This window comes from Capsicum annuum, chromosome 7 (assembly GCF_002878395.1).
Source record: "Capsicum annuum cultivar UCD-10X-F1 chromosome 7, UCD10Xv1.1, whole genome shotgun sequence".
Lineage (NCBI taxonomy): Eukaryota > Viridiplantae > Streptophyta > Magnoliopsida > Solanales > Solanaceae > Capsicum > Capsicum annuum.
In genome coordinates this window covers 225676497-225748585 of record NC_061117.1, presented here as the reverse complement: position 1 = coordinate 225748585, position 72089 = coordinate 225676497, and the positions used below count along the sequence as shown (strand labels likewise).

At 32.2% G+C, this 72089-nt stretch overlaps 8 protein-coding genes across 10 annotated transcripts; 2 read left to right on the top strand and 6 right to left on the bottom strand.

Moving 5' to 3' along the window:
• Positions 1 to 7550: 7550 nt before the first annotated feature.
• Positions 7551 to 10816, bottom strand: LOC107878846 (BTB/POZ domain-containing protein At1g55760). The gene is made up of 4 exons (XM_016725998.2): positions 10190 to 10816; positions 9116 to 9261; positions 8873 to 8991; positions 7551 to 8415 (listed from the first exon to the last, which is right to left on the bottom strand). Exons 1-4 carry the CDS (start codon positions 10306 to 10308, stop codon positions 7813 to 7815), a joined length of 987 nt encoding a protein of 328 aa, XP_016581484.1. The 5' UTR covers positions 10309 to 10816; the 3' UTR covers positions 7551 to 7812.
• Positions 10817 to 28802: 17986 nt separating this feature from the next.
• On the bottom strand, positions 28803 to 30518 carry LOC107877434. The gene is made up of 3 exons (XM_016724083.2): positions 30412 to 30518; positions 30238 to 30319; positions 28803 to 29485 (listed from the first exon to the last, which is right to left on the bottom strand). Exons 1-3 carry the CDS (start codon positions 30415 to 30417, stop codon positions 29235 to 29237), a joined length of 339 nt encoding a protein of 112 aa, XP_016579569.1. The 5' UTR covers positions 30418 to 30518; the 3' UTR covers positions 28803 to 29234.
• Positions 30519 to 36521: 6003 nt separating this feature from the next.
• LOC124885921 (putative F-box protein At3g25460) lies at positions 36522 to 36986 on the bottom strand. Its single transcript, XM_047394186.1, has one exon. The coding sequence runs from the start codon at positions 36984 to 36986 to the stop codon at positions 36522 to 36524; it is 465 nt and encodes a 154-aa protein (XP_047250142.1).
• A 6027-nt stretch (positions 36987 to 43013) lies between these two features.
• LOC107878845 (heavy metal-associated isoprenylated plant protein 41) lies at positions 43014 to 45863 on the bottom strand. Its single transcript, XM_016725997.2, has 3 exons — positions 45608 to 45863; positions 44886 to 45084; positions 43014 to 43863 (listed from the first exon to the last, which is right to left on the bottom strand). Exons 1-3 carry the CDS (start codon positions 45795 to 45797, stop codon positions 43149 to 43151), a joined length of 1104 nt encoding a protein of 367 aa, XP_016581483.1. The 5' UTR covers positions 45798 to 45863; the 3' UTR covers positions 43014 to 43148.
• Positions 45864 to 47406: 1543 nt separating this feature from the next.
• LOC124885496 lies at positions 47407 to 48477 on the top strand. The gene has a single exon (XM_047393392.1). It carries the CDS (start codon positions 47452 to 47454, stop codon positions 48448 to 48450), a length of 999 nt encoding a protein of 332 aa, XP_047249348.1. The 5' UTR covers positions 47407 to 47451; the 3' UTR covers positions 48451 to 48477.
• A 793-nt stretch (positions 48478 to 49270) lies between these two features.
• On the bottom strand, positions 49271 to 55359 carry LOC107878843 (fructose-bisphosphate aldolase, cytoplasmic isozyme 1). 3 transcript variants are annotated; one of them, XR_007042604.1, is made up of 6 exons: positions 55229 to 55359; positions 54095 to 54475; positions 53068 to 53369; positions 51886 to 52248; positions 51418 to 51558; positions 49271 to 49742 (listed from the first exon to the last, which is right to left on the bottom strand). XR_007042604.1 is itself a non-coding variant. In XM_016725994.2 (4 exons), the coding sequence occupies exons 1-4, from the start codon at positions 55254 to 55256 to the stop codon at positions 51886 to 51888; spliced, it is 1074 nt and encodes a 357-aa protein (XP_016581480.1). In that variant the 5' UTR covers positions 55257 to 55359; the 3' UTR covers positions 51673 to 51885. The 3 variants fall into 3 exon arrangements, 1 of the variants encoding a protein (XP_016581480.1); XR_007042605.1 differs by lacking the exon at positions 49271 to 49742 and adding an exon at positions 51125 to 51334; XM_016725994.2 differs by lacking the exons at positions 49271 to 49742; positions 51418 to 51558 and having other exon boundaries at positions 51673 to 52248.
• On the top strand, positions 49616 to 50491 carry LOC107878844 (NDR1/HIN1-like protein 6). The gene has a single exon (XM_016725995.2). It carries the CDS (start codon positions 49616 to 49618, stop codon positions 50426 to 50428), a length of 813 nt encoding a protein of 270 aa, XP_016581481.1. The 3' UTR covers positions 50429 to 50491.
• Positions 55360 to 55875: 516 nt separating the features above from the next.
• LOC107878841 (uridine kinase-like protein 3) lies at positions 55876 to 66495 on the bottom strand. Its single transcript, XM_016725992.2, has 15 exons — positions 66358 to 66495; positions 61995 to 62157; positions 61063 to 61154; positions 60718 to 60787; positions 60159 to 60277; positions 59736 to 59832; positions 59021 to 59100; positions 58387 to 58581; positions 58163 to 58246; positions 57987 to 58047; positions 57640 to 57700; positions 56774 to 56867; positions 56586 to 56658; positions 56353 to 56435; positions 55876 to 56226 (listed from the first exon to the last, which is right to left on the bottom strand). Exons 2-15 carry the CDS (start codon positions 62140 to 62142, stop codon positions 56077 to 56079), a joined length of 1407 nt encoding a protein of 468 aa, XP_016581478.2. The 5' UTR covers positions 62143 to 62157; positions 66358 to 66495; the 3' UTR covers positions 55876 to 56076.
• Positions 66496 to 72089: the final 5594 nt, after the last annotated feature.

Genomic DNA, 72089 nt, shown 5'->3' with positions numbered 1-72089 from the left:
CATGAAAATAACTTTATCAGTTACTCAACCAGCCTCAAATCATATAATTTGTTGTATGTAGCTTCATTTTACTTTTCTACGAGGTGGTATTTTCATGGCATGAACCCAATGACTTAATCATGTGGAGATAACTTTATCAGTTACTCAAACATCCTTGGATCATAGGATCTATTGTACATAGGCTCGTTTTATATTTCTGTAAGGTGGTATTTTCATGGCTTGAACTCAGTGACTTTTTAATCACGTGAAGATAACTTTATCAATTACTCAAACATCCTTGGATCATAGGATCTATTGTACGTAGGCTCCTTTTACATTTTTGAAAGGTGGTATTTTCATGGCTTAAACTTCTAACCTTTTAATCACGTATAACTTTACTGGTTGCTAAAATTTTATCAGTAATAAGGATTAGAGTATAAATTTTTTTAATAACTATTTTGGACATCCTAATATATTGATACAGTATTTAATAAGTAATTATTAAGAATTTTAGTAGAGTGTATTTTAGAAATAATTAACCTAGGGGTGATGGATCTTGTACAGTGAATTGAGAGCTAAAAATCAAAAGTCAAAAACAGATTGCTACCTATTTATGATTTTATTTTATTTTTGTACTTTTTAAGCTTAAAGTAACACTTTTATATTTATCGAACACCTTCAAAAAAAAAAATTAAAAATACTTGAAAGCTAAAAGTACTTAAAAATATGTCAATTCAAATACCTTTTAACCCCCAAGATGAGATCCACATATATTTTATTCTTCAAAAAATTTACATACGAGATAACGTATATTGTTATTTTTCAATGCTTAAGAATTTCATTTAATGCAATATTAATATTTCAACTTTGTTATGATGTTATCGTCCTTCAAATATTAATTTAGTGTTCTCTTTTGTCATCACTCAATATAATATAATACAAATAATTTTTATGCTAAATTTGACACAAAAGACAATTTTATAATTTATAATGTTTGCTCGATGATTAGATAATTATTAAAATCTGAAAAACTCTTAAGTTAATGTATTTAAGTGTGTTTAGTGATTAGTGAGTTGAAAATTGACATTCTAATTCAAATAACAGTAAAAATAAATAAAATTATTCGAATATGTTTTAATTTGAATATGACGATTTTTTTTTAATTAAAAAAAAAAACAGAAGTTAATTGTATTAATGACTTGCTCATTAGTCTTCAAACTTATCCATGTCATAAGTGGTTAAAAAGAAACTAGAGAAAAATATGCTGGTGGGGTTTTAATTAGGGATGTCAATGTCTAGTGTTTTTAGGGGTTCAAATGTCATTATCTAATTAAAATGTTGTAATGTTGCAGTAAAATTGATCATAATATTATTGAAATGGACGAAATTTCTTCACTCTTAATTAAAAATGTTAGATTAGAATTTTAAAGATAAAAAACTTTATGATGTCGAATACTTTCCTTGTACGGATACTACATAATGAAGATCTAGATTAGAGAGTCCATAAGTTCCAATTACAAAATGGTTAATGATTTAAAAAGTTTCAAAGTAGCGTTAAGCAATAAAGAGATAGAAAAAACATCATAAATCTACAGTTTAGCTTATTATTTTAACTTAAAATCCCTACAAAGTAATTATAAAAATCCTAATTTTCACCTTTGCTCTAAAAAGAAATTTTCATATATATTTTCTCTTATGAATTCAGATGAAGATGAGTCAACAATAGGAGTTCGGAGATTTGTCAGTAGTGTAAGAGACTGAGTTAAGGTATGTTTGGTGTCTCACCAATCAGGGTTTACTAGCGACGATGACCTGAAACAGAGATAGACAAAGTTGGTGGAGTACGGAGGAAGTTTGAAGATTCTTCAATAGAGATTGAAGATGATGACGTGTCTATTGATGGAGTTTAGATATACATAAGAATATGTATCTAATTGAAAAGGACTAAAAGATACATCACACGACACTCCACCAAATGTATAAAAATTATGTATCTTACTGAATATTAGATTACATTACAAATACATAAGAACTTTGGTTGAATATCTGACAAAAAACATGTAAAAATATTTTTTGTGCTACTGATTCACAAGAATTATGTATCTAAATGTATCTTTGTAATATTAACACACGAGCGTTATGTATTGATACTTATGTACCGATATTTATGTATCAGGCGATTAGTTCGATATTTCTATATCAAATTCTGATGCATCGACGCCTGATTTATGCATCTCAAAAATCCAAATCCATTTTTTTTTTGTAAATATAAAAATAATTGGGATGGATTATAATTAGGTTCTAAACAATCTAAATTTATGAGATTTGCCCAAAAAGAAATTATCTCAACCAATGTCTTTTTTCTTAGATAAACACTACCCAATGCAATCTAATTTATTGTGTTGACACGTTTCAAACACTAGATGATTAATGATTAAAAAGAAGTTTGAAAAAATTGGCTACAGATTTAAATTGCAAACTTATCGAAAGAACATTGGGCTAGACATGGTTTGGATTGAGCTAAAACTTAAATAGTTCACTCCATGTTTTCATTCATGGGCCCAAATAATCAATACAACCGTGGGCTTTTATCTAGCCAGGCTTAGATTGCAAACATCGGGGAAAGTGCATGAATATCCGATTTTGTTGTTGTCATTTAACTTAGTAGGCGTTTAGCCATAAAAACTAAAAAAAATTTGAAGTTAAAGTAGGAGCTGGTCATGTATTTTTGAAAGATATGTTTTGACTTTTGAAAAGTCTTTTTAAATTTAATTTTATACCTCAAACTTTTTAAAACTATCAAAATTGTCCAACTAATTTATCTATTGATTATACTCATGAATTAAAAGAATTTCACATCAATGATGGAAGGGGTCCTGAGCTTAAAAATGAAAATATACCTACAAATAATAAAAATATATCGATCTTTTAACTTAAAAATCTTTATTTGTTGTTCAAAAATGTGTCCGAACTTGATTTGTTGTTCATAAAAAATGTCTTTCTTTTCGGATTTGCTCCAAAACTCATCTAAACCATTTAAGGGCCTTTTATGTAATATTAAAAAAATTAGGGTTATATGTAATGAAAAAAAACTTGGAATTGGAGTTGAAAAAAAAATTGAAATGTTTTTGGAATATCTATGGCCTAACACCATGATTCCATAAAGTGAAAAAAAGATTCGAAAAAAAATAAAAAATATCTATGGCCAAACGGCCTCTTAGACTTGAATTTAAAAATTCTTTGTACGTGTATCCAATTTGGACAGCATCATGTATACATTTTTGAAGTTGCATATGACAAAAGTTTAATCACTCGCTGCTTCAACATTTTTGCTTGAGCTTCAGTGACTTTCGCCTTAATCATAGTTGAAGTTATCGTCATTTTGCCTAAACTTTCGTCAATTATTTTAATTTGATTTAAATCGTTTTTTACTTGAATTTAAGTCCATTACTTTTATCCAACTTCGGTTATTTTTTCTTTACTTCATCCATTCATGTTCAAAATTCATACAAATATGACTGAAGTTCAATATAATATTCTAGCGTTCGAATTAATACGAAGTGAAAACACTAGCTCGGACAAAAATCCTAGAGTTTAATCATTAATGTTTGCAACTCAGAACTCGAGTACACAACCATAGAGCTCAATATTTTGCAACTCAAAAATAAAAAGATAATATTTCGAAGTTTGAAATAAAAAAAATAAAAATAAGTTTATGTGCTCTAAATTATTCACAAAAACAATTGACCTGTACAAGTAACATGTTAATAATTCACATGAAGATGATGACAAAATCCACATTATATTCGTAGGATTAGATAAACTAATCTTCCTAATCCATAATTTCCTGTTTAGAGAAATCAAACAAACAAATGGATTAATATTGTAACAGTAGGACCGAAAATGAAAAAAAGTTATAGCCAAAAGTTAATCACTTTTTTGGGGAGAGAATAAAAGCAATATCAAAAGTTTGATATAATTGTAAAGGGATAATTCGTACAAAAATAGAGGTACCAAATGTATAATTGAAAAGAAAAATTGATTAATTACCTTGAGATAAATTTCTTTTAAAAAACAATGCAACTACTCCCTCCAATTCTTTTTTAATGCGCTCCCATCGTTTTTCGTAAGTCAATTTAATTAAGTTTTAAATCTAAATTAGATTAGATTAATTTAGCATTATTAAACTTTAGATATTCAAAAACTACGTGAAATATACTATAAATTGCAATTTCCCTTTTTCAATTTGATTAAAAATACACCTTAAAATATTAATCAAGATTTGTATTGATTAACTCTAATAGTTATAATAGTATCACATAAATTGAAATCGAACAAAAATAAAATAAAAAAATAAGAAAGCCCCACTATCCGAAACAAAAGAGGAATATGGTTTTAGTGGGACAATATGTCCCTATAAAAAGTAGAAACAATGCGTAGAGTAACCGCTAGCAATATAACAAAGAAGAAGAAACAACCAACAAATTAAGAGAAAGAAATCCAAACCTACACTTCTCAAAATTTTTTTTTTTTTTTTTAAATCACTCCTATATATAACCCAATCCAAAAACCCCCACAAATCCTCAAATCCAAACTCATAATATTTTTAAAAAATATTTTTCGTACAGATCCAAGAAGAAGAAAAATGTGTTGTGGTGGTAGGATGTGCATGTTGTGTGTCTGCTTAATAGCAGTTGTGGTTGCCATTGGTTTTTTGTTTGGATTTGGAGTATTCGAGAATGGGTTTCATAAATTGAAGGATACTTTTCATCTTGCTGATAATTGTTTCAATACTAGTGTTAATTGTCTCAATTCTACAAGGCCCTTCTTGGGTTTTCCTCCTGTTCCTGCTAATGCTCCTACTAGTAATTAGTTGGTTTTAATTTTTTTGATTTTTGTTTTTTGGTTATGGATGATCTGTTATTAGTACAATGATGAATGATCTGTTTATTTAGTGTTTTGGTTTAATGTGAAGTTTATAATGTAGTTGTTAAAAAGTTTTGGTATTCATTCTGTTATGTTTAGATCCAGATTCAGCATGATTAATTGATTTTTATGTTAAATGTGTTAATTTTGTGACTAGATTCATACAAATTTAATCAAAATTTTGGACCTTTGGATCATGCTTTATACATTTTAAACTTTAGGGAAGCAAATAATAGTACTAGTAGGTGCTTTGTTTTTATATTTTCGGGCGTGAAATTAGTTGAGATACGTTATCCATATGTTGCTTGAATTGTGATACGACATTGCTTAGCGGCGTCTTTTATTTGATGGACAAACCTATTCATTATCCGCATTTACTACATTCACTCCTGAAGTCTCAATCACCACATTTGTGAAGTCGAACTGAATACATATTAGTTTGTACAGTATCCCTAAATACCATCCATGGTTAGGGTGAAATGCCACTCGCACCCAGAGCTAGTTGGTTCTTCCCGAAATGCGTTGAGGCACAACAGTTGACAGGACGACTCTTTCAATCCTAGGTCTATCCTTAATGAAAAGTCCAAACAATAAGGCATCCTAGTCGTCATAAGCCCTTTTGATAAAATTCCGCAAGGAGGGGTGACCAAGAGGACGATTGTGGTTGCAGTCTCGTTAACTGCTTGACGATAATCTTCCATCTTATTTGATCTCTTAAGCTCTTTGCTGTTCTTAGTGTGTGAAGTCGATTCCGGGCGACGACTGCTACCGAAAGCTCCGAGGAAGTCGAAATAGGAGAGCACTCATCTCGAGTGGACTTTTTACTTAAATGCTTTCCAATAGTCTGCAAACTGCAAAGGTCTGATAGGGTCACGTTTTTCATTTTTAACTTTACTTTAATGGTCTTTGTGGAATTTAAAATGGGCGTTTGCACTCTGCTTTACTTTTCATGTTATTATAATATTAAAAAGAAACATATCTTTTCACAAAGAAAGACTAGCCTCAAAAGCACCCTAAACCATTTTTAGTTAGAACAATGATTTTTCTTTTCAATAATTGTTATTCGAAACTGTTTTGTGTGTATCGTATATGTTACTCAACCTTTTACTAGTATTCATCAATATTCTATCTCGATTATTTTGTTATTAAACAAATGTCTTTTTCTTTGTACAAGTAGTGACAAATAACTCTATCCACTGATACCTTGCTCAGGCAGGCAAATTAGATAATTATAATTTAATGTCCAATGGATCTAACTCCATACAATCTCACAAAAATTGTGGCTAACAGGCTAAGGATCAAATTGATCACTTTTCGAAATACATCAAGGCCCAAATGAAACCCAAGCCCATAATTTGTTTTCATCTTTTCTCTGAAAATTTTGGTTTATTGATTACATAAATCCTAAAAGTTTGAACCTTAATTACATAAAATTTCGACATTATATATAACTATTGAAATTCCAATTTTAGTTCTGTTGAGATATATACTTAGCTCTTGATACATCCAACGAAGATTACATTTTTTTCCTTTGTAAATATACATAATTCGCTTCTAATACATTTTTTTTTTTTTTTCTGATTTTGGGTCTGTGTCTCGGCATAATTAGTTCCCGATACATTCAATGAAGATACATATTTAGTTGAAATTTTTGTACTTACTTTGTAAGGGTGGAGATTTGTATAAATATGATACATTAAGTTGTATGTTCTTATTTTATTTGGCCCAAGTCATATCCTAGTAATATTCCCTCCATATTCTTTATGAAGTCCTCAATCATTCTCTTTAGCTCTTGCTTTCATTTGTTGGTAAAAGTCCCTAGTAGAAGAGTGTTCAAAAATGGTGGAAATTGATATTTTGCTACATTAAAATCAAATTGGAGAGATCAATTCACCGACTCTCTGATCATCAGGTCACCAACTTATTGACCTCCCGATCACCCATAAAACATCCAAAATCTTCTTTCGAGGTGAGAATCTCTCTACTTTGTTAAAGTATTCTCTCCAACAACAACAAAAAAAAAAGAATCCTTAAAAATATCACTTGATTCAATAAACTTGAGAAATGCGTTATCCCCATATCACATGACATACGTAGACGATCCCTTAAAACTTGCTTGATTTTTTAGATTCCTAACTTAGAGATTGAACCTATTGAACACTTGAACGCCACGGAGACATGTTTAGGTGTAGCTTTTACTAAGAAGCCAACTTGTCACAAAGAAATTAAGAACATGATATGTATGTTTTATTGAAAAGGTTGCTTCACTGATGAGATATGCTTTGACATTGACTGTTTACCTTGTGGGCTGTGGCTAGGCAAAATTACATGGATAGTAGTATGTTACATCACCTTCAACAAGCCTTTCTTAAGTAATGAATCACCATGATTTCTTAAATGCTAACTCACTTAATCACTAACTACTCCTCGACAGGAGTTTTCCAAGGCTTGAATCTGAAACCTCAGATCAAACGGTACAAGTATTTCATATATCAAAATGAATTGGAAATCGTATTTTCTTGTCTAGTGTTGTTGGGGTACTATTTACATTATTTATACCGGCAAGCTAAGACGAAAGCTAAATACAAACATATGAAACAGATGAACCGCCCACACACACACACACAATGTACTATACACATTCATGCAGTTCAATTCGACATGCTATTGATAATCATAAAAATATCACAATGTATCGATGTTCATAAGCTCAATGGTAACATATGTTTCAGTAAAAATCAAATTTTATGTACAAGATTGAATATACACAAACCAAATTCATTTAAACCAAAGAATATTGCCCAGTAAACATACGTTTACATACTGATCTTGTAAGCAATACTGAATCAATCAACCAGCAGGAAATTTGCGCTGTTCAATTTTTTCTCGTAGCTCTAAATAAATGTATCAGAATCCTTTCCAAGCGCCGAGAACTTCATGGAAGATTTCACTGATGATTTCTCTGTCTGCATATTGCAGAAATGCGTTGAAATCATCTCTTATATCGAATATTTTACCAAACTTCACGAGATACCTCATACAGCAGGCCTTGAGTTTCGGCAGTTGATAAAGGGATGCAGTTTGGAGCCTCTCGAGAACATTCTTGGCGTCAATGTCTTCCACTAGACTTTCATGACATGCCTCCTTCAAATCTGAGAGGTCGTACTTATCAGCTGCCCGAAGTAATGCTAGTCGATGGGTTAAAAATTCTTCATTTTGTATGTTCCCGTAAATGTAATTGAGAAAACACTGGCAAGCTTCTATTGACATATCGGAGATGTTTATGGCGGACAGTTCTTTCTCTTTGAGGTCATGGGAAAACATGCTTCGGAAGACAGGTGACCTTGCAGCAAGAACTGCACGATGTGCCCCAATGCTTCCGTCAGAAGCATTGATTATGATGTCGGTGTGAATGCTCTCAGACAACATCCGGCCAAGTGATGACAGAGCAGTTGCATTCGATTGCTTCTCGGTTAATCCTCCAGCCCAGATTGAGCACAGCTCCCCACTCTGCAAGTTCATAAAACACAAACGAACATGAATGAGGAAAACTACGGTAATCTTCCACGTATAGGTTGAAGTTTCCACATGGTCAGATAGGTTTCGAAATGCAACATCAAAAACATCTCATCCGTCGAACCAGCTCTATCTTTACTCGTGGCACAGAACGTCACATCGGGCAGTGGCTAATCCAGAATCAAGACGATGTGAGTTCTGAAAAGTATATCTAACTCTATCTATACTTGATTTTCGACATGTATATATAGCGTTAGACATTCTATGGAATCTGTGAACTCATGGTTGGATCCACCACTGACATTAGAACCATGATGCATCCAAAATTAAGTCTACGCGTCTAAAAAGAACTGTTTATGCTGCTATATCAAGGCAAACATGCTCCATACGAATATCTGGACTTAGAATAACATAGTAATAACTGAAAAGTTGAGGAATGAGTAAACAGTACATTAGGCACAGCAGTCTTCAGATCAAGAAACTCAACGTCAATGATGAACTTCCCAGTTAAAGGGACTTCAATTGGCCAAACAAAATCGTCGTTACTCTTGAGTTGCTTGTCTATAACTTCTGCAGATGTCGAAAAACAACACAAAGAACCAAAAAGAAGACACCTTTAATCACAAAAACACATTTTTACATTAGGATATCAACGAAAACATGTAAGAGATTGATGAGTCTATGACAATTTTACCAGGGTGAATCAAAGTCTTGCGATCTCCCAACGATGAGACTAATCTAATTATAAAAGATGCAATTGGAGGATTTTCCCTTGTGAAATTCGATATCTCTGGGTATAATTTAATGGACAATGTCCTGTTCTTCTCCACAGCCAAGTGCCTTCACAAACAAATAAAAAAGACTTTTAGTTTAACATAACGTACACTCCTTCACTACCATACATTACACTATCATAGTGAACATTCACTAAACTCTCTCCTTTGCCCAAAATTCAAATACTCATAAAGTTAAACAAAAGAAATACACCTTAGACGAAAAATTATAGTACTACTTTTTATATATAGCTAAAATTATTCTTTTATGTATAATACATTTTGAACAACTTCATCATATTTTGAACTATAACCACCTTAGTGATACAAATTCTAGCTCCAACACTGGCACCAACACCCCATTTTGAGACCACCATTAAGTCATACTCGCATTGCGTAAAAGTTTACAAGTCTACCCACTTCAGTGTCTAAAGTTAAGCTCGCAAAAAAGGTCTAAAATTCATATGGCTTCATTTTTGCCTGAATTGGCTAAAGTTCAGTCATTTTTGCCGGAACTTCAGCCAGTCATATGGATTATAAAACAGAGACATAAGGTGATTCAATAAGCTGATCAGACAAGAAACAAACAAAATTGGGTCGATTATCAATACAACAACAATAACAAACCCAGTGTATTCCCACACAGTGGGGTCCGGAGAGGGTAAAATGTAACCTCCGGAGAAGTAGACAATTATCAATACAACAACAGCTGAAATTGTCTACAAAAAAATAAATTGGCTAAAGTTCAGTCATTTTTGCTCCAACTTCAGACATATCAGAGACATAAGGTGATCAGAAAAGAAACAAACAAAATTGGGCCGACAACAGCTGAAATTGCCAAAAGTTAAGTCATTTTTCCCCCAATTTCAGGCATAGGAGGGACGTAAGGTGATTCAATCAGACAAGAAACAGACAAAATTGGATCAATTTTTAAGACTATAACAGCTAAAAGTTGTCTGCAATTGCGAAGTGATCAAGAGTACTGACAGACTAACCAGTTCCATTTGCCGATCTTGAAAGGATCAGATTTACGATAAGTACAAGAAGCCAAGTTGTCTATACGCCATTGAGCAAGACGTGAAGTAGTATCAACACGATAAGCAGAATCACTCATCCTAGTAAACACAAAAGCCGTCGTGATTTCATGAATACAATCGAATAAACCTTCCAACAATAACTCTCCGTGCTTTCCCAGCTTTGCTTTTCTCTATCTTCTTCATACACACACACACACAGAGGCTTCTTGTTATGATCTTTTATGTGTTGTGTTGTTGAGGTTATGGACCCAAATCGTGTAAAGGTTTCGGACACGCAAGGGGTTTTTGTTGGTAATGCTTTACGCCATTGATAGTGAAGTTTTTGCATACAGGTAATTTTTGAGAAATAGTACTTTAATTTGGAGACAGACAAGGATTTATTTAGCTTTCTTTGGTGATTTGTTTGGCTTACACTACACTTCAGGGATGATTGTTACACTGTTTATATACTGGTCAGAGTTCGTTTAGCTCGCGGACTAAGTTATTCTGAAATTATAGTTATAAGATCTGTTATGAATCGGATAAAATAAAGCAAACTATAAGTATAAAAAAAGACAAGAACACACAGATTTACCTGAAAATTCTTGCAGAAAGAACTACGAGTAGAGGCAGAGGAATTTCAGAAAGAAGAGGAGTACAATGTGGAGTATGACTTAATGTCTGAATGTTCAAAATCGATCCACTAATTACACTTATATAGTATGTGCGTACAAATAGGTCCTACGCCCAAAAACATCGGCCCGATCCCTACCCTACCACCACAGACCCCATTGAAAATCACGAACATGAGTCGCACCGTGAAACTTTTCGGATCGCATCAACAAAATTTGAGTCACAACTCTAACAAGATCTATCATAAATATTGAGAGATCTCACCTTATTTTGAGTATTAAACGAGTGGTCAGTATAATATGAAGTGTTTGTTGTGAGGTATGATGTATAATAATCCTGGAATATCATCTTGTGCTGGTTGGAGGCATTAAGTAGTCCCGCGAGATTATTTATCACACCATTTATTATATCATAGTGATGGTGTAAATTATTATATATACATAATGGGATAATTTATACCAAAACAATTAAGTTTGAGATAATTAATTTTGAAATAACTTATTCCCAAGTAAATGATCCTATGAGTTAGTTAGAGGATTTTGTGGGAAATTTGATATGCAATGTATTTTTTTGGTAAATTTGTTGGAGTGTAGCTATGTGTAAGGCCTTGGAAAAGTAACAGAATGTTTATTTTTTGGTTCTTTCAAGCAAAGTATCTTTGCTTTTGCTTTGCAATATTTCCAACTCCTCCACTGTTTTTAAATTCTTTTACTATTTCTTTTGTGGAAATTTTCAGTTTTTTTTTTCTAAATATCTCTCTATTATTGGTGTTTAGAGGCAAAGTATTTTAAGAAAATCAACTTTGTCATTTCATCCATTAATGAGGGACTACTTAATAGTTTTCAAATTTGCACATTAAAAATGAAAAAATCTTTAATAGTAAACGTTTTCAGTCTTTAATCGACTCTACACAATACAAATTTGAATTAATTGGACCAATGGTTACGAATGCAAAATAATTTCAAAAAAACAATTTTTTTCTATGGTACTTTTTAATTATTTTTTTGGGGGGTGAGTGGGTGTGGGGTGGGGTGCGTTAGATCATGCAGCATGGCCCATGCAACAGTTATGCCAAGTGTCATCTTTAGGAGGCAACGTAGAGTAGCAAAATATTTTCATAATATTTAGTTATTTCAATAAAATAAATATTCTTCAACTATTACGAATGTTATATAAACTACAAGTCAAAATTAATGTAAAGTTCGTGTCTGAAAATATCTTAGTATATTATTTGTAAAAGAATATTGCATGCATTTGATATTTAATCATCCAAATAATTGGATTGATTAATTAATTTGAATAAAGAATAATTAAATATGGTGTGCATTGTCTTTAGTATTTGTTTGAATAATCACAACATTCTTAACTTATTATAATGATTAATCAGATATTTGGGTCGAGGGTCACTTTTTTTCAAAACATCACTTTCTCATTAAATATTGAAAGAAAATTTGGGGACGTCTTTAGGGAGAGCAACCTATGCAATACATTTGTTGTGGATCGGAAATAACCTCTCAATCTCACTACTGAAGTAGTGATACGAATTGCATACAATATTCTATTTTCGTCAGATCCTGCTGTGTAGATAGTGATAGCAATACGGATTGTATACACTCTAATATGTGGGAATACATCGGATATTTTCTTGCTGTAACCTCTATAATGAATTTATGGAGTATAACTTTTTCTATTGATTGATTTAATATTTGTAGAATATATACATATATAAACGTTTTCCCACCCAAATAAAGAAGAAAAGTTGAGCAATTAATTGTTTAACTATGATTAATATATTCTAATCTACCCTACAAAAGGTCTTAGAGTACATCCTACCCTCCCAAATATCATTTACGGGATTATAATAGATATGTTGTCGTTGATTAATATTTTCTAAATAGTTAATATGTAGCGACTGAAATTTTTAAAAATTACTATGTACTAATACGTGTTTATATCAAATTGATAAATATTGTGACATATGTTTTTGAGATAAATTTGTACCATTTTAGGCATGGTTAGTTATTATGTGTTATTATCACGTCATCAACCTGTGACATCTAAGATTAAATTACTGAATAGAAATAAGCTATTTTTTTTTTCTTACATCCTTTCTCAACCAAATGAATTGGTAGGAGTATTAATTAATTGATTAATGAGTAAAATATGTGAATTCAATTAATTTAATTGGTCAAAACAAAGCATTCGTCATTTGCTCAGTCAATTTACCGTACCTTAATTTACAAACAAGTGATTTTTTTCCTAAAAAGTTTGTTGAAAAACTAAGGACATTTGGTGCATTAAAGTGACATATTTTCTTTAAAAAACAAAATGATTTGTACGATCGTTGTACTTCTTTAATCTCTTCGTTTTAATTAGTTTGTTTAATTTTATGTGTTAGTTCATCTAAAAAGAATATCTCGTTTAAATCTCTAATTTCAACTTTCTAGATGATATATTTGACACAATCAGTGACGGATTCAGAATTTAAGTGTCGTGGGTGTGCGGAAGGTTGGAACACATGTATTGACTCCCAAACCTTTAAGATTCCGTATGAAAATCAAAACACCCAGCTACCTTTTTGATTTTATCTTATATCAATTTTTATACATTTTTTATATAATTATACATATTATGTGTCGAGTTTAATTGGTGTCGGAACAATTTAAACCTAGGTCTGCCCCTGGAGACAACATGACTTACAAATTTCTTTACTTTCTTAAAATTTATGTCAAATCAAAATTAAACAAACAAATTAAAAAGGAGGGATCGGATTATGATTTTTAATCCCAAATGACGTCTAAAGCATGCAATCAATTGTATTAAAATTTATTTATTTTATTTCTTTTCATAGTTAAATATCTTTTGTTAGGGTCCCTTAATGTCTGGAAAGAAAGGAACAAACATTTGACGTAGAAAAGAAGTAGTGACACGTAAATAAAAATAGGTGTGTGAATTTAATTTGGCATTCTAATTAATGATCAACACATATATTTATACTCGTACATGTTATGTTAAGATCAAAGTTCCATCTATATAAAGTTTACTATAACTACTCGTGGATTACTTTCCACGTAGCACTAGTTAGTTAGATATCGATATTTTCTTAAATAAGATAAAGGTACTGCTATTTGAGCCGATGATTTATCGGAAATAGTCTATTTATTCTCATAGAATTAGAAATAAAATCTGCATGTGATTATATTGTATATGTTATTATTGTTGTTGCTGAAATAAGAATACTATATATTAATGGTGTTTATGGTACGTTTTGCAAAAGTAACAAAACATATTTTAAAAATATTTATATATAATCTTGATAAACACGATAATAATGAGGTGGGGTGAGGGATTATGGGGATATGGTGGTGGTGGGGAGGGGGGAGACGGTTGGGGGTTGGTGTATGTTTTTTTTTTTTTATTTCTCACCTGGTGTCAGGTGTCCACAATAGAGCCCGACTTCTTCGAATCGAGCGTTACAGGGTCTATTTTGGGGATATTGCTCCCAACATGATTTTCTCTATATCCAGAGTTCGAATTCGAGACCTCTGATTAAGGGTGGAACAGTCCCACCACTATACCACAGCCTATGTTGGTGGTGGAGTGTTATTGGTTATATTGGAGGTGAGGAGAAGATAATTAAAATAAAATATTATTTTTGAAACTTGTTCCTTTCATTAAAAATTAGAACATATTTAAAAAAAAATATGTTTCTCCACACCAAACACACCCTAAATGAATTATATAATATAGTGAAGGGTAAATTTATATAGAAAATATTGAATTGATAACTTCATGTATGCATAGCACAACCAATTAATTAACTTGAATATTAGCCAATTAACTTCTTTAGTGTGTATATTTTTTGGAGGATTAATGTAAGTTACTTCTACTTTTTTTTTTTTTAAATTATTATTTGGTGCATTTTATGGTGTTTGACGGTATTTTCCCTTGTGTATTTACTTAATTTTCTTTATTTATCGTTTATGTTAAGTCTACTCGAGCCAAAATTTGCTAAATATTGGACTAAGATCCAAAACGTTCACTGTTAATAGATTTAAAGGTCCAAATTAAATCTTTCAGAAAAACATTTAAATATTATTGTATAAGGGATAGTGTTATTTTTTTCCTATCTTTCAACTCCTAAGAGTTGTGATTGGATGGATAAAGTCCTTCTATCCTTCAATAGATCTCGAGCGTTGAGAATGTAAAAAATTCTTATAAAAAGCGCTTAATTTCCCTTTTAATAGATCTTAGCGATGACCCAAAAAACAAACTTAGATCTTTCCCAAAGCAACTAACTATTAACAACAACAACAACATACCCAGTGTATTTCCACATATTGAGGTTCATGGGTAGAGCTAAGCGTGGTCAGATGAACAACCTTCTTCGAAATTTTTTCTTTCATATATAGGTTAAATATAGTTTTTTTCTTCGAATATGTATTAAAAGCTGAAAGCCTGGCGGCCAAGGGTGTGCAGTTTCACCCAGCCGCGTGGGTTCGAGCCCCAACTCCAACATTTCTTTTTCTTTTTGCGTAGAAAGAACATAAATTTCTTTAAAATATGAACATCCTTGACAAAAAAATAAACCTGATCACTCCGCCACTGTACTGTTGGGGTCTGAAGAAGGTAATATATATGCAGTTCATACCACAACCTCAGATGAAGTAGAAAGACTGTTTTCCCTAGACCCTCAACTCAGGACAGATAACGGTATAAGAAATAAAGGAACACAACAAAATGGAATAACACACTGCTAGCTAATACAAAAAACAAGACAACCACAAGATAATACTATAAACTATAAACTATCTATTCGAAATTAGCAACTAACCATTAACCAAAGTTAAAAAATAAGAATGATGCAAACTTGATGGAGATGCAAAAGCAAAATATGATGTGGGGGCAATAATAAGAGGATCTTTTAAATTAGAATCTTGCAAGCAATCTTTTTATTGGAAGAGAGTTGCAACTTGACAAGAAAGGTATCCATTATATATTGTGTGGCAAATGCATTTTTTTCATTAGAATCTTGTAAGCAATCTTTATATACATGAATACATGATACATCTCATCTTCCACTTATTTCCAAGTCTTTGTTTAATATATAGTTTAACACAACTTGTATCAAAGGCTTAAAATGTATTCATTTCAAGTTGAATAACATTATGTCGAGTTATAATGAGAGATAATTAAAATAATTTTGAATCATGTGTATAACTTTAAATTCTGAATTCATCTGTATTGATTTCTCTATTATATAGCTGAAAGAATGATGTCAAATGTAGCAATTTGTACGTCAATTGTTTAGCTACACAATCGATCTACTTGTTCGTTTGGAATCCTTGTATTAAATAGCATAATGAGAGATTACAACAATTTCGAATCATGCATAACTTTAAATTTTGAATTGATCTCTACCGATCTCTTTATTATAAAGTATGACGTGACATGTAGTGATTTGGAAGTCAATTTTTTAGCTACACGATCGATCTACTTGATCGTTTGTAATAATCCTTGTATCAATTAACATAAAATTCACCGGCCGTTAGGAATTTATAGTTTGTATATGTATTTATATAAGAAGTATTGATTTAATAGAATATGCACTTTTGAGGACATTATCTCACTAAAATAATGAATTATTGATTGATATTTTTTATCTCAAAATACTAAAAGTTTATAGTTAGTTCTATTTAACGATGAATTAGCATCGAATTATTTAGAAAAAATCGTGTTTTTAGTTAAGTTTATTTACCAACAAATTAGGACAACTTTAATTTTTTATTTTATTTAAAGCAAATATTAGTATCGAATAGATTTTAAGTAACATGGGATGTTGCAGTTAATTATTAGATTTAAATCTTAGTGATTTATACTGTTTTGATCCAATTACGAATACATTAATTTAATTTTCCTTCTGAATTAAATATTGTATTGGTAATGAAGTTTATGGTTGGTTGTTCAACAACAAAAACAGATAATAATATACATGTAGAATTTTCCATCACTTAGTAATTAATATATAGGAAGAAAAAAAAAGTCCAATATGTCTGCTCATTGGTTGTTGTGGAATATCAACAAACAAGTATTTTTTTTCTTTTTCATAATTAATTTACATCATGGACTAGCTAGATTAATTTTAATGTTAATGTTTACCATATAGGTTTAATGAGTGCTTCACAATGCCTTTCATAATGATCTTCCTCATTGCAAGTTGCTATAATCGGGGCAGATCTATGATATCAGTTGAATTTTTGAGAATTCAGTAACTTTTGTATGAATTATGTACTTATATTAAGAAATTCTTTAGATAAAACCTAACAACTAACTTGACTCTTGATCTATTAATTTCTTTAGGAAGGAGCTGAGAGGGTTCGGACCTGGCTCGAACTGATTCTTCCACCACGTCAAGTTGACACTATACCTCTGAGTTTTATCCCTTTCCCGCCCCATCACGTACTTCCTCTTCTCCTTCTCTTCTTTCTCTCCCTAGGATTAATCGTATTCTGGATCCAACCAATGAACTTATTTGAAGTGACCCATTTCGTACCTGAGAACGAGAAGCCTATGTATGAACAAGGACTGATTTTACTTCTCCACCTAGCTACTCTAACTCAAATTTCTTTTGATTGCAGATCTCTGTTACTGTACTTTCAAGATTAATACCAAATCTAACGAGAAAATATTGTGGTTCTTTTTACGTTTTCTTTAACCAAGATATATGTAAGAATATTTAGAAATACTTTGCTATGAATTCAATATTTTATATATATATATATATATATATATATATATATATATATATATTAACTTGATAATGAAATTGTTGGATAATTATTTAGTAAATGACCCTCTTAATATGTATTGGGCCACTTTTATTTTAGTCAATCTCAAAGCTTTAGAAGGCAAACATTGAACACAAGATTATTAGTGGGATGCTATAGTCCAAGGATATACAGTAAGTAATCAATGTTATATTGAATAATTTTTACAAAATTGATCATTGATTATCTTTCCATTATGACCCAAAGTCCCAAATATCAAGTCTAACACTATCATAACATGGCTAGTTTTCATTGGCTTGAAAATTCTGTTATGTTTCAATGACAACAACTAAGTATTAATGACTCTTGATTTCAGTCCTAATGTCCTATGAGCCATCTCAAAAGTCCATTGGTAGTAGGAGTGGTAGTTATAATAATTCATCATTGACTGTTTACTTGAATTCAAGAGTTGTTTTGTACACTATTGGTTGGTTCATGTGTTGACATATATAATAAAGATTGGGGTGTAGCGATAAATATTCGGTCATCCTTAGCTAAAAGTCTAAGACTTTAGCCCTATTGGTGCCCAAAACACGTTTTGGCCTCGAGTCCACCCCCCAGAATTGTGGGCTAACACCTACCGATTTGACCCGTTCGCGCAATTTCGCCCGTTTGACCACCCAAACGGCCCTTCCGTCCCCACCGGCCCACCCTTGGCCAATCCACAGCCTACTTGGGGGGCCGCCGATCGATTTTCAGCTCAAAACACGCCCTGGCCCCGTGTCCACCCCCAGAATGTGGGCTAACATTCATCGATTTGACCCAAAAATAGCCCGTACCCAAACGACCCTTCCAACCCCGCTGGCCACCCTTAGTCAATCCACAACCCGTCTGGACAACCGATCGATCGGGTCCACCCCCAGAACCATGGGCTAACATCCACCGATTTGACCTAAAAATGGCCCGTATCCAAACGACTCCGCTGACCATGCTGGCCCACCTTCGGCCGATCCACAGCTTGCCTGGGGGCCGCCGGTCAATTTTTAGCCCAAAAACACGTCCGAGCCCGGGTCCACCTCCAGAACCGTGGGCTAACACCCCCCGATTTGGCGCAAAAATGGCTCGTTCAAGCCGTTTCACTCTTGACCACCCAAACGACTCCGCCGACCTCGCCTTACGTATGAGGAAAATAATTGACAAAGAGAACACTCAGTTCATTGTGAAGTCAAATTGGTGTAGGGTAGACAAAAGAATTTAGAAACACCAGGTGTCCAATTTACTGTTCATGACATTAAATTTCAGCTTAAAGGGATAACAAGAAATCAAGATACTGTTACAAGTAATCAATTAGTTCATGTGGACAAGACAATTACCCACATATTATGCTAATGTTTTCACACATTACACGACCAATTCCACCATAAATGTTGTTATAAGTGCTACTTCGTATATTCAAAGACGTTCAAGAAAAAATTATGAGATCTCAAAATCTAAATTTTAATCGTTCGAGTCTGAAACTTGAACTAATTAAGTCTAATTATGCCCATATATATAAAAATGCAAATATTTCCTGGAAAAAAGGAATCTCAAATATCCTACAAATTCATGAGATATTAATAAAAGATCAACCATCTCTAATATCCCAAATTCATTGGATAATTCTATAAACTCGTGGAATATTCACAAAAAGAGATCAAAACTCTCTTTTTTTGATAATAAAATACGAGATAAATCCAAATACTTCCGTCATGGAGATTAAATCCAAATCTTTCTACTTTTGAGAAATACACTATTAACGATCCTCAAATTACGGAGAACATACATATCAAATTCAAATCTTTATACGTTCGAGAAATACGCTACTAACGACTCTCGAATTACTGAGAAAATCAAGAGTGAAGAATCAAGGGATGAACAAAATTGTACTCACATATTTATCAATAAAAATTCATGTTTCTTCATATTTGATTTATGGTTGAAGTTTATTTTTTAATGAATTAACATTTGTTGCAAACACGAACCTCAAACAAACTTCATCTAATTCAAAAGTTTTGTATATTGAAACTCAATTTTAAGGCTATTCAATATCATACCTAGTGTAATCACGCAAGTGGCGTGTGACGGATAGGATGTACTTAATCACAACCTCTAGAAATTTTACATACTGATTTGCAGTGACATTGTTGATCTTAATTAATTGCAGTAGTGACATTATTTGGGCCTCTAAGAAGCTTACAAAATCTCATATTCTTGGGCTGTTTATTTCATTTGGACCAACACATATATATCAATGTTCTTTAGGCCTGATAATTTAGTGTGGGTCTTAGTAGAAGATATTCAACGGTGGGGTATCTATCGGAAACAACCTCTCTATCTCACCTCTGAGGTAGTGGTATGAACTTCGTACACTTACCCTCTCCCGACCTCACTTTGGTGGGAATATATTGGTTATGTTGTTCTTCTTGTTGGTCTTAGTAGAAGATATTGGGTCATTGTTTCGATCCTTAAGCTTTGTTGCGTTGATAAATAGCTTTGTTTCGGGCTATAAGTTCACATTTTTGCATTATAATGTTCACCAATATGCTCCGTGCCCTTAAAGTACCTTTGTGCTGCTTCGTATATAGTCGATTGTGAAGTACAGAAATAAATACCATTTCATTTGAAGGGCAAATCGTGCAACTTTAGAAAAATATTTTGCTTTTTGTGATGGCCATTATCATAGTATTCCAACTACCCACAAAATACTGTATAAAGAGATAAAAAAAAAGGGGACATGAATTTTTAAATATGAAACTCCAAGATTTTTTTTTTTTTAAAGGTGATCCACGTTGATGTTAATGTTGAGAAAAAGTCAAAGAGGAGGATAATTTGATCCATTTTTTTTATTATATTTATTTTATATTTGGATAATTTATTGTGTAAATATGTATTTTGATGGTACAAGTCTACTATTGTTTAAAATTGGATATAAGAAAATAAAAAATGGCTTGTTGATTCGACAGGCTAATTCCACCTAAATTATTAGGGAAATCTTCAATTAGGTAAAGACAAAGTCATTAATTAAATTAAATAACTAACGCTGTGAGACCATTAAATAATAATCATAGATCAAATATATAATTGATGTTAAAGAAAAAGTAATTGTGCAATCATATGCATTTAAAATTGTTTGGTTTATTACATTAATTAAAAAAAGTTAAAACGGAAAAGAGTCAAAATGCTTCTAACGTATCAGAAAAATTGACTTTAAATTATCCTTTTTTATCTATTGGACCCTAATTTTTGGATATGGTCTATTATAACGGGTATAAATACATTTACGTTAATTCAAAGCTCATATAGATACGCTCAAATTTCTCCATAATTTGTTTGTTTCAATTTTTTTGGTTGCTGGCGAAATGTAATTATAGAAAATATATATAATAAATTTATAGTATAATTCCACAAATAGAATTTGAAGAATGCGTTGTATATTTTCCTACATAACAATTTGCATGTTATTCACTATATAACATGAATTCTCATATTATTATCGATTGCACAAATTAAACATCGTCATATTATACTTCACATGTAAGTACTAGTACGTGGACCAGATTAAACATATATACTCTTCATAAACAAGAGCATCAACATACCACTCAAATCCCATCCGTGAAGTCTGGAGAGAGTAGAGTATATTGTACCCAGATCTTATCACTAAATACTGTTTTCGAAAGATCCTCGATTCAAGCCTAGCAAATTTAGGTAAAAAAAAAAAAGGAAACGGTGATGCAACACCATATTGGAGATATATATTATCCCGGGGCGAAGCTAGCCCTTTGGCGGGGGTTCAGATAGAAAAATATATTATTTATACATAATTAAAATAATTTTTGATGAATCTATAATAGGCGCTGACCCGACCTTCGACTAGATTTTCTTCAAATATTGAACCCTCGAATTAATATCATCACATAATGAGACAAGATGGATTACATTGTTCATAAACAGGTTGGTATGTTGGATAGTATTGAACACATGGATTGCATATTGAAGGACAATTGCATATTGGTTTAGGATCCGGGTCGGGGTTAGGTTTCACCGGGTCGGGTTTCACTTCTTCAATACTCACAATTCGAGAACACTTGAATTTCTTTCTTATGCACTCCATTAAATTGTAAAAATCAACCCCAATTCCAATCACCACCAAATGACCTTTTTCCTTGTCTATACTCACTGATAATACACCTGCAAATCCATAAAAAAAAAAATGGCATTCTTAGTGTTGGAGAATTATATCATGTTGGCGATCGAGGATCGAGTGGTAAGGCTATGATCTGCAGGATGCAGGAAACAGATCATTCATTCTTCCATTAAGGACAAGTGTGTGAACGACAACTCGAGATGTAATATTATTAGAGCTAGGGTGTGTTAGGGTATTTGGTTTGATAGAAGTATACAACATGCAACAACAACATATGCAGTGTATTCTCACAAAGTAGGGTCTGAGTGAGTGTGTGTGTAGGGGGGGGGGGGGATTGCACGCAGTGCACACCACTAACTCATATGAAATAAACATATTGTTTCCGATAGACTCCCGACTCAGAACAGATAACAATATAACAAACAAAATATATAAAAGCAAACAACAAAAAGAGATATCACACCGCTAGATAGTAAAGAAAACAAGACACCCACAAGGTAATACTATAAACCAGTTATTCGAAATTATAACCATCACTAAAACACCACGAACAAGCAACTACAGATAGAAATACAAATAAAACATTCTTCCCTACTATTATGGACGTACTTGATCTACCTACTAAACCTGGACCCTAATCCGCGTCCTCTACGTATATTTTTTAAATATATATGCTTTGGAATAGCTATTTTTAGTGTTTGGATGGAGAGCGAAAAATATTTATTAGGAAAAGAATAATTATTAAAGATTGATAATAGTATTAACAAATGACAATAATGTCTAAATGTTAGTTAAAATAATGATATCAAACTAAGAATATATATGTTGAGATGATTATCAAGAAAAATCACTTTACACTAAAAAGTTACGGAAGTCATTTTTCTTATTATCATCAAAATTTTTTGCGAAAAAAAAACAACAACAAAATTTAAGCAAAAGGAATGAATAATCATTAAAATTACATACCTGCACTTCTAACAGCAATTTCCATAGCTTTTGATCTACATTTTTCAGAGTTGAGAGGGAGATCAATCACAATCTTTTTCTGTACATAACATAATTAATTACCAATCAAAATAAAGTATATATCAAATGAAGAACAAAAAAAAAAAAAAGACAAATTAAACTAAGAATAATTGTAAAGACTTAATTAGTTACCTTCATGTTCTTGTGAAATAATGGTGCTTAATTCTGTTAGTCAAAATGATAATGAAATGAGATTATATAGGTGATTATTTTCATATAGTATATTGTTGATCTCATCATTCTTCTTTGACAAAGACAAATACCGTGTTCATATATTATATACTTCGTAGTTCGTACTACTTACAATTATTTTTTTCTTCAAAAGATAATTAATTTAATCTTTTTTCGTCTTAAAAGATAATATCATAATCCTAGTAGACATAATACATGACTCCCTCAAACTTCAAATTAATAATTAAAAAACTAAATCAACTCCTAAGTCTTCTTAATTTTAAAAAAAAAAATTAAAAAATAAAATTCAGCTATATTCAGTTGGAGGATAAAACTTAGTCATCGTCTCACCTAATGACTTATAGCCAATAATATTTGCATACGACATAGAGTGCAAATTTTTAATTTATATTTTATAGGAACTTCAACTTTGCTGGAATAAATTTTGCCTTGTCCAATTATTACATATTGTGCTTTTTTTTTTTTTTAATAATAAATATATACTAAGTTGGTCCCAATATCCCAACCAAACTGAAATTCTTAAGTTAAAAGCAACTATGCATTTCTTAATTAAATTATATTTTCTCTTAAAGAGTTTTTAAGATTTATTCTAGGGCTAGAGCGTAAATATAACTTTTCTCTTTTATATAATTAACTAGTTTAGGTGTACGCACCTCACGCGTGTACCTCAGTTTATCAAGTTCAAATGTTGCACTAAATAGAATATTTGTTTAAATAATAAAGATGAATACAATAATTAAATTCAAAATCTTTTGGAGATTTAATTAATTAAACCTAACCTTTATAAAAAAAATTATCAAAACCAATCGACATTCATCTACCACTTATAAACTGCAACAAAACAATGCGATGATAAAGACATCAAAATAATATAATTAAATATAACCTTTACACAAAAATTTCCTTAAAGTCGTCTGACACTCATGTACCACCTGTGAACTATAATCAAATAATACAATAACAAAAATATCAAAATAATACAACTAAACTTAACCTTTACACGAAAAAAATTCTCAAAACAGATATATAAATACAATACAATTAAACCTAACCTTTATCTAAAAAAATTCTCAAAGCCAACCGACATTCATCTACCATATGTAAATTCATCTACCACATGTAAATTCATCTATCACTTGTAAATTCATCTACGACGTGTAAATTATAAATATATCTTGATTAATAAATAAACATGACTATTATACTATAAATATATAGTCATTGGATTAAAATTCTACTTTCATTTTTTTTTAATCTTATTTTTGAATAAAATTATTTGATATCATTAGAATTCAATTCAGTTAGTACTTTTCTAAAAGCTAGATTATTAATTTAATTAAATCTCCTAATATCTCACGTGGATAAAAGAAAAAAAAAGAAATTCGTATACAATTAGAGTGGCTAACCAATTTCTTATGACGAAATATAATCTAAAGAATTTGGTAAAAGTTATAAATAAGTCAATTTCAAATTATTTATTATATATAAGTCATTATAAAAAAATCACAAAAAACATTTCAGTTATCAATTACCTACTCAGAATAGTTGATAATTTATTATTTAAACATCAAGAACATACAAAAATCATTAAAGAGAACTTCTCAATTAGTAGAAGTCTAACAAAAATGAATGATAATTTATTTTTATAACATAAAAAATATACTAAAATTTTAGAAAACTTACCTCAAATCACAAGAAAAATTGTCTCTTCAATCATAAATACTGTTCATATTTCACCAAAAACTTCTCAATTAGCAATTGTCTATCACGAATACATGATGATTTGTTATAAACTTCAAGAACATACTAATTAAAATTTTAGAAAACTACCTCAAATCACAAGCAAATTTATTTCTTTAATCATAGATATTATCAAGATTGTAAACATCAAAAACAAAAATTTTAGAAAACATACCTTAAATCACAATCAAATTTATGAACAACGATATTAAAGAAAAAAATTATTTGAGAACTATATTGTCGACGTATTATTGTAAAAAGGAAGAATTCTCAATTTATAAGAAATTTGAGGTTTAGTTTACTTTCCTTCTTTATCAATTTAATTTGTATTTATTTAATGTAATAAATTAACCTTTGTGATTTTTTTGTTTTCATGTTCTGTTTGGTTTTTCTTTTTTCTTTTGTTTTTTTTTTTCCTTTTCCACACGTTTTCTTTCTTTCTTTTTAATTCAATTTAGCTTTCTTTCCATTTATATATTTTCGTTTTTTTGTTCTCTTTTTTTTTTTTTTTTTTTTGTTGTTTTTTTTTCTTGTTCTTTTCAATTCAAATCAAAATTATTTTTCGTTTATTTAATTTAGAGAAAATGTTTTATTACCCCTCAACCTTTAGTCGAAATTTCAACTACACACTCAACCTTTAAAAGTGATCTATTACCCCCTAGTTGCTAACCTGTCACTAGACGTGACTACACTTGCCCATGGGCGTGTTAGTTGACCCCATTTCACTTTAAATTCTTTATTTTCTGATGGCCACGTTATTATTTTTAATAATATAATAAATATTTTAATTATTACTTTTTCTTAATGAATTTTAATTGCCACGTCATGTCTTCTTCTTCTCTTTTTCAAAACAAAAATTCAAGAACTCATTAATGGAGTTGCTCATCTTCCTCATTAATGGATTTCTCCGAAATCAAGAAATTCTTTTTGCTCCGTAACCGAAACCAAGAAATACTTGAACTAAGCAAACAATAAGATTTCTCCGATTAATGAATTCTTGAATGAAGAAGTTGGGGAACTCTGATTCAAAAAACTTGAAAAAATTCAACAGCTTCGATTTCCTCTCTTTTTGCTCAAGATCGCCATTAATGGCGAGCTCAAAGCTTCGAATTTTCACAATGCCATATATAATTTCCAACATAACCCACGTATAATTTTCAACCAATTTTTTCGATTTTCTCTATTTTTGCTCAAGATCCACCATTAATGGCAAGCTCAAAGCTTTGAATTTCCACAATGGGGAAGAATTCGCCATTAATGACGATCTTGAGTAAAAAGAGATGAAATTGGGTTCAAGAACTTCATTAAAACGCCCTTTAAGAACTTCATTAACCCGTCGTTCAAGAACTTCATTAATCCGTCATTTTCTTTCCCCAGAAATTCTATATTTGACCCAAGAAGATGAAATTGGTTGAAGAAGAAAATGGGGAAGAAAAAAGAAAATAATAAAGTTAAATAATTAATTTTTTTAGAGTGAAAAAAAAAATGACGTGGCAGCGCGTGCATCATACCACATTCCAAATGACTGGTTGTCAGTTTTCGGGGGTAATAATCTCACTTTAAAATAGTTCAGGGGATAATAATTCTACTTTAAAATAGTTCAGGGGGTAATAGGTCACCTTTAAAGGTTGAGTGTGTAGTTGAGATTTGGGGTACAGGTTGGGAGGCTTTTGACCATTTTCTCTTTAATTTATTAATAAATTAAATATAAGGTAAGCTTTGAATTGATTTAGAACTTTCTTTCCTAACTCAATATGGATTTTAATTAATTTCAAAGTTCTAATATTAATAATAACTAAATAATAATTTGAGGAAGATAGTGAAAAGACGATTCTATCTATCGTGACCATATTTAACCTCATCAGTGTGAAATTACGATAAGAATATCACTTATATACTTAATCTTCTCAAAATCTATTATTCCTAAAGAGCAGATAATGGTGCAAGAATTCCACACGACTACTGATTTTCCTTTTTGGTTACATACATGATATCGAATTCAGGCAAAAGCATCAGTAACCATCTTGTGGTCGAAATAAAAAATATTCTAAATTTTAAGATTAATAGTACGTAGTACTGTAACGATCAAGAGGAGTCTTGAAATTAATGTTAAGAGTAATTTAGTGTGGCCTATAAGTCACTAAGTTCAAATCGTAAAAGCTACAACTAATGCTTATATTAGGGTATATCACTCTACTTTTTTTCCAAAATGTAAATGCAGATGTACATTGGACTTTTACAATAAACCAAGTCCACATGCTCCTTTTAATTGGAGTGCTAACTCCAACAAAAAATGTTTCATTGTAGTAATTCTTTAAAAGTTTAATTTCATATAAAGATCAAAGTTGTACCACATGCTTCTCTTAATTTCAGGTAAAAACGATGAAGTCAATATCGAATGATCCTTTTTAAATCAAGCGCTTTAAAAAATCCTGTAATTTCTAGTTTACCCCTTGAAACCACAATAAATATTAAATAACCTACAATTAAAACATTATATTCTAGTGTCAATTCTGTAAAATTCAAATTTACTTTTCCTTTTTTTGTTTTTTTTTATGGGTACATAAACAAAGTAGTAGAATCAAGAAAGCAAAAAAATAAATAAATAAACAAAAGATGACTTGATCAAATATAAACTAACACTCCACTAAATAAGTAAATTTGGAGAGATCAAACTTTCCGTATAAACGAATCCTTGTAGGTAGGTGTCATAAGAAGACGGCAACAATTCATATGGTCCTTTTGATGTCCTAAACCCATTATATGGAAAGTAGCCTTCGTAAAATAACACTTCACCATCCGCAAACACATATTTCGGTATGGCGAAAAACCTTGGTATGGTAAATAATTTGAACCACGTTTCCTTGACACCATATTCTTTCATTACCCATAACTTATAAGATTCCGTCTCCCCATCTGGTTAAGTAGAATAAACACAAAGCATTTCATCTAATACTGAAACAGAACATATTACGTGAATCCTACGTTTGAGTAGATTGCAAATTTCCTCGGGCAATGATATTACTTCGTACATTTCATTTGATATATTAAATGAAATTATAACATACGATTTATAATAACATACCCAGTGAAATGCACCACCAACAAATGCCAAAGAGTCCTGAGATTCAGAACGCACACTATTGTGAAAACCACTAGGATGGTTTTCGATATTTCTCCAAGAACCACTCTTTAGTGCAAGTATTTTAGTGAGTGGTATGAAAAAAGAGCCACGGTTGTCAATCATAAGAATCTTATAGTCATCACTAATCGCGTCATATCCCAACCCGTGAGTGGTAATACCACAGTAAATAGCCAGCAGAATGACACCAAAGAAGAGACAAACCATCACAACAACATAATATTATACAACGTTTATGGTTTGTAGGGCAACCAAGCTTTTGTAATGGTTGAGCAGATGATGATGATGATAAAGAACAACTGTAATAACTATACCTGCATGAACAAAACCAACATCATCAGGGAACATTTGCGCAATGAGAAGTTTTTTATTATTCTTTGCATGATTGCAATGCTTCGCCTTAAAGTATTCGTCTGAGATTAACGTCTTCCAAGATTTTGAAACACATCTGAATCGAACAAGAGACTTAACAGGTAACCTGAAGAGGACGTCCATAATTATTTCCTCAGGGAAGTTGATTTCCAACTTCTTTTTTGATATTCCTCAGGGACGAAGTTGATTTTCAACTTCTTTTTTGATGAAGTTGTTCCAATGGAAAAGGTCAAAAAAATTCCAATAGAAAAGGTCATTAATAATTTCAAGTAGTGATTTGAAAATTAGTTTAACCATCTTTTCCCAATCTTTAAAGCTTCCCCTTTTCTCTGTTTGCTCTGATTATTAGACTTGAGGGTTTGGTGTTAATGTCAACCAAGTATTAGGGTTTGGTGCATGTTATGTAAACCAAGTATTATGATAGGTAAGATTCTCTATTATTTTATTTTTTAATATTTAAATATAAATAAGAAAATAGCAATATAAGATAATATGGACTCTAATTATTTTCTATAAAAAAATAAGAAGGATATATATTTCAATCTCCTTTTGCTACAGATCTCCATCTTCATCTCCTTCTGTATTTTCTATACACTAATTTAATTTTCGTAGTACTGCTACATGCAATTGCTTCAACAATTTTTCTTTGATATATATATACACACACATACACACACTAGTGCGGTGAGCCACGATCATTATAATCGACAATCACCATAATTAATCAACCCTATCAACCCTAATTACCACTACAACTATAATTTATTACTAAAACTGCCTTTATTAGTCTATCATTAGCTACTGCCATCATCCATCACAATTACCAATCACCACCAACAAAGTATAATAGGAAAAAAAAATAAAAAAAGAGAAATAACATATGTTCCACCACACCAAATTAATTGTTACATATATAATGACAGATTTAATAATACAATACAATAAATTAAAATTATAGGGTGTCTTTTACATAGTGGTGCAATTTGGACCATGAGACTCATAAACGGGTTGGCATACTGGATAATACTGCACACATGGGTTTGGATAGCAAATTGGTTTCGGGTCGGGTTTCTTTTCGGGTTTTACTTCTTCCACACTCACAATATGAGCACACCTAAATTTCTTCTTTATGCATTTCATCAACTTGAAAAAATCTACACCAATTCCAATTACCACTAAATGTCCTTTTTCCTTATCTGAATTCACTGAGAGTACTCCTGTGCAAACGTATCAGAGGCAAATTTAGAATTTCAGAAAGGCAAATACAGTTAATATTGGAAGACGAGTAGGATTTAAAAACGTATCAGAGTGAATAAATATAACATTATTATACATGATCAACCAAAGAGAAGTAGAGGTACGTATTGCACACCGGTGAGCAAAAATCGAACCGACCAATAAACCGAACCGATAAAAATGTTATTGATTTATTGGTAGTGGGTTATTGGATTAAGGGTTTTTTTAATGGTTTTATAAAAAAAATTTATTGGGTTATTGGTTCGGTTTCGATTTTTTCTTATTGGATTATATATATATATATATATATATAACCTACTCTATTTTTCTCTTTCATTTCTACAAACCTGTTTAATTTTTCGAAAACCTATTCAAGCTTGAAGATTCTTGTAAAATAAAACACATCATGTAGTATTTTTGCAGCAACTAAGATTTTGTTTCTTTTCTTGTTAGTTGCTACTATTACTATTATGCATATTTTCTTATTGATTAAACTGAAAATCGAAAATAAACCGAAAGTCGAACCATTAAGGACTAAAAACCGATAAAAAATATCTTATTGGTTTGGTTATTAGTTTAGCATATTAAAAAACTGATAACCGATAAACAAAATCAATAATACATAAAATCGAACCAAACCGACCGATGTACGCCTGAAAGCGTATAATATCAACAAATAGGTATAGAAAAACATTTTCTTGGAAAATATTAAGCGCGAATAGGCATAAAATACCTGCACATTTTACAGCAATCTCCATTGCCTTTGATATACAGTTATCATTGCTGAGAGTACTGATATCGATCACAATCTTTTCCTAAATGTTATTAATGATAAATTAGAAACTTAAAATAGACAAAAAAGGAATTAAGGGATAAAAATTACACAATTTAAGGAATTAATAATTACCTTCATGTTCCTATGATTAAATGGAGTTTAGTTTACAGGTACAAAAATGATAATGAAGGATTTGTAAATAATGAGACTGGACATTTAGGTCTCTCTCTATATATAGGTGATGGTATTTCCAATACAAATACGGTGATCATATATTATATAGTATAGTACTACTTGCTATTTTATTTTATTTTTTGCTTCAAAAGATAATAATATTACTACCACTATACTTTTTTAAGGAAATTAATTAAACCACTAACAACGCCAATTAAAAAACAAAATCAACTCCTAGGTCTTCTAGACATTGTTAGTTAATTTGCTGTCACTAGAGACAGGTAGGATAAAATATATTGAAAAATAAGAGAGATAATATTTACTCCGATTTAATTTATTTGACCTATATTTATCATTTTTTTTTAAAATAATCCTTTCCTTTTTTGATAGTTAGTTACAATTTTCAGCATGATAGTTTAAAATCACAAAATTATAGTAGAATATTTTGACAAATTCGATATATCTTTAATTTAAATTTATATGATATATATTAAAAATTTATTTACTTTCTTGAAATCTATGTCACGTCAAATTAGATCAAACAAATCAAAACAGTGTGAGTAATTGTTTAATTTTTTGGTTTGGAATCTTCCTGCTGCCTATGAAGATCATTGATGTGATTGAGACGACTTGTAGAAGATTCTTATGTACCGGTGGAACTGAAATATCTAAAACGCGATGGCTTGGGATAAAATATTTATGTGTGTTACAAAAAAAAAAAAGATGAAATATAAAAAATAATGCCATGTTTATTGGTACGACTTAGTTTATTTTTAAGTTCAGATAAGATTTGAATCGGGTTGGGTTAAGTCTCTAAAAGCATGATTCTTACCTCCCTCCCCAAATACTTGAGTCGGCCCATTCGTTGGGTGATCTTTTTCTCTCACGTTTGAATATTTGCTCTTAGTTTAGATCTGTTAGTGAGATTTGTGTTCATTGCAGTTGCGTCTGAGGTTCTTCGCATTTGGATAGTATCATGATCCTTTTGCCCTGACCCTTATTTGGATAAAGTTGCCCGCCTTATAACCCACAATGAAAGGTGAGCCTTAGGACGAGACGTGACATTTTTCATACTGAGGTCAGTGGCAGAGCCACCTTATAATTAGGGGGTTCATCCGAACCCCCTTCAGCGAAAAATTATACTATTTCTATATAGTGAAAATTCTTTTTTATGTATATATAATTGATGTTGAACCCCCTTCGATTAGTTCCTGTGCCTATGTTTTTCGATTTTGAACCCCTCGGTGAAAATTCTGGCTCCGCCACTGACTGTGGTTCCCTCGGGTCCGTCTCCGGGTTGGGTGATGGGAAAAGGTAAACTTATATGGGAGATTAATTAAATCCAAACAAGCTTTTCGCATGATACAAAAAAATTATTACTCCATAAAAATTATTACTCCATTAGTATTTTTCATGATTTTTTTGTTTCGCATGAATTCTTAGCTCATCTATTAAGAAAGTGTAATTCAATACATAATGCGCATTATATTACCACAAAGGATGTGATGCAGCGGATGGAGCTGCTCCTCCCTTAACCAGAGGTCTCGGATTCGAGCCCTGAGTATGAAAAAATTCTTGGTAGGGAGTGCTCCCCCGAATGGGGCCCTACGCGGCGCGAATTCGGACTCCAATGCGGTTACCGAACATCGGATGAAAAAAAACGCATTTCATTAGGGGTGTGCATCGGTCGGTTCGGTTTGGTTTTATATGTTATTGGTTCGGCTTATCGGTTTTCGATTTTTAAATATGTAAAATCAATAACCAACCAATAAGATTTTTTCTTATCGGTTTCGGTTTATCGGTTTTTGGTCCTTAACGGTTCGGTTTTTGGTTTAACCAATAAGAAAATACTTATAGAATAGAAATAGTAACAACTAACATAAAAAAATGAAATTTTAGTTACCGCCAAAATCCTACTCAATGCATTTTAGTTTACAAGAATCTTCAAACTTGAACTGAATGTTAGTTAGGAAAAAATTAAATCCTAATTGTTGGAAGTTATAAATGCTTTAAGCTTTTCAATACGATAATAGCCGAGTTTTATATTGTGCCTTTGTTGCCCTGAATAGGTTAATACTTTGTGAATCACTGAATTGTGAATAAGTAATGCATATAATATATATACATATACATATATATATAGAGAGAGAGATTTATATATAACATAAATAGGGATATAAAACAATAATTTAGTATATTCTTATTGGGTTATCGGTTTAATCGATAACCAATTAAGCTAAAATCGAAATCGAACCGTTTACCCAATAAAATTTTTTATAAAATCAATAAGAAACCCTTAACCCAATAACCCAATATCAATTACCCAATAACATTTTTATCGATTTAATTTATCGGTCATTTCAGTTTTTTCACACCCCTACATTTCATATGCTTAGCTGGATAGGAAACATAATGAGTCGTTGACTCACCTAATGACTTTTAGCCAATAGTAATATTTACATAAACTATGATGTAGAAACTTCAAACTTTGATTTAATCGCCATTATATCCACTTGTCTAATTATTATATATGTACTTGTTTTTATAAAATACTAGGTTTATGTACTATGATGGTCCCAACATCCCAGCAACTTGGTTTCCCATATGGGGGTACGTAGTAATGTAAGTAAATTAAAAGCAACTACTGCAATTCTTAAATCATAATTATGGCCTTATGGGTGTGTTTGGTATGGGTAAAACATTTTTTTTCGAAAATATTTTTCAGTTTTATTTGGCTGATTTAAATATTTTTCTAGAAAAATAAGTCGATTAAAAATTAGGATAATTCCTAATGACTTCTCAGGTGAGAATAGGGGCATGTAGCCGTAGGCAGAAACTTTTCTTTTCATATTTTTCTTATAGCTTCGAATAAGAGGCATGATTATAATCTTATAGTCATCACTAATCGAGTCATATCCTAATCCGTAAGTGATATGTGTTGCATCTGAAAACTCATGATTAGGAAGTTGTACTGATTCATTTGTGGATGGATTCCACAATAAATGATCACTATAATAGCTTTTACTTTTCCTGAAAGTTCAGTAAAATATAGAAATCTCTTCTATGTTGGTTTATTCCTTTCTTGGAGGAAAAATTTGAAAGTCTATTTAATATAAGGTAATTCGGACTCTAAATTATTTTATACCAAAAATAGGAAGGATTTGCTTATGTCTATAACAACTTATGGGTGTATATATATATATTACCGAACATGGTTAGAGAGAAACCTTTTACAATGTGGAATCAGACATCCACAGAAGAAAATTTATTAGACTTGAGGTTTTGGTGTTATGTCGACCAACTATTAGGTGTTTTTATAGTAGACATTATATATATCTACTATACATCGTCATTGGAATGAGTATTTTACATAATATATAAGGACTCTTTTAAGACTTATAATAGGTAAGATTTTCAATTTTTTTTTTTTAATATTTAAATATAAATAAGGTAATAGTAGTATAAGGTAATTCGGACTCTAAATTATTTTCTACCAAAAATAGGAAGGATTTACTTTTGTCTATGACAACTTATGGGTGCATATATATTACCGAACATCAAAAAATAATAAGAAAATCGCTTATTTTTCTAAAATTAAGTATGATTTTTTTATTTATTTTTAGGTATTATCTAGTAAGCATGCAGAAAAGATATTTCAAAAATATTTATGTATAATTTAGACAACACTAGGAGACGATCAACGTGAAATCCCTCACAAGCCACATCATTCTGTTTTTTATCATTTTTGCGTGCTGTCAATAACGCATGCTTGTTATTAAAGTTACCTATAATTGGTTTGTAAGTGATGTCATAATGCAAGATTTATTTATGCTATCGGTGTATATTAGTTAACTTCTACACTTCACTATCATACTAATATATGTCTATAACATGATTATACATTCGAACTCGTGATGTGCACCTAATTCATACATCACTAGTTAGCACTCTTACCGCCAGACCAAACCCCATGGGGGAACTATAACATATCTTGCAATATAGCATAAATCAACAAAGTAATAAAAAATGATTAAGCTGATACGGCTTGTTTGGATGGTTGTTGCATATCATTTCATAATGTATCGTATCGCGCTACAACAATTAATTACCATCCAAACAATAGACAAGCAGCATGTAGAACCTCTATTTGTTAAAAGTATAACTCAAAATCTTGGTTAAAGTACCTAGACTCTTGGCCACTTGAGCTTTGTTGGCAACACACAGCAAGTCATAAACACAAATTAGAATGTATTAGAACACATTATACTACAGTTAGTAATTTGGTATCATCAAGCTATGTTGCTCGAACTCTTCAAAAATGTCATCGGGTACATGTTGAATCCTTCAAAACTAGTGCATTTTTGGAGGATCCGACACGGATGCGGTAACATTTTTTGGAGAGTCCGAGCAACTTAGTTATCATGCATATTGCCTACGCAAGAATCATTTTTCAAGAGAATTTCAAAATTTGCAATCCTAATGTATAGATGATTCGGTTTTGTAATCCTTATTATGAACATTTTAATTCCAAAAATTTCATCAAATAATTGAAATTTCATGGTCCACCCCCCGCCTCCCCCCAACTAAAATGACATTATCATTGGATCTTACACCCAAAAACCCATAATTCCCATTCTATCCCTTGATACCACAAGAAACAATCAACAATTAGAACGTTAAATGATAATGTCAATTCCGTAATTCCGTTCAATGTGCCCTTCTTCCACAAATTTTTTTCCCTCCCTAGGAGCTCTATCTTTTTTTGCTTATTTAATGACTCAAATTTACAATCTTCAAGTTGAAAGCGAGCGCTGCGTACCATCTAAGCAACTCCCTTTTGCCCCAACAATGACATAATAAATTAGAATGATGAGATTGAACAGTACCAAAAAGGCTTAGGTTAATTTAGTTTGAGGGATGAAAGATAACTAATTTCGAAATTAATTTTAGGATGGATATATTCATGTTTGGTTAGGGATAAATTGCAGAATAATTAATATATCCCGAAATTATAATGTTATTTTTATTTCGGAATATCCAACTTGAATTAATTCCGCATGAAATAATATTAAATTTTGCTTCACTTATTCCACTAATTAAAGGTATTTATTTAATACATCCATCTGTTTTATCTTTGAGGAACAATTTTAGTGTCGTTTCTCTGCATTCCTTTGAAGATACATACCAAAATAGTTGTCGAGTTTTACTTCTCTAGAGTTAGTTTGCCTAATTTTCAAAGTTAAATTAGATTAGATTAATTTGGTATTTTCAAAAACTATAAATTGCATTTTTTTTCCTCTCATATTGATATGAAGTAAAAGCACATCAATCAAAAAATGTCGTCCAAAGTTGTTATTGCTTGATTTCAAAAAAGAAAACTGTGACAAGTATTTTGGAACGGAGGGAGTAAGACTGTAGTTTGATAAGCACCAATTTCATTTCATTGTTTTTTGAAGTCCTTTTGGTCAAATGTAACTTGTTAATGTTAGGATCCACGATTTTCTATGTGATGATGGTGTTTTATCTTATCGCTGTAGTATGTCATGTTGACATAAATTGTGGACGTTGCTCTGGATGACTTTTCCATTGTTGCTGCTGATACTTAGTTGTCAAATCTATGAAGGTGAACTTATTGAGGTGAGAGGCTTGAATTCATCTACTTTTGAAATAAGCAAACACATCATGAAACCACAGCTAATAAACTTATAGCAATAAAATGTTGTAGCATGACACCCCCATGCAGCCCAATTCTAATACTAAATAAGTAATGTTGGAGAACGAATACTTGTTGAAAACCGCAATATTCAGTGAACAATTCATATGGTCCTTTGGATGATGTCCTAAATCCACCATGGCAAAATCCGAGTAGCACTTCACCCTCCACAAACATATATTTTGATATGGTAAATAATGGTTTGGCTAATAATAGATGAGGTCCTCGTATGGTAAATAATTGAGTCCAAGTTTCGTTGACACCATATTCTTTCATTACTCATAACTTAAAAAGTTTCCGTCTCCAAAAAGTACAATAAACACAAAGCATTTCATCTAACACTGAAACGGTACATCTAATGTACTGATTCATTTGTGGATGGATTCCACAGTAAATAGCCACCAGAAGGACACAGAAGAAGAGACAAACCATCACAACAACATATTTTATTATAACCATTATGGTTTGATGGGCAACCAAGCTTTTGTAATGGTCTAGCAGATGATAATGGTGAAGATAAACAACAACTGTAATAAGAACAACTGAAATCCCAATGACCAATACCAACATCATCAAACAACATTCGGGCAATGAGAATTTTTTTATTCTTCTTCGCATGATTGCAATGCTTCGCCTTAAAGTATTCATCTGAGATTAACGTCTTCCAAGATTTCGATACACATCTGAATCGAACAAGAGACTTAACAGGTAACCTGATGAGGATTTCCACAAGTATTTCCTCAGGAAAGTACTTTTTTGATGAAGTTGTTCCAATAGAAAAGCAGTCAAAACGAAGTAGTGATTTGAAACGTTTAACCATATTTGATTAATAGACTTGGAGGGTTTGGTGTTACGTCAACCAAGTATTAGGTGCTTTTATAGTAGACATTAACTAAAATAAACCGTCACAGTTTAGGACTCTTAAGACTTAAATAGGTAAGATTGTCTATTATTTTTATTTTATAATATTTAAATATAAATAAAAAAAATAATAGTATAAGGTAATTCAAACGCTAATTATTTTCTACAAAAAAATAGGAAGAATTCGCTTATGTCTATGACAACTTATATGGGTGTATATATATATATATATATACATACACTAGTTTGTACACACGTGCATTGCACGACTATTCCTTTATTATAAAGATTGTGGTAAAATAATAAAAGGCTTAAGAATATTTTTTTATTATAAAGATTATGTTAAAATAACAAAGACCTATATAGGGTCACCTAATTTTACATTTAATACGGTTAGATTAGGTTTAGCATATAGATATCAGGCCTCTTTGTACGGTTAAAATAGGTATTTAGCTTCATTAATTCTGATACTTCAAATAAGGAAAGGTTTTAGTATAAATATATTTAATTAAAAGGAAAGGTTTTACCAAAAATATATCGAAAATCTAGTAATAATAAGAAAATCACTTATTTTTCTAAAATTACGTGTGATTTTCTTACTTATTTTTAGGTATCTAGTAAGCATGCAGAAAATATATTTCAAAAATATTTATGCGTAATTTAGACAAACACTAGGAGACGTTCAACGTGAAATCCCTCACAAGCCACATTGTTCTGTTCTTTGTCATTCTTGCGTGTTGTCAATAATGCATGCTTGTTATAAAAGTTACCTATAATTGGCTTGTAAGCGATGTCATAATGCAAGATTTATTTATACTATTGGCGCATATTCGTTAAATTTAAAGTCACTAGTACCATACTTAAGTACCATACAGTTTGAAACTCGATAAATAATGCATTTGCCCGTCTGCCGTTCTACACTTAAGTACCATAGTAATATATTTCTATAACATGATTGTACATTCCAACTCGTGATATGCACTTAATTCACACATCACTAGTTGCACTCTTACGAACTATAAAACATATCTTAAACAAATTAAAGAAACATCATTAACACATCATGTACTACATGGAATTGTAACATACAGGGGCGGACCCACGTGGTATCCATGGGTTCACCCGAACTCCCTCAACAAAAAATTACGTTGTATATATAACGTAGAAAATTTATATTTATGTATATATATTAATTTTGAACCATGTGAAAACAAGGTTGTTGAATAGCCCAGTGATTCTATGTTTGCTTCTTGAGTCACTCCTTCAGCCCTCAGTCGTGGGTTCGATTCCCACTACCAGCGAAGGCTTCAATTTTTAAAATCTATGTTGCAAGCTGCTATAGTAGCTGTCCTGCATAGCTATAAAAAAAAAAAAAGGATGCATGTACAGTTGCTATACCTTGAAATTATATTTTGTTGACGTATTAACATATTTATATTTTTATTTTTTCAAACTCCCCGAAATAAATTCCTAGATCCGCCACTAATAACATAGTATATAAATCAACAAAGTAATAAAAATTGATTAAGCAGATAAAGCTTGTTTGGATGGTTGTTGCATGTCATTTCATAATGTATCGTATCGTATTGTATCGCGCTACAACGATATTTGACAACCATCTAAACAATAGACTTGCAGCACATAGAACCTCTATTTGTTAAAGTATAACTCAAATCTTGGTTAAAGTACCTAGACCCTTGGCCACTTGAGCTTTGTTGGCAACACAGGGTAAATTTCATCCATGGTCACTTTTCTTTCATTCATTTTATCCATGGTCACTTAACTTTGTATCTATTACGCAAAAGTTACTTTTCTTTCATTCATTTCATCCATGCTCATTTAACTTTATTTCGACCATAACAAAAGTCACTATGACCAAATTTTACAATAATTCCATCGAAAAAAATGATGTGGCAACCTTAATTTGTTCTTAATTTTAATTTAAGTGAATATATAACATATTATTCATATCTTGACCTTTTTTATATGTGCACAACCCAATTTCTTTTATAGATTATTTAATGAAAGAATACCAATTTCTTAATAGATTAGATTACCTAATGAAGACTAATTTTATAAAAAAAATTGGTTGATATTTTATGAAATATTTTATAATATTACATTCATTTGCCAAAAAGGTGCATCGAAAAAGAGTGATAAACAAGATAAATTCTTCAAAACACATAAAATAGAAATACATGTATGATATTATTTTAAAAAAAAAATAGTTTAATTCTTTGAAGATAAATCAACACGTTAAAGATAGTTTTAAAATAAAATCTTTGTAATTGTGTCATTAAATAAGTATTGTCAAAATTTTATACAAATAATATTATATTAACGTACACTTTTGTTAATAAAAGCTATAAAATATAAGTACTTTAATAGATAAAGAAATTATTGGATATTTAATTTTATATTTATCAATTAAATTAATTAAACAAAATGTAATTTATCAAAACTTGAATATTATAATATAAGCTTTTAATAGAATTAATCAATTAGTCAAACAATTAAAAATACAAAGACAAACTCAGTAAATAGAGTAGCTTATCATATTATTATGATATACCGAATGCAAAGACTCAAGTGGCAAGAAAAAAATTTACGAAAAAAATAATTTTATCACTACATGTCACAATTTTAGAGGGAGACAAATAATTTTATCAACTACATGTCATAATACTATAGGAAAAAATAATTTACCAACACATATCTCAACTTTAGAGAATTTTAAGAATACATAAGTATAATTTTATTTCATAAAAATATCAGCCAATTTTTTTTTATGAAAATAGTCTTCATTAGGTAATTAATCTAATCTATTAAGAAATTGATATTCTTTCATTAAATAATCCATAAGGAAAATTGAGTTGTGCACATATAAAAAGGGTCAAGATATGAGTAATATATTATATATTCACTTAAATTAAAACTAGTTTAGGTGGTAAGCGCTTCGCACGTGTACCTCACTTTATTGAGTTTAAACCTTGCATTAAATAGAATATTTGTTTAAATAATAAAGATGAATACAATAATTAAATTCAATATCTTTTGGAGATTTATTTAATTAAAGCTAACTTTTACCAAAAAAAATTATCAAAGCCGATCGAGACATCAAAACAATATAATTAAATCTAACATTTACACAAAAATTTCCTCAAAGTCGTCTGACACTCATCTACCACTTGTGAACTATAACAAATAATACGATAATAGAGATATCAAAATAATAAAACTAAACTTAACCTTTACACACAAAAAAAAAAAAAAAAAAAAAACTCAAAATAGAGATATAAACACAATACAATTAAACCTAACCTTTAGCTAAAAAATCCTCAAAGCCGACCAACATTCATCTACCACCTATAAATTCATCCACGGCCTGTAAATTACAACAAAATAATACAATAGTGACCACAAAACTTCAGTTTTGATAAAAATAATTCTTGTCTGAGCAAAAATTTTGACCCTAAAAAATGACCTGAATGAAAAAAAAAAAAGAAAATATATATATACACACACGTTGAATTCTATTATATTGACAAAAACAGTGAAGAAGTTGAGGGTTAGAAAATTAAGCATTCACCAATCTAGACATGCAACCGAATTAAGTTAGATGAGCATCAATCATATTTTTTCAATGAGTAAACTGATTCGGTAGTTTAACATGCATCTTAATATTTATAAAAGTATTTCCTTAATAGAGTCCTATTTTAGGAGTATTTTTCTATCCTATTTTAGGACTATTTTTCCAATTGATCAGTCAAAAAAATATTAATGTTCCAATATTTTAGAGTCTCATATATTTTAGGAGTCTAGTTAATATAATAAAAATAATTAATTAATTAATAAATTAAAAAATAGTAAAAAGACAGTTTTGTCTAAAGAAGAGTCTTTTAATGAAGGACAAAAAGTCCAAATTAGTTTTCTAAAGTTCAGACTTTTAATATATTATGTATGTATATGTATTATGTATTATGTATAAACAGCAAAACAATTGGTATAAAAAGAAAAACTCCGACTTAATTTTATAGGAAAGAAGATTTTTTTTTTTTTGTGATAAATACAGGAAAGAAGATGCACCGAGAGTTTTGGCACTATTACCTTTAAAACGGATTTAGTATGTTTATTTTTCCTTTTTTTTTTTATCACATCTATTTTAAATGGAAAGGTTATTTTGCCAATAATATTAGACATTGCAAAAGATATTTTTGGATTTTTTATACCAAGCCTGTTTTAGTTAGGAAAGATTTTTATCATAGTACTATTTAATATCACAAAAAAAAAAGTGTAAAAGACTATTTTGTCTATTGCGGAAACTTTTAATGAAAGGCAAAAAGTTCAAATTACTTTTATAATGGTCTTCACACTTTTAATATATTATAGATTAAGAACTAATTAAGCTTACCACATCATTTTTCCGATGAAATTATTGTAAAATTCGATCATAGTGACTTTTATAATGGTCAGAGTAAAGTTAAATGACCATTGATGAAATGAATAAAAGAAAAACAATTCTTGCGTAATAGATTCAAAGTTAAGTGACCATAGATGAAATGAATGAAAGAAAAATAATTTTTACGTAATAAATACAAAGTTAAGTGATCATGGATGAAATTTACCCCAAAACACAACAAGTGACAAAGCAAACTTTAGAATGTATTAGAACACATTATACTGCAGTTAGTAACTTAGTATCAAGCTATGTTGCTCGGACTCTACAAAAGTGCTAAGGGGTGCGTGTTGGATACACCAAAAGTAATGCACATTTGGAGAATCCAATACGGGTGCGGCAACCTTTTTGGGGAGTCCGAGCAACATAGTTATCAAGCATATTGCCTAGACAAGAATCAAATTTCGAGAGAGTTTCAAACTTTGTTGAACAGAATTAGCAAAATGACCTTCTGGACCCCTGTAATATGTCGGTTTTGTAAGTTGGACACTTCTACTTACATGTTTGTCATCTGGACCCTTAAACCATTCAAAAAGCAACATTTTGCACCCTTTGACCGTTGATCTTGCCTATGTGGCAAGGTCATGCTGACTAGGACAATGAGAGTGTACTCACTCGCTTGGGGGTGCGAGTGGGGGTAATTTTTTGATCAATTTAACATTAAAATAATTTCAAAAAATATATATATAAAAATTTAAAAAGAAATTGAAAAAGGATCCTTTTTTTTCCTCCATCTTTTTAAATTTAAAAATATTTTTAAATTTTTTTTTTTTTTAAAAGGATCCTTTTTTTCCCTCCATATTTTTTAATTTAAAAATATTTTTAAAATAATTTAAAAATAATTTTAAAAATTAATAAATTATTTTAAAAATACTTTTAAAAATTTTAAAAAATATATTTTTTCCCTCCCCATCCCCACCCCCACACCCCACCCACACACACTTCCAGCCCCCTCCCTCTCACACACACGTTCACTTTTTTTAAAAATTTTAATTTTCCCTCTCAATTCAATTCCTTTCATTTTTTAATTAAATTTGAAATCTTTTTATTTTTTTGGGGATTAAAATTTAAATTTAAATTGAAAGTGAGTGATAGTGAATATTGAAAAAAAATAGTGAATTTTGCTTTAAAAAAATTAAACTTTGTGAATTTGTTAAAAATATTCAAATTTAAAAATAAAAAATTTATTATGTTTGTATGTATGAATTTATAGTTAAAAATTTAAATTAGTTGGAGAAGAATTTTAATTATTTGGAATGGATTTGATGTTTAATTTGAGAGCAAAAATAAAAACATGATTATTCAAATTTTTTGACAATTTATAAATTTTTCTTATTTAATTAAATTAATTTGTTATGTAGCATTTTAAAAATGACTTGAAATTTAATGTAATATATTTTTTTTCTTTTTTAAATGACGTGACAGCTGATGTGGAGGAGAGTGTGTAAAATGTTTTTTTAGTGGGTTCAGGGGTGCAGATGACAAACAGTGTCAACTTACAAAACCAACATATTAGAGGGTTCAAGAAGGTGATTTTGGCAACAGAATTCAACTTGATAAAACAAACTCTTCAGAATATTTGTTTGTGAATAAGATCTTTCACCAAAACTAGATTAGTTAATAAACAGTAACTACTTGGAGATGCATATCTAGTATTCACATAATTTATGGGTAACATCCCATACCCTGTCGTTCAAACACCCTTCGATCGAGATCTTGTAGCTCCTGTTGTAACCTCGTAATTCTTGAGCGGCTCCAACAATGAAATTCTTCCAAAATTGCCAAGTAATCTTCGGGGGGCCTCCTGGCCTCGTCTCTGAACATCAAAGCACCATGATGTATAGCTCGACGAACTGAAAGTTCAACATCAACGTCCACTCTTCCAAATGTTTCTTGAATATAACTGATGTGCGGCTTAAAGATCCTGAAAAATTCACTTGTGGGGTCATACCTAGCAGGTAAACCGGCATGAATCATGTCACTGACATAAGCTGGATGGTGGGAGTAAATCGGAGGACTTATGGAGTTTGGAACATTTTGAAAACTCTGAGATGGCGCCTGTAAATAGCGTTTCTTTTGTTTTGTTCTTGGCACATTCTTACGAGATGGATTAAATATAAACTTGAACGTATTGCACTCACCCAGATGAAAAGGCTCATCACATTTGGAACCAGATCCTCTCTTATTGTTGTAACCAGGGTAATTCTCAATCTTGAAATCAGCACAATCGATACAAATCAAGGAGTTTCTTGATCCAAGTCCAACAAGATCCCAAAGGTCGTATGGAGGACTGATTTTATGGGTTACATGAATTTGACCATCAACCCGCAACATTTTTTTCGCACTTCCGAAAAACCTTCCCACAAGATTCTTATGCATTCTGCACCAAGGAAAAAAACAAGGCACACATGACATTGAGAAGATGCAAAAACCACTTTATAATATTTGCTTGCTTGGATTTAAGAATTTTTTTATTGTCTTCTAAGGGTGTAAGTACTCTAGAAAATCCAACTCATCGCCACAAATTTTCACCATCGATATCCTAAACACACCTACTACATCCATTACTAACTATCCTCATCCGCAATGATACTCCACGCTGATTGTTCGTCACAAAAGTGTTAAGTAGAGGCACTAATTTAAAAACCCAAATGTACCTCCATCTCTCTTCATTCCTCCACCCTCTACTCCTTTTCTTCATGTAAGGGATGTGTATGCAACTAGACTATTTTACCGCGTGGTAGGTGATTCTGATCACCAAGGCTTGGCAAATGAGAAGGATATACCGAAACCTTCTGTCTCCTCAGAGGTTTGAATCATGGACTTCATAGTTTTCATCGACTTCATTAACTGCTGGACAACACATCATGAGGTTCAAACTCCACCCTCTACTCGTATGCATGCTACCTTCCTCTAACACAAAAACAGGTTGCAAAGTTGTATATTTCTTTTACAGTTCAACCATTTCCGGAAAAATGTTACACGCATCCAGGGGCGCAAAAATAGAGGGGTGGAAAGGGGTACATTCAAACCTCATTCGCCATGTTAAAAATCTTTTTTATGTATATACATGAACCCCAACAACAAATCCAGTGCAATCGCACTCTGATCTAGGGAGGGTGCTATGTCGACAGTGGCAGAGTCACAAATTAAACATACACTCGTAATAGCTAATAGCAAATCTTTAGTAAGTGAAGGGTGTGCACTGGACCACCCTTCGCCTAAGGTGGCTCCACTCGTGTGTAAGCAGACCTTACCCCTACCTTGAGAAGGTAGAGAGACTGTTTCCAATACACCCTCAACACAAAAACTATATACATGAATGAAACTATTTGCCTCAGGCACTACATACACCATACACGCAGAATATAACCTACATAATTAAAAGAGAAGGAATCATACTGGATGAGATGATTATTCTCCTCACTGCCATGAAACCCTGCATGAGGAAAGTTATAAATAATCCGATCAAATTTCCGATTCCTAAGATCAGAATGATGCTGCATTTTAGTTGCATCCACACCATGTAATACAGTTCCTCCTAAAGCTTTCAACTTTTCCAAGTTCGACTTCCCATTCTTGTACATTTTGATCACCTCCTCTATAAACAACAAGAGCAAAATATCAAACTTTGCCAAAATCGCATCATAGATTAAGCAAAATAAAGTCAGTACATTTCAACTATTCTTAGTTCATTTTTCCATTCTTGAAAACCAAAATCATCAAAATAATAACAAACAGTAAAACATCAAAATTTCAAATTTTGCAAAGTACCCATCATAGATTAAGCAAAATAAAAACACCCCAGAAAGAAAGTACAGTAAAATCATGCTATTTTCCATTCTTGATAACCAAAATCATCAACAAAAGCAAATAGTAAAACATCAAAATTTTGGATTTTGCAAAAAACACATTATACATTAAGCAAAATCAAGCCAACCCAAAAGAAAATACAGTAAAATCATGCAAAAATGGGTGCATTTCAACTTTTCTAAGTTCGATTTCCCATTCTTGGACAATTTCGAGCAAAAATAAACAATAAAATTTCAAATTTTGCTAAACACCCATAATAGATTAAACAGAATAAAAGCACCCCAGAAAGTTAAAAGAGCAAAAAAAGTTACCATGAGATTGAAGAGACGATGCAACAATATTGGAAGCAGAACCAAAAGAGTTGGCTAAACAAAGAGAAAATGAAAAATCTCCATCACCAACTAAAAGTATTAGATGAAATGAAGAATAATATTGTATTATTTTCTCTTCATCTTCTTCATTTATTACTATTGGAGTTTCTTCTTCTGCTGTTTCCGCCATTGCTGCACACTTTTTCTTTTTTGTTTTTTTGCTTTCTTGATTGTACTACTACTCTTTTTATGTACCAAGAAAGGAAAAGAAAATTTAAATTTGTGGAATAATGCTTGGAATTACGGAATTGACATTTTGATTTATTTCCCCCTCGTTTTTTATTTTGCGCGTTTCACTTTTCGTGAGTTAAATTTTATTATAAATTTTGAGATTGTATTTTTAATATCGTGTTAATATGAGAAAGATTGTAACTTGTAGCATTTTTTGTATAGTTTTACATCATTTAAATTTAAAATTTAATTGTCGTTTGTAAAGGAAACAGTGACAAAGTAAAAATGAAGGAAATTGCTGCTTGTGGTATCTAGAGGTAAATTGGGAATTTAAATGTATTTTATAAAGTAAAATGTGACAAGTAAAAATGAACGGAAGAAATAACGTTTTAATTGGGGATTGTTTGTTATGGTATCGTGGGGTAAATTGGGAATTTAATTGTCTTTTATAAAGTAAAATGTGATAAATAAAAATACGGAATGAATAACGTTTTAATTGGGGATTGTTTGTTGTAGTATCAAGGGGTAAACTGAGAATTTAAGTGTCTTTTATAAAGCGAAATGTAACAAATAAAAATCAACTAAAGAAATAATATTTTAATTGGGGATTATTTGTTGTGGTATACGAGGGGTAAAATGGGGATTATGGTTTTTTTTGTGCACGATCCAACGAGGCAATAATTGTGTCCTTTTAGTCCTTAGCTTCTCTTGTAAGGAAAACATATATATATGAAAATTTTCAATTATTTTGATGTGATTTTAGGGAATTAAAATATTTAATTGATTTTTGTGGTTCGTTATAATTTTTTATTGAGGGGTTTTTGTTTCTAGAGATAAGTAATTTGAAAAATAAAATAAAGTAATGAATATTTGCAATGTTATATTTTGTATTCACATTATGTAATGCCATTTTGAATCATTTCGTATTAGCAGTGATAATAATTTCATTTTAAAAGAAACATATGATATTAATTCCGGTAAAAGCCCTCAGATAAAAAGGGCCATGTGATAATAATTTAGTCTTTTTTTTTTGGTCAAATTAAAATTTAAAGAGTTATAATGAATATTGATTGCTAATACTTGAATTGAATAAGCAATTATATTATATTGATTTTGTTTTCTTTTCATCAAAATCAAATTTTAAGCATTATACTAAATTTTTTGTCAAAGCCATCAAATTAAAAGGAGCATCTGATATTAGTTTCGACTTCTTTTTCGTCAAATCAAAATTTAAAGGGTTATATTGAAACATTCATTGCTAACTACTCAAATTGGAAAAGAGCATATAATATTAAAAGTTATATTGAAATATTTTTGTTCAAAGCCCTCAAATTAAAAGGATCATGTGAATAATCAAATCCTTTAGACATAAGCAAATCCTTCCTATTTTTGGTATAAAATAATTTAGAGTCCGAATTACCTTATACTACTATTACCTTATTTATATTTGAATATTAAAAAAAAAAATTGAAAATCTTACATATATATATATATATATATGTAAAATAGTCATTCCAATGACTTGTGTATATTAGTTAATGTCTACTCTAAAAGCACCTAATAGTTGGTTGACATAACACCAAAGCCTCAAATAGAGAAAAGGGGAAGCTCTAATGGTTAAACGAATTTTCAAATCACTACTTCGTTTTGACTGCTTTTCTATTGGAACAACTTCATCAAAAAAGTACTTCCCTGAGGAAATACTTGTGGACGTGCTCATGAGGTTCACTGTTAAGTCTCTTGTTCGATTCAAATGTGTTTCGAAATCGTGGAAGACATTAATCTCAGATGAATACTTTAAGGGGAAGCATCGCAATCATGCAAAGAATAATAAAAAAAATCTCGTTAGCCGAATGGTCGTTGATGTTGGTATTGGTCATTGGGATTACAGTTGTTGTTTATCTTCACCATCATCATCTGCTCAACCATTACAAAAGCTTGGTTGCCCATCAAACCATAAAAGTTATGTAATATTATGTTGTTGCGATGGTTTGTCTCTTCTCCGGTGTCATTCTGTTTGCTATTTACTGTGGAATCTATCCACAAATGAATTTTCAGACACAACTGGCCGTACCACTACTTATGGATTGGGATATGACTCGATTAGTGATGACTATAAGATTCTTATGGTTGCTAGTACTGCCAGACCACCCAATAGAATCAAACTTTTGGGTTGGCATTTGTTCATGCTGCATTTCATTGGATCGTCAGAGGGGATAATTCATCATCCAAGTATTTTGTCACTTCATTTAATATATCAAATGAGACCGCACGGAGAGATATCATTGCCAGAGCTCAAACATCGGCGCTGCGATTTTAGATGTGTTGTTTCGGCGTTTGATGAAATGTTTTGTGTTTATTCTACTTGCCAAGACGATGGGGAGACGGAAACTTTAAAGTTATGGGTAATGAAAGAATATGGTGTCAATGAAACTTGGACTCAATTATGTACTATACGAGGCCCTCATCTATTATTAGCCAAACCCTTATTTACCATACCAAAATATATGTTTGCAGAGGGTGAAGTGCTACTCGGATTTTGTACCGGCGGATTTAGGACATCCAAAGGAGCATATGAATTGTTCACTGAATATCACGGACGGAAAGTTTGATCTCTCCAAAATTACGTATTTAGTATTAGAATTGGCCTGCATGGGGGGTGTCATGCTACAACATTTTATTGCTTTAAGTTTATTCATAATGTGGTTGATTTTGCATATTTCAAAATATGTTAGCAAAATTTAATGTTATTTCATGCGGAATTAATTCAACTTGGATATTCCGGAATAAAAATAACATTACAATTTTGAAACATGTTATTCTGCAATTTATCCCTAACCAAACATGAATAAATTCATCCTAAAATTAATTCCGAAATTAGTTATATTTCATTCCTCAAACGAAATTAACTTAACCTTTTTGGTACTGTTCTATCTCATCATTCTAATTTATTTAACTATGTTAGGTCGCTAAACAAAGAAATTCTTTGAAAGAATTATTGGTCCGTATAAGCAAGGCCGTATTAATGTATATGTACGAAAAGTAATTTATGACTTATGTATATCATATGATTTTCTATATACGCTATATATACACCTTTTAGAAACTATAAAAGGAGCCACTTAACAACAATTTTATCTTTATTTAATCATATGTAAGACTAATGATTTTTTGACTTTCTTTTCTTAGTGTGTAAGTATACATATATCACATGAAAAAAGGCATTTTGTCCATTTGACAGGTCAATGTTCTACATATAAGTTGTAAAATTTCAAGAAAAAAAAGCTTAAAGTGCCACTAAGGCCCACCAAAACAAAAGTTTGAAGGTATTAGCAGCAAAAGGCGGAGTTAACATCTCAACTTTATGAGCTTCAAAATTTTAGAACTACTACTTAAAATACTAATAATTGTGATACACGAAAATAATCAAGATGCATGCAGTCTAACTGAAATTATTTGAAAAGACAAAATCCAAACAAAAGTTATAGAGCCCTGTGGTGGCCTGTGTGGGCCACTTTGCTTTAGTGTTTTTATGAATAAATACAGTGATTCAACTATGAAAAAAGCAACACACAATTCAAATCAAAACATCTATATGTCCCAACTTTAGTTCCTACTCCCATTACCTTTATCAAAATACTACTACTATATATTAAAAACAAACAAAAGCTTCTTTCCCTTTTACTTTCCTTAATCCAATTCCAAACTCCATTATTATCTTTAAATAAATAGATCCAACATTCACTTGTTCATCTTTCCTTTCATAATTCATTAGCCATGACTTCCTCAGAGAGCTTGAGTTTCTTCTCTCCTGAATATACTTCGCCCAGGATGTTTCCGGTAACACCATCACCACGACCACCACCATCATCGTCTCTTAAACGTGGCATGCCATCGCCATCGCCTATGAGCCAAATCATCATGTCAAAACAAGCCCTCAATCAACCTTTGACACCAGAAGTGTCATGTGAAATAATCAAGAACAAACCAGTAGTACAATATGTTGTGCCACGGCAACGTAGACGGACTAATCCTGCAGTGTGGTGTGCTGCAATACTATGCATGCTGTTTAGCCTACTCTTGATATCATTTGGTATTGGCACACTAGTCATTTTCCTATCTATCAAACCAAGAAATCCAGTGTTTGATACATCTAATGCTAGCTTAAGTGTCATATACTTAGACTCACCTAAGTATATGAATGGTGACTTCACATTCATAGCAAATTTCACTAATCCAAACAAGAAACTTGATGTGAGATTTGAGCATTTGGCTATTGAACTGTTTTTCTCAGATAGCCTAATAGCAACACAAGTTCTTCAACCTTTCACTCAGAGGCAACGCGAAACACGGATAGTACAAGTTCACATGATATCTAGCTTGGTTTATTTGCCACCAATTTCAGCTTTCAAGCTACAAAAACAGGTACTGAGCAACAGAGTTGTGTACAACATCAGAGGAACTTTTAAGGTCAGAGTTAATATTGGCCTCATTCATTACTCTTATTGGTTACATGGGAGATGTCAGTTAGAGATGACAAGTCCACCAGCAGGTGCTCTTATCACACATAGTTGTAGAACAAAGAGGTGAAGAACTTCTGTATATTTGATACTTTAGTACAGCCGAGTTGATTTGATTTTCCATATTCCTTTCTATGATGTCCCTAATAACAGTACAAAAACTACTGTCTCTCAACGGCAAACAAGTTGAGATCGGCTATATGAATTCTCATTTTTCTATGTTCAAGATTAGCGAAAACTTAGTTGTTTTAGTACTAGAAGTTTCCTACAGTATAGTTCAATAATTGAAATCCAAAAGGCTGTGATCAACTTAGACAATAGTTCCTTTTTCTTTTCTTGTTTTGTTCTTTTCCATTAATTTTTCCCCATTAAACTTCACACCCACCCCCTACTTTCCCAACCCCATAGAAGGGTTTTGTCAAGTTGGAAAGAGTGGTGTTCGAGTCACCTCGCACACACTGACTATTCCACCGAGTACCTACTACCTCTTGACAATACATGTGTCGGGCAGTTTTATCCATCAAGATTTAAACATATGGGAAGAAATTACCTAGCCATTTTCCGAAGGGGTTTATCGAGTTGGTAATTGGGATTCTAGTTCAATATTTTTAAAGCCATGACATCCCTATGTCGGATACTCAAAATATGCACTAGTTTTTGGAGGATCTGATGGGCACCTCTCGGCATTTTTGAAGAGTCCACGCAACACAGTATGAGGCACTTTTATTGATATCTCTTTAATAGATTGCTATTAATATGCTATATATTGGCAGCCAGCTAACAATGGAGTATATTAAATCATTTCTGGTGATTCAAAAGTAGCTGAGATAGCAAAGTAGAATATACAGGAAACATCTAAGTAGATACACAAGTCACTTTTTCTTCTACTCCTTTCTATTTATTCACAAATCTCTTGGACCTTGCCTGTCCCTTCGTGGACATGGAATAAAAAAGCAAATTTTCAACGTTGTAGTAACTGAAATTGGATGACAAAAACACGTCGTATAAGCCTTTGAAAGTTACTACTATATTAAAGATTAGCTAGAAAGAACAATGTACCTCATATAAGCAGCCACACTAGCAGAAATGGGAACAACAGTTCCATGAGTACTATGGACAGCGCGGAGCAAATATGCAGAAAAGATGAATCTTTAATTCCGTGTGTGAGATATACACGAAATACATGCAGGATCATCATACCTGCCGAACCATCGATGAACTGATAGGATTAAATGATTCTCATATATTCACTATGAAGTTCAATAACAGAAGTGTATTGAGAAAACATAAAACAATTGTAACCACAACAAAGCATAAAGAAAGTGAAAATGGGCTATATATAGCTTCTTTTTTTCTTTATTTTCTCGGTTAAGTAAATATAAACTTTGACCAGTAATTTACAAGAGTGACTAACCGAAAGATGTGAATTGGAAAGACTCAACTTTAACAGAAAGAAGTTATCAGATCAACATATAGAGACAATAGCATATAGCATGTTATCATCATCAACTCCAACTTTTGCCCCACCTAATATTTGTAATCAGATACAAACAGACTCTCAGAAGCAGCACCACCTGCACTTCCACCAGTATACTTTCCAAGTGTTGCATCAGAATTAGCCTTGCACCTTACCAAAAATGCCTGTTGAGCTTTGCCAACATTTTCTTTTTTTCCACCCCAAGTCTTGAGGGTACTTTGCTGCAATGCTCTACCGAATGAGAATGACAGTGTCCATGGCTTAACCACTTCCAATTTGTTCATTGCATTTAAGTTCACTGTTGCCTCTTCCTCGCTTTGTCCTCCTGATAAGAACACTATCCCCGGCACTGCTGGTGGCACGGTCCGGCGCAATGCTGTAACTGTGTACTCTGCTATTACTTCTGCTGCAACCTAAGATAACAAACGATGACGGTGTCAGTCAGATGTGTGGATCAACAACGATGACCAGGTTAATATAACTTTAACATGACTAGGCTGCTGCCTACATTACACTCCCTTTGAGGTGAGGCCCTTCCTCGGACCCTATGTTAACGTGGGATGCTTTGTGCACCGGGCTGCCTTTTTTTTAATCAAATCAAACTTAGAAAAACATTTTCTTTTGTTTATCATGACAACAAACCAAACTCAAATAAAATTATTTCATTTTTCTCACTTTTTGGATAAGTTCTCTAATAAATAATATGATTAACTCGATATATAGGCCCTCAAATTGGTTCTAACTTTTAGATAGGATATAAGTATATCCAAATTAACCACACGTGAATATACACTCGATCCAACTAGTATAAACTTGGACGGGTTAGATGAGTTACATTTTCATGAGTTCAATTTGACCATACTATCTACCTATTCTGCTAAAAAGAAAAAAAAAAAAACATGTAACAATGCAAGTAGCACCACTATAAATGTAGCTTAACTTCGATACACAGTTTCTTACGGTATCACGTCATCTAACAAAGAGCTACATGTAATTGCTCATAACAAGTGAGATAAATAACCTAAAAATGAAATAGATAATATGTTATAACCTATGTTGCTCAAACTCTTCAAAAATGTTGTCAGGGGTGAAACAATATTTTCGAAGGTGTGTCGGGTGCAACAACGTTTTTGAAGAATCCAAGCAACATAGGCTACAACAGGTTACGGTGATAGTATAAAAATATTTTACACTCTTAGTGTATGTAACTTAAATTCTTATAAATTACTTACCTTTGCGCTATCAGAACCAGGGGTGACCATGTTGGGCTTCAAAAGCGTTCCTTCAAGGAGAACATGATGGTCGTTGAGAGCCTTATAAACAGCAGCAAGAACAGTTTCAGTAGCAGCTGCACATTTCGCGATATCATGATTTCCATCAGTTAGAATTTCTGGTTCCACAATTGGCACAAGTCCATTTTCTTGGCAAATTATTGCATAACGAGCTAGGCCCTGTGCATTTTGCTGAATTGACAGTTCCGAAGGCTCAGTCGGCCCAATTTTCAAGACAGCTCTCCACTTGGCAAAGCGAGCACCTTGTCGAGACATAATATAATTAAATAATTATACGTTTGCTATCTCTAATAGCTTACAATATTAGATAATATGGTCACACAATTCAACATGACACCAGAACATGCAAGAAGTTTCGAGTTCAGATCTTACCGCCACCCCAAGAATCTAGATACCGGGATAAAACAAATAAAATTACGCATTCCTCCTTCTCTAAAGCTTTTCTCCATTCTTTAAGGGAGACAAAGGTTAAAATTTAAAATAAAAGTTTTGCTCAATAATCAACCTTTGTTTTATATTATACCTCGTATATCTCATTTTTAGTCCGGTGAACCAAAACATCTAGTAGTCACGTCCTTAGTTAACCATGCATCATATTCCCGCGATAAGTTGTTCCCAATCAAACGAGTTTGATGCATAAAAAAGAAGAATCAATCTAAATAGTCGCATAAATTACTTGTGTAAAGATCCCTTCCACATGCACGTGAAAGGGCGTGTTGAAATATAGCATAACTCACATAAATTAAAATGAGATGGTCACACAATTCAACACGCATTATCAGCGGTTTGACCCCATGAAAAAGAATCAGACTCACATGCACGTGAAAGGCGTCTTGAAATATAGTACAACCAAGCTAGCTCTCACGTAAAACTTTAAAATAAGAAGGTCACACAATTTCAACACACAAAATAGAGTAACCTCTCGCATAAATATTAAAATGAGATGGTCACACAATTCGACACACACCTGCCTTGTAGTACTCTGCACAACGTGCACCCAACGAGTCAAACCCTTGAGTTGTCGTCTCGCCATTGGTCCCAGCCAATTCGACAATGCCCTTGTCCACCTTAATCCCAGGAACAACTTTTTTTTCTTGAAGAAGTTCAACAAATGGCTTTCCATCAGAAGTCTTTTGGTAAAGTGTTTCTTCAAAGAGAATAACACCAGATAGGTAAGTGAGAGCATTTGGTGAAGTGAAAAGAAGTTGACGTAGAGCTTGACGATTGGCTTCAATGTTTTCAACATTAATGCTCGATAAACGTTTTCCAATAGTGCCAGTACTTTCATCTGCAGCCAAAATTCCCTTCCCTGGTGTTGCTATGTACTTGGCATTCTTGATAAGTTCCTCTGCATTTATCCCATAATTATAATGTATCAGAGCAACTATTGTAGGAAATAAATAGCATACAGAAATAATAATATTCGCGATAATTGATAGGTATACACAAAAAATGTGATGACGGGGTTGAGGTAAGCCTAAAAAGTATTGGAGAGAGGTGATTAGACATGACATGAACATGACTCTTAGTAGGAAGGTGTGGAGGATGCGGATTAGGGTAGAGGGTTAGGTTGTAGGAGTACTTCTGTGGTGTATTAATGATACCTATGTTTCTCGAATAAATATTTTATAGTATTACCTTGTGCATGTCATGTCTCTGTTATTATACTTTACTATATAGTGGTGTGATATCCCTTGTTGCATGCTTTTATGTATTTTGTTTGTTATTTTGTTATCTGTCCTGAGCTGGGAGTTTATCGAAAACAACCTCTCTACTTCATCTGAGATAGTGGTATGGACTGCGTACACTTTACCCTCCCTAGACCCCACTACTGGATATTGTGGTATGGACTGCGAACACTGGATATCATTGCTGTTGCACACAAAAATGTGATCAACAGTATTTCATGCATTTTAATCTGCTTTATTGTATAATTGCATATATATATATATATATATATACAATGGAAACTATATTATAATATGTACCTCAGAACTACATGGCTTTGCATGCTAGGCTAGTAGCTATATGTTATTATTTTACTCATGTAGTGCTTAAATTAGATTGATGCATGGGAAAAAAGGTAAGAGAAAGAAGTTACCAGCATATTTTCCAACAAAGGCAGACATGGTGGATAATGCTTTTGGATAAAGCTAAGGAAGAAGCCAACTGAAAACAGACGAGAACCCAAAAAGCTAGAAACCATACCTTATATAATATAATAAGATGAGCTGGAGGGGATATTCCTAATATGATGATCTAATTCCTGACACGTGTCAACAAATTAGCCCAACAAAGATTATCATAATGATTTACTAAAATGAGTGAACTACATATTTCACTTGCCAAACATCCCCTTTCCATTCTTCTATTCTATCCTTATTGTGTGAGGCAAGTTAGTTTCTGCCTCATCTCTAATATTTTGTTTCTTTCTCACATTTAATGTGGATGGTTCTCGAAAGATTGCCAAATGTAAGCTGAGTTTCCACTCAATGTTCGATACTTGCATCGAGGCTCAATTAAATTCGAATTCACACAAGCAAATATTATGTCTCGAGCTGCTTGTTTGTGGGAGATTCTATTTCCAAGTTCAAACCCAAAAAAGTAGACTTCATGTTAAAATAGGGAGATACTTACCGCTCCGCCACGACTTTTGGTGATATATTCTTTCATTTTCTGTTACCTAATTGTGATTGCTATATTTAACTACCTATACTAATCGTCCAAATGATTTTTGATAGTGTGAAGTGCAAAAAGAAATCATGTTTATAAGACTTGTATACTCAAAAATGCTTTAAAATGTCCAGTTATCCGTTACATTAAGTGTTTCCATCATTGCTCATCTGATTCTCTTTCTTTTAAAAGATCATTTTGGAAAAATTGAATTGGATAGAATGCAGCTGCATCTCACGTGCGATCGCGGGGTATGGAGGGGCCACGACTCTTCGTTCAGTCTTCGTCTGTGCCAAAATACCGATCACCAAACTCACCCATCCCAGGAACAACACGAAAATCGTCATTCAAACCAACTTCAATCTCAGATGTCACAATCTTAATTCTTGGAAATCGCTTACAGACCACATGTACTCCTTGAGGTGCCTAGTTTTGAAAAAACAAACACAGTTGTTATTCGAGAACTCCGTCGCAGTAGTGTAGTCCACCAATTGAACACTACAAGAACAAATAGTAGCAGAAATCCTAAACGGGATAACTGAGTTAACTTACAGAAATGAGATTGAGGAATAAAATGTTGGACTCTGGGACGCCTTTCTTCAGCAGTAACGAAATAGCTTGAACAGCTGAATTCCCTGCGTACAGACACGTAATATGCTTTGCTCACGCGATCTTTTGTTAAGATATTATCATAATATTCTTGATTATGTAGATGAACCATAGTGTTGTGTGCATGAAACTCTGATCGGTTATCTGAAATACAAGGCATTCTTGAAAAGATTAACCTGTTCCAAGGATCGGATCCAACAGCAGGACATGTCTTTCTGCAATATCTAGTGGAAGTTTCTCATAGATCAGCTGCATCAGTATTAACGAAATGCATCAAAACAAAAATAAAGAGTGCAAAAGCCAGTATAATGACTCAGGAGGGCAGAACTTATAATGACTCGGGACGACCCTGGAAATTGCTAACCTGCTGACCATTGTCACCCTCTCGATGGATCAGGATCTTGCCAATCTTGATACCTTTACAACATGCTCGCAAGGCATTCTCCATGCTCTCTCCACTGTGCATAATTCAAAAAAAATTATGGTTGACAAACAGAATACAGAAATTCAATTACACTTTGGTGAAGGCAGAAAACACAAAGAAACAAGCACTTGATATAAATTGATTCTCTACTAGAAGACCGGATAATAATTAGGTGATTGTCCTGGATGCATTTGACAATATTATGAGCCAGATAATTCATGATGAGTAATAACAATTTAACATTTTAGTTCATCTGATTAAAAGGTAAATTTGAACATCAATTAAACTGCAAACCTTCTAAATTTTCAGGGCTATATATTTGCCACGCTTGAAGAAAATGAAATTCCCATCAATATAGTCCTTTATGAAGACACTAACTCTTAGCATCATAAATCTCCATGCAGCCACGTAACAAGTATTTATCCTAAAAAATGCAAATGAAGTTTCCTCATGTTGAATATGTTACTGAGATGAGAGACTGTCATTTGTTCATGTGACAGCTTTAAACAAATACATCGGAGCCTCAGACATGCCTAGACCATTGCAATCGATCTACTAAACAAGCCCAATTTGGAACAAACGAATGCCAATGGAATAAGCACTTGTTAAGGACATGATCAATCATACAATCAAGCAGTCAATGCTAATGAAGAGTACCAAACTAAATGCACCAACATAAGGTTTCATATGTAAACACATGCACACATCGTTACAAAGATCAGAAAGTCCTTAAATCCTCCGAAGCAATTATTACTACCATACAAGAAAAGCAAGGGAAATGCCAATTACAAATTACTAACTTTTACCTTCTAATTACAGAAACACCGCATAACCTCTTACAAAAATCAACACCGCTGTAAACAGATCCTGCACTCAGAAGAAATATATTTCATTAAGAATTTATTTCCGCTCATTGAAGTAGTTCCCACTCAACAGATCCTGCACTCAGAAGAAATATATTTCATTAAGAATTTATTTCCGCTCATTGAAGTAGTTCCCACTCAAGAGATCGCCATTAAGCCTGATCTTTTGACCTAATGACAATAAACTTGATATATATACTAGAGTAGTCAAAGAAGCTACTTCGGAGCCCTCTGAACAAGACTTCTAAATACAAGGGCATGAATAATGCCCAATTGCAGTAGCAGCTTACCGGTTGGAGTCAACACCTGCTTTTCCGTAAATGGAAGATGTCCTAAACCATGTTCAACAACCTGGTTCAAGTAAAATGAATCTAGTTGATAAGCTAAAGGAAGATCGCCTTTCCCTGACTGGTTGAGAAAGATAGGATAACCGGTAAAGCAATGAACTGTGCAGCAATGTACTTACCAGTCGTATCAATCTATCAGCATAAAATACAAAATCATGTTTAGTCGTATTAGCATCTCGTATAAGTGTATGCATGCCACGTATCTGAATGAGAAAGAAAATACCAATCTTTAGGAGCACATGGGGGATGGATCTTGAACAAAGTTGAGGCAATTTGGAGAAAAGGAGAAACAGATAAAAAGGGACGGACAAGATATCTCAACTTCAGAAGACAAAAATGGTACCTGGAAAGTTGATTGAATGACATATAAGTTGGGATATATTTTACAGAGATCATGTTGACCAAGTTTTGTCCGAATATGTTGCACAATCAAATCGATAGCAACATGATTGTCTCCACCTCGGGGAATGATAACATCAGCATACTTCTTTGTAGGAAGAATAAAGTCATCAAAAGCAGCTTTCACAAACTTAGAGTACTGCATCAAGATTAAATTCAAATTACTCGTGAAAACAAAACACTTAAGCATAAAAATTATGCTAAATTTCAGATGGCAGTTAGCTTCAAAAATGCAATTCAGAAACTTAATAGAGTTGGAAGTTTGAACAGTCAGTTTTGAAAAGGCAACTAAGTTAAGATGGAAGTTGAATCATCAGTTTAAGAAAAATGGCTTCAATTGAGCTTATTATCAAAAGGGAAAATTCAGAAACTTAGATTGGAAGCTTCACAGATATGAACTGAGAAAGCAAGCAAGGAAAGAGAAACTTGGTCATCAAGTCACTGATCTTCATAGTAAACAAAATGCAATTTGTTGGAAGTTGGAAGAGTAAAAAGATGAAGAAATGCTTTGTCAGATATCTGTCAAATTTGGGTGAAAGGTTCCAATTTTTTTCAAGTAACCTAAAAGTGTTCCTAACCTGATCAAGCACCATACCAATATCTCTTCCCTTTTCAGCTGTGTCACGTCTTATTCTCCTTGCAAGACGTACATCAGCATCTGCACTGAAAGTTTAAGATGATGAAACCACACAAATAGAAGACCCAACATAAAAGCATTGTCCAGTAGACACGAAAGGATTCAACATATAGAGGCTATATGCTCGTGTATCAAGAACTAAAGTAGCACACCAATTTTAAGGAGAACTGAAATCAACAGTTGTAAGGAAACAATATAAAAAATGAAACACAACAAAAACCATCATATTTTTTTTAAGTGAAGCACTCACTAAAAGCGTTTTGAGTGAAATTGCAGTTCTGTCTTTCATGATATCTGTTTCAATGAAGACCTTGCACCACTTATACATGCATGGATATTCATACAAGTACAACAGTGCTCTAATCTCTGGAAAGTCCCATTTTTAAGAAATCACATTAGACTAGCTCCATATTTCTAAATTTATACTTCAATATTTGGTTTTAATTTATTAGGGGAAAAACCATCAGATCTTTTCAATCAACAGAGGAGAAATGTTAAAAGGAAAAATATCCATGTAGAAAGACTACTATATGAGATAACTACTAGGACACTACACTGATCTTTTCTCTTGTACATCATGGTCAGATGTCAATGAGAGGGCACAACTCATGCCACAACAACAATAAAGAAACATTAAAGAAAGGAGATGAAAGAACCTGTATCAACAAATATCTTCATATTCATCAGACCTCGGACACGTGGATCGTGAAAGATGAGTATGCCTTCCAAAATTATAACATCTGAAGGATTGACCTACCAAGTAATTTAAATAAAGGTGATGAATTGGCAATAATGGGAGATTCTGGACAAAGAAAGCTACAACTTTTCTCCACTTATATATCCGGCTGTCTATCAAGAAAAGTATGTGTTTTCTGTATCGTTGGAATCCAATCTCTCTTTCTTCCCTTTAGATATTTTCAGATAGGGTATTCAATTGGAAGAAAGAAAGTATGCAAAAAGACAAGGGAGGTCAAAAGTTGATTAAGATTTGCGTGGAGCATAAGTTGATGTGTTCTTTAGAAAGTGGATGATGTATGCAATAAAAAAAAACAAAATAAAATCATGCTTTGAAGATTTACCCTTCGAAGCGGGAATACGTCATTTTTGTAACTCTTAAAATCGTATTTTGGAATATCTACTGCTTGCCCCTGCTTCAATTTCTCCACCACACACAACAATTTTTCGGTGTCAAATGCATCTGAACAATAAGAGAAAGAAGCATGAAGCCTTCACCAGACATTATCTTATAACATGTATCTAATATTTAATAATGCCTAGAGTAACATATAAATATTAAAAGATTTCACAGAGTTTATACATGTTTGAACACCACAATATCAAAATTCAATCACAGAAATTATTATCCGTTAATTAAAGAAAATTTCCAATAAAATTGAGGAATGACACGAGTCACAGGTCTCGAACACATAAACATACTTCCTCAAAGTCACAACAAGTCCAGTACAAGAGAGTCCAATTTCGATCTATTTATTGCAAATGCAAGAAAGATCTTGAGGGAAAAAATGGCACATATAGTGATGCTTTTCTCCTATAAGTAGTATCACTTTCTGTCTGGGAACTTAAACCATAAACAATTGAGATTCTGAATTTAACTCAAATAAAATGGATTAGACTAACCAGGATGGTCAAAGTTATACTCATGAACTTTTGTCAGTTCTTCAGGAGTCAATGTATGATAAAAAGAATCCTGTAAATTCAAACCCGAGTTAGATAAATCAGATGATGAATTTGGTAGGCCTCACATAAGTTTTGTGCAAACTAAAAGACAGTAAGTGTAGCATTGACAACTAGTAATATAGTTCTAGATTCAATACCAAGAGATAAGAGAACAGAGGCAGCGGTAAAAAGCTGTATGGAGAAGACTATGATACTATCTATTCATACTGAGGATGATCTAGCTGTAAGCTTAAACTTGTTCATCAAAATAAAGAAAAGACTTTTTTCCAGTCCGAAGGATCCCACCTGGTTAACTAGTACAACTCGCTGATCCCGAAGCTGCTCAATAATTAAATCACAAACTGTTGTCTTTCCAGATGCAGCACCTCCGGCAACGCCTGCAGGTGACACGTATTTTATGCACATGATTAAGAAAACGCATAGGAAGAGTAGGAAGATTCATAATGGATAACAAAGATTTAGCTTTCAAAAGAAGTCATATTGTTAGCATTTACAGCCTTGAATCTGATGGAAAAGAAATTAATTCATCAAAAGATTACGTTGAAAAATTGTTTGAAGTTGTATGAATCGACTGAAAAACCAGATAACCATTTTTTATCACAGCCCATATTCCTGACACATCTATTGACCAACAATGTGCATACTAAAACAATTGAACCAACTCCACTGATACATAATTCATGTTCTAAACAACAGGCAAAAAGAAGGATTGAGCACAAAATCCATATTGAGAATTATTCTTTACGCATACCCAGCATAATTAATTTTGGTGTTAACTTCATGCAAAAAAAGCAGCCAGAATCCAAAGCCAAAGAAAACTGCCACAAAGTTCTAAACAAAACCAGATAACCAACTAAATCATTTATAAGCAAACAAAATGACTGCCTAGCTTTCACCGTCGCTCAAGATTGTAGCCCTTTTTCATCCCCTCGTTATGTGCATCCATGAATAGCTCTACCATGTTTTTAACATTCATATAGTCAGTTTCTTAAGCTAATATATCCTTTGCTCTGGGAATCATCAAACATAAAGATCACAAAGAAAAATTCCAAAAATAGCAGCGGAGACCAACAATTGACTGGTTATTGAGATAAAGTCCCTTGTTTTCAATTTTTGAAATTGCAAATGTGAATTTTGTTAAGATGATGCTCCCATGACCCTCATAAGAAAAACAATGCGCTGGTGACAGCACGAGAGGTACCACTGCCTATACATACCAATGATGAAGGGTTGCTTATGAAAACTATCATCTATAGAGGTTGTTGGTTGCTCAATTTCTGGAGTATGTGGCTGCTCCATATGGAATCCAGAATAATGAACTCCTGATGACGCTTCTATCAAATCTTCAACTGGATTTGAACCCATTGTTGATTTTAGGCTCTGCATTTAAGTTATCAATAATCAGTGAAGGACTACAAGCTTCCGTAAAAGATAAATACCAATATCACAAAATTGGCATCCAGATGGCTAGTAATATACTTATATCAGATGTTTTTCCTTTTTTTCAAATTTAAGATTGAAATGGTGAGCAAGTCTGAGCAGTGGTTGACTAGGCTTTTCGAGTAAGAATGAAATAACGATTTAAAAGAGGTAGTAAAACAAATATCACGTCTTTATAAAGCTAACTCATCAAAACAGTTTCTACTCCATGTAAAAGTTCATTTACTTTGGTTTAAATTATATTCTCCTTGATGCCTACAGTACAAGCTGTAACTACTATTCATGCTTCTATGACATACGTATGTCTGAATCATGCATTTACGTGTGCATGAGGGAAGCTAAGAATCAGGGAGATAAAAGTTTGCAGACACATCAAACATCTAGGCTTTATAATGTGTTGGCTCATCTTGGTGCCGAGGCAAACACCTTCAAATGTTATGGCCCTAGCATTAAAAAGGAATTGGTTTGTGCCTGCAGACAGCTAAGTTTGCAGAAGAATCCACTCATATCAGCCTACAGTGGTATCTTCTGAGACCGACTCAGTTGAATATCAAGAAATTGATGTTCACCATCCATGATTCCTCGATATTTGAGTATGCATAAGTACAATGTGTCTATGAAAAAGATCGAGTTTGCAGTGGTAGAGATAGGACTATATACAAGGAGATCCGAAAAAATTTATAGACTGCCACAGTTGAGATTCGAACTTGAAACTTGCTGTGTTCCCACAACGATCGGAATGTGGAATTTGGTCTTCTTACATGATTTTCGACAATTCATAACTCAGAGCAAGCTTTTGGGGTTGATTAGGCCTAAAGTCCATTTCTTTACAAAGTATTGCTGGGGCCCCTCCAATATCATGATTTACCCAACATTTGGCTCTCATCTTATGTTGGGAGGCTTGGCTCAACATTTGATTGATGAGACGCGAGGGGGGTGAATGAAAAATTGGAGGTTTGGAGGCAAACCCTTGAATTTAAAGGGTTCAGGTTGAGTAGGTCCAAGACGGAATATATGGAATGCAAGTTTAGTGACTTGAGGCAGGAGGAAGATGCGGTGGTGAGGTTGGATTCCCAGGATGTTTGTAAGAGGGATAGTTTTAAGTATCTTGGGTCTTTGATTCAGGGGAATGGTGAGATAGATGAGGATGTCTCTAACCGTATTGGAGCAGGTTGGATGAAGTGGAGGCTCACCTCGAGAATGTTGTGTGATAAGAAGGTCCCAGTTAAGCTTAAAGGCAAATTCTACAGAGTGGCAGTCCGGCCAGCTATGTTCTATGGAGCAGAGTGTTGGCCAGTCAAGAACTCCCACATTCAAAGAATGAAGGTGGCGGAAATGAGAATGTTGCGTTGGATGTGTGAATTTACTAGAGGGGATAGAGTTAGGAATGAGATAGTTCAGGAGAAGGTGGGAGTGGCTTCGGTGGAGGACAAGATGCGGGAAGGAAGGTTGAGATGGTTTGGGCATGTGATGCGGAGGGGCACGGATGCCCCAGTTCGAAGGTGTGAGAGGCTAGCGTTGGATGGCTTCAGGAGGAGGAGAGGTAGGCCGAAGAAGTACTGGAGGGAAGTGATTAGACATGATATGGAGCAGCTTCAGCTTACTGAGGGCATGACCCTAGATAGAAAGGTGTGGAGGTCGCGGATAAGGGTAGAAGGATAGGTTGTGTGCGTGGGCTGTAGTAGTAGTTAGAAGAACCCTGGTTGAGATGGTTTGGGCATGTGATGAGGAGGGGCACGGATGCCCCAGTTCGAAGGTGTGAGAGGCTAGCATTGGATGGCTTCAGGAGGAGGAGAGGTAGGCCGAAGAAGTACTGGAGGGAAGTGATTAGACATGATATGGAGCAGCTTCAGCTTACTGAGGACATGACCCTAGATAGAAAGGTGTGGAGGTCGCGGATAAGGGTAGAAGGATAGGTTGTGTGCGTGGGCTGTAGTAGTAGTTAGAAGAACCCTGGTATAGCCAGGTTACTAATCCTAGGACTGTGTCCTTAGGTAAGAGCTCCTAGTCAGGAGGATTTGGGTGTGAAGGTGTCTCTGGCCTGTGAGTGTCTATTACTACTAGGTGGGTATCATTTTTCGGATGCCCTATTTCTTATCTCTTATTGCACATTGCACATGGTTACCTTATCTCATACTGCTTTGATTTATATTTATGTCTTAAATCCTTTTTATGTGATGCCATCCATCTTGCTTCATGTTTCTTTACGCTTTTGTTTATTATTCCTTATCTTGAGCCGGGGGTCTATCGGAAACAGCCTCTCTACTTGTTTGGAGGTAGCGGTATGGACTACGTACACTTTACCCTCCCCACTTTGTGGGAATACACTAGGTTTTTTGTTGTTGTTGTTGTTGTTGGTTCTCATCTTATATTTCCACGCTCCAGATACTTAGTCTTGAGAATGTGGGGGTGTTGAGTGGAATTTTGATCTCCTTATATTATCTTGGGCAATCCTCACTTTCATAGGGTTGAGTCAGATCCAAAATCCTTTGTGGCACCTTGATTATTCCACTGGATACCTGTTACCTCCCATCCGTACAAATATCAAGTAACTCTTCCCACGAAGACTTAGGAAAATGGGACGAAATCACCTAGGAGTTGTTGGCTCCACTGGACTTCAAACTTAAGACCTCATGTTTCTCTACCCACTACACTAGGCTACACCCATGGGTGCAAGGGGATTCAACAATTTATATAACAAAAAGAAATTATTTTACACAGTATAATTTTCCAACAAAGAGGATTCAATCAAACCCCTTTCCTCTTACTAGCTCTACCCCCTGCGAGTTAGGCTTTTCATTGGTGAAGCCAAAACTCAAATTGCATAATGCATTCGTACAGATACCAAATTATACAATGTCCCCAGCACCAGTTTAGTTTACTAGCATTAGCTTGAACAATCCAACTGTATTCCAGAAACCGTCAACCCCTGCACCGTCACTTTCTTTTCTACATCTCCAACCTCTAAGAGAGCAGATTCAAGTACTCGTTAATTTTCCATCAAAATGATACGTGACAACACGAATCCTAAATGGATATGCATCAAGGCGCAGCAACCTCTAGTATGCATGAAACGGAATGAGACGTCAGAAGCATGTAATGCATACTTCACAGATACTATTAGTTCAAGAGGGGAAAGCCCTCCGTTCCTGGTTCTCCAGTACTTGGAACCTCATAGCAAGTTAGTATTTAGCGGCACTACTGCTAGTCTCCTAGTAAGCTGATAATCTATATCTCACGCAAATTGATGTATGTGGCATTGTTCTATCCCACTTCAAACTTGTACAAAGGATTCACACTCATACTGAAATAATCCTAAATTGATATGCATCAAGACGTAGTAACCTCCTTGTATATCTATGATACGGAATGTGATCCACTACTTTGTTGAGTAATTCGCCCGTACCATCTATGATAGCAAGTTAGCACAACCACTGCTGCTCGTACATCCAGGGGTTCATCCAAACCCCACTTCGACGGAAAATTATACTGTTTTTATACTATTTTTACATGGTTAAAAATATTTTTTCTACATATATAGAGTAGATGTTGAACCCCCTTCTACTAGTTCGTATATATACTTCTAAACCCCTCAATGAAAATCCTAGCTCCGCCACTACGTACATCTGCTGCTTAGCTTATAATCTATGTATGTGTCATTCATTAATCTATCCTACTTCAAATTTTTGCAATACAAAGTATAATGTACTCTATCGATATGTCAGCTTCAGCTCACACAACTCCATAGACCAAACATCCCCGACCTCATCAAAGCTAAGATACACCATCAAATTAAACTACTTCATATGAACAAAAGTGCATCAGTTTCTTCAAAGCAATCATAAACAAAATTCATAAAAAAAAAAAATCAATAATTAACCAATAAATACAACATAAATTTCATAGATCGTAAAACAAACATGTAGATTCAAAATTAAACAAAACAACTCATATATCTTACGTTTAAATCCCGAGAAAAAAAATACTAAATGATTTCTTCCTATCTGTTGTAATTTAGGTGAAGTATAATTAGCGCAGCTGAACGAAAGCTGACACGGACACCAACCACAGTTATAACAAAAAAAACCAAAAAAAAACTTATATATATAAATAAGGAGATTGATGAATATTTTTAGGTACCTTTTGTTAGTAGTTCAAAATTTGGGGAAGATTTATTTGAGATTTGAAGGAAGAGAGAAGAGATACAATGAACAGTTGTAGTGTGTGTAATGTGTGTAATTTTGTTGGCTTAGTTACGGACATGATGAATTTATAGTGTGTGAATTTTGTTCTGTATATATTTTAGATTATGGGCTTCATTTTTTGGTGAAATTACAGGTGTGCCAACTGGTTTTCTTTTGTTATTTAATTTTTGATAAAAATATGCCACTAACACTTAAAAAGATAAGTTTTATTAGTGTAATGATTAGATCGACTATGTTGCATAGAGTTGAACGTGGCTTTGAAGACCTTTTGCGTTCAGGAGATGAAAATGACAGCAAAAATTAGAGCTAGATCAAGGAAGGATGAGAAAAAAGTAATTAGACATGATATGACACGTCTTTACTTTTTCAGAAACATAATTTTAAAAATTTGAAGATTAAAATAGATAATTAATAAATAATCGAGTGAGTTCTCGCTTTCAATGATGGACAAGTAATAGATATAACATGGTTATAAGATAGAGCTATCTACTCTCGTACTAGTACTATTATTATTTTACAAGCATTGTCTCTCCTGTGTACAATATTTTCAATATAATTACAATCAAAATATTCAAACAATCGATTTAGTTGTATGCACTTTCAATCCTTTGCTTATAAATATTTTCAAATCTGAAAATTATTTAAGTATAATTATATTATGTTTCGTAATAATCAAAATAAAATTTACTTTAATCATGAAGGATCAAAAACATTACTATATTTTTTATTTTTAAATGTTAAAAGATGGAGATTACACCTTGGCACCGAATGGGATGTGGGGCCCCAACTCCTGCGATGTTTACTCTGAACCAAAATCTCACCTTATTTTAGTTTGGTGAATCTACCAAAAAAGTCCTTGCAAAATATTTTTATAATAATTAATATGTATGCGCTAAGATCCCTTAATTTATTTTAAGGAATTACTTTTTGTTGAATATCCCCCTTGTGTATAATTTTTCAAGAAACCAAAATTTTGGTCAGTATCAATTAGATACTTTTAACTTTTTTAGTGATCGACTATTACTAAATTAAGCAAACAAAACTGAATAAATAAATCATATCTGAGTTAATCATAATCGACTTATTCACTTGTATTATATTAAGTAATATAGTTTGTTGCAATTTAATTGAAGCGCCGTCAATCACTCATTGAATACTCTTTGTATTTTTATCAATTAGATAATATATCTAATACCTAGACAAAAAAATTCATATCGTATCAGAGAAATTTCAATATTAATATCGTCTAATACAATTATTCCAACTTAACTTAATCATTTAATCGATGATAAAATTTAAATATAAAACGATTTGCTAACATCTAATAATAGGGTAAAACTATGCTACTTTGAATAGCATATCATAAAACACAAGAGGTTGCACTTAGATATCAAGATTGTGCATATTCTATCTTTTTTGACTTAGTTTATGATATAATTAAAAAACATTATATTAGATTCATAACATAAAAAATAGATAGATTCGTTGTGTTCTTATATTTTGCAGCTTCGTCACCGTCAACATTCTCCCAAGGCTCTACACGAAAGTACTTGCTTCAAATATTTTTAATAAGTTCAAAACTATATATTATAAAAGTAAAAAAGGACTAAAAGGAGTAGTCAAGTAGCTATAATAAATAATATTACTCGATTTTCAAGATTGGAAAATGACGTGGCCCTGCATGTTCTTCAGGAATACGCCGCACGATAGAGAATTACTTTTTTGAAAAAGGAAAATTAACATCATAATTCATAATCTCATAAATCTATTGGTAAATTTTCAAATTCTTTTAAAGCTAACGCAATAAACTACGTGATCGAAAGATTTTTCTTGATCATCAATACGATCTGTTCTTAATAGAATCGATTTTATTCTCTGAACAATCAGAATTTCGTACTTCTGTCGGATCCTTCCTATCTCCTGATCGAGCTTGTGTAGATAGGTGTTGCCTGATAGGGCCAATAGTAATACACTGTGTGGGACGGAATAAGGGTCCTTTTGAATGGAGTAAAAGAACTTGGAATCGTAGAATCTCGCGATGAAGATAATATAATTCGATTCAAATAAAAAATAATAAAAATCTTATTATCGTGGTAAACCAAACAGCCTATTCTAGAACTAAATTTGTATGTATAGGTACTTCAATCGTATTGTTCTTTTTGTGAAAGTATTTCTTTTTATTTTGGAAATCAAACATTATTATGTTAGCAATTTTTCATCCATCGACGAGTTGTTGTCGACTAAAGATTGGTCAAATGTTCCTTTTATATATATATAAACGAAGAGATTACAACTTAGTATAAATAAATTAAATTTAACACAAAAATCACAATAATGTGTTTCGTATTAGACGTTTTCAAGTTTTTTGTTTTTCTAAAAAAAAATGTATGTTATCTCAAACATCATTATATAGTTAAGTTAATTAATTAAAATACCACATCTTATTTAATTATTGTAAGCATTAACTTCAATAAATTATAAAACATCATGCTTATTTCAATTGATTTGCAGTACGTATTATTAAAGGATCCAAAAAAAAAAAAAAATCCCTTAGATTTTCATTCTATAGTATAGATTATGAAATTTTAATACTTTGGTTCTATTACTCTTTCTGTTTCAATTTATTCAACCTAATTTAATTTTAATTTATTTAAAAAAATTGATCCTGTTCTTTTTGCAACTCTTAATTTCTAACTTTAACATGACATAGTTAAGAGTTAAGATCACAATATTAAAGGATATTTGAATACGTTTAACATATTTTATTAATTTTTGGATTTCCCACCTAATGTGAGGTGATTGGTGTTCGCATTGAAGCTCAATTAAATTCGAATTCACATTTAAAAATATCAAATCAGAAGGTAAAACGCTCCCTAACAAATGCGATTATGGTCTAAAAACTCTGGTTAAAGATGAAGGAGTACTTATCAATTACCACTCTACCACAATTCTTACTATATGTTAATATATTTTTAATTTAAAACCACAAATTTATAAGTATTTTTTATTTTTTAAAATTTCATATAAAGTCAAAATATGTTAATCAATTTAAACCAAGGATTATTTTTTTATTTTTTTTTTGTGGGGGGGGGGGGGGGGGGGGGGGGATATGGTATGACCATTTAAAAAAAAATGGACCCATTTGAAAAGGTGGACATGCTATAGCCAGTCGGCTAAAGTAATTTTCCTTTTTAGCCATTTGACCCAATTGGGCACATGCAGTTTTTATACTCAACTGATACACTTTTATACTTTATTGATACACTTTTTTTTTTTAAAAAAAAAGAAAATTTTATGCAAGCACATGCAGTCTCTATACCCAATTGATACTCTTTTATACCACATTAATACACTTTTATATTACATTGATACACTTGCAGTGTCCATATACTCAATTGATACTCTCTTATACTAGATTGATACATTTTTAGAATGCATGTAGAAACTATATAGAGTCGTATAAAATATGTATCTAAATAATAACTGTAGTTAAAAATTGTATAGAATGTGTATAAAAGTACTATAATTATTATATAGAATATGTACATGTATAGAAACTATATCGTTATTATAAATAAATATATATAATAACGATACAGATTAACTTGATATATCACTTGCCAATCTTTTTTTCCCTATAATTATAACTTATCCTGATAGAGATCACTCGCCAATCTTGTTGGCCCTATTGAAGAAAGTAATATATAGTCAAGACACTATTTTTTTTCTGTTTATCTTTTTCTACAAGTTGCAGTTCAAATTATAGCTTTGTTGCAAGGAAATAATGAAGTTCTTATGCCAAATCTGATTAACGAATTGTGATTCCCTGTAGTTAATCATACGTGAGTGAAAAAAAGACTATTTGTCGAATTTATTATGCAAGTAGCGAGTGTCTATTTATTGATATTATAAATTTAAGTTCTAATTTTATAGAATTAGTTTATTTTAGATATTATTTTTGTCCTTTCCTTTTTTTTCCTAAGTCATAATCAAGAGAAATCTTTTTCATGAGTCATCTTTTGTTGGATAATGTTGGATGAACTCTCATATAGGTCATATAAATATCTTTAAAATTTGACTTATTTCATATAAGGATTTGGATAAGAGAGACAATTAACCAAAATTGCTCCTAAATAAAATAAATTATCTATTTTTTTACCTTGGAAAAAAATTATAACAAGTTCAATACGTAAAACAATAATGAAAAAGACATGAAAAATAATAACCAAAAATAGTAAGAATATGAAAATTTATAAATTTATGTTCTTACAAAATACTATTACCAAGATGTACAAGGTGAAGAAAATCAAGTCTCGACAAATCTTTCATCTATTACGTATATTGTATTTATCCACACAACTCGTATTTAAAATAATCTTCATCTTCAGTTAAGAAAATCAGATCGAGAAATCTTACCCATCCTACCATATTCTTTCATATTACGGACCTAGAAAATTAATTTTAAAATATTGAATATGAAAAATTGTCTCACTCAATTATTTGCTTATCTTTTATTTACCCTTTTTTCACACCAAGAAGAGAATTTTAAAAAAAAGTTCAACTAGACAATAGTGGTCTAGATGTATGTGACACATTTAATTTGCTGTCACACTGTGATTGTAATAATTAGCGGGGGGGGGGGGGGGGGGTATTTATTAATTAATTAAGCAATAATCAAACAATTAAATAGAAAAATCCAATTGGAGGGCTCCACATTTGGTCCTTTTTCCCAATATTTTCAATTTTTCATAATCATTTTTAATCAATCCAAAACAGTATCAACCGACAAATCTGAATTAGTGTGCCCATAGATTAAGCAATGATCTATGTCATAATAAAATCTTTGTCGATTTTGCTTGCTTTTTTCTATTTAGCAAAATTTTAAATAATAATATTTTGTTGGTAATGCAATAAAAAAAATTGAATTTAATCAAGTTCGAAAAATGAACTCATGAGGGAAAAATTACCTAAAGTTGTATAAAAAAATCGATTAAATAATTGATAACCTATCGGTGTGGAACTCCAACACGTCCGTAAAGTCAAACAATGAAAAGAGATCTACTAAATCTCATTATCCTTAAAAGTATATTATGATATTTTAATAATAATTGCTAATAACATAATCATTAGCTATTACAATTCGTCAAATTATAATTAGATCCAAAAATTCATCGATGTAAATTTAAAAAGTTAGTTACTAAACAAAAAGCTTAACAAATCGATCGGGCAAATACGTGTTTACTAGCTTACTAGCTACAACTCTTACTACGCCGTCATCAATATCGATCTCATCAAGAAGAAAACTTTTATACGAAGTTTTATTAGTCCACTAATCGAATGCCCAAAAGCCCATAGGTTTTAACCAAAGTTGATTCTCTCTATATCCATGGATAAACATCAATATTTAGCCATGTATCTTATGTTGTTAATTTTTTATTTGTTGTCTATATCTTTTCATGTATATCTGTATTATTATAAAAGCTCTACTATAAATTGTTGATCAATTTTTACTAAAGAGTACCATTTTTTTTTATCATACTTAAGCTCATTCAAAAGCACATGCAGAAGCCTTTTTCTTATCATATATATAGAGAGAGAGCTGTTAATATGGACCAGATCCGTTGGACCGATCCAACCTGACCTGTAATTTAATAAAATTGGACTTCA

Bases quoted from the DNA above. Each gene is read 5' to 3' on its own strand.
- LOC124885496 (XM_047393392.1), top strand. From the start codon at position 47,452: ATGGTTAAACGAATTTTCAAATCACTACTTCGTTTTGACTGCTTTTCT.
- LOC107878844 (XM_016725995.2), top strand. From the start codon at position 49,616: ATGACTTCCTCAGAGAGCTTGAGTTTCTTCTCTCCTGAATATACTTCG.
- LOC107878845 (XM_016725997.2), bottom strand. From the start codon at position 45,797: ATGGCGGAAACAGCAGAAGAAGAAACTCCAATAGTAATAAATGAAGAA. The intron at 45,085-45,607 runs GTAACTTTTTTT...TGTTGTTTATAG, and splicing joins ATCGTCTCTTCAATCTCATG to AGGAGGTGATCAAAATGTAC. The intron at 43,864-44,885 runs GTATGATTCCTT...TCCTTGGTGCAG, and splicing joins GAGAATAATCATCTCATCCA to AATGCATAAGAATCTTGTGG.
- LOC107878846 (XM_016725998.2), bottom strand. From the start codon at position 10,308: ATGAGTGATTCTGCTTATCGTGTTGATACTACTTCACGTCTTGCTCAA. The intron at 8,992-9,115 runs GTAAAATTGTCA...CGACATCTGCAG, and splicing joins CAAGACTTTGATTCACCCTG to AAGTTATAGACAAGCAACTC. The intron at 8,416-8,872 runs GTACTGTTTACT...ATGAACTTGCAG, and splicing joins TGAAGACTGCTGTGCCTAAT to AGTGGGGAGCTGTGCTCAAT.
- LOC107878843 (XM_016725994.2), bottom strand. From the start codon at position 55,256: ATGTCTGCCTTTGTTGGAAAATATGCTG. The intron at 53,370-54,094 runs GTGTGTGTCGAA...TGTCTCGACAAG, and splicing joins TGCAGAGTACTACAAGGCAG to GTGCTCGCTTTGCCAAGTGG. The intron at 52,249-53,067 runs GTAAGTAATTTA...TTGTTATCTTAG, and splicing joins CTGGTTCTGATAGCGCAAAG to GTTGCAGCAGAAGTAATAGC.
- LOC124885921 (XM_047394186.1), bottom strand. From the start codon at position 36,986: ATGGTTAAACGTTTCAAATCACTACTTCGTTTTGACTGCTTTTCTATT.
- LOC107878841 (XM_016725992.2), bottom strand. From the start codon at position 62,142: ATGGGTTCAAATCCAGTTGAAGATTTGATAGAAGCGTCATCAGGAGTT. The intron at 59,101-59,735 runs GTTCTTTCATCT...CTTTCAGTGCAG, and splicing joins GAAGATATTTGTTGATACAG to ATGCTGATGTACGTCTTGCA. The intron at 58,048-58,162 runs GTAAGTACATTG...TACTTGAACCAG, and splicing joins CTGATAGATTGATACGACTG to GTTGTTGAACATGGTTTAGG.
- LOC107877434 (XM_016724083.2), bottom strand. The intron at 29,486-30,237 runs GTATTTTATGCC...ACGTTTGCACAG, and splicing joins GATTGCTGTAAAATGTGCAG to GAGTACTCTCAGTGAATTCA.